Source organism: Lissotriton vulgaris, chromosome 9 (genome assembly GCF_964263255.1).
Source record: "Lissotriton vulgaris chromosome 9, aLisVul1.2, whole genome shotgun sequence".
NCBI lineage: Eukaryota > Metazoa > Chordata > Amphibia > Caudata > Salamandridae > Lissotriton > Lissotriton vulgaris.
Window position 1 is genome coordinate 312,233,085 of NC_141697.1, and position 72,089 is coordinate 312,305,173.

Below are 72,089 nucleotides of genomic sequence, written 5' to 3' on the forward strand. Positions count from 1 at the left end.
AAATACTGGAAAAGAGAAAGGAGATGTGAAAGTAGAATTAGTGAAAAACAAGAATAAAATTCGGCTGCAAAACCATCAGGGCTGCGAGCTTTGTGTTTAGGTAATTGGGCTAAAGCAGCCTTCATCTCAGAGATAGATATATCTTTATTCAGCAAAGGACAATCAGGAAAGGGGGCAGAGCGAGGAGGAAGAGAGTCAAAAAATGAATCTAGAGTGGAGTCCGAGGGGGAAAATTCGGGGGTATACCGAGTTTAATAAAAATCCGTAAAGCAATATAATATTTCCTCATCTTTAAGATGAAAAATACCCTTGTCATCTATGATATTAGTTATTTTAGATTTTTGTGATTTAACTTTCAAATAGTTTGCTAGCAGTTTACCTGCTCTGTTACCTCTGCCATAACATTTAGAATTGATCTTTAGTAATACCCCAGAAGCCTCCTCAGTTGATTTCTTGTTGAAACTTAATTTAGCATGAATTAGGCTCTTGAGGGTATCTTCACTGATGGTAGTATAATACGCATGTTCAAGTTGATTAATGGAAGATAATAGAGACAAAGACACCTTAAGTGAAATGGCAAGTCTGAAGTGTTATTGGTATGAAAGAACTCCAGTAGGAATGTTTTAAAATGATCCTCAAAAGTGGGGTCCTTGAGTAAATAATTATTAAAGCACCACCTACGTGATCCGGAGGGTTTAGATGGGAGATTTAAATCTATAATAACCGGGGCATGGTCAGAAACGAGAATAGAGCTAATTTCAGCATGAGTTAAGTTTGTAAGTAATTGAGGGGGTCACAAAGATGTAATCAATTCTGGATCTAGAATTATGTGTAGGGGAATAAAAAGGGAATTTCAAACTTTCAGGATTATAGATCCTCCAGGTGTTTACCTGACACCTGGACCGAATAGTGTTTAAAAGGTTTTTTGCATTTTGTTAGGGATATACCTAGATAAAGATTTCCTGTCAGTGAAGGGGTCCATGATCTGATGAAAGTCAGCACCAACCAGAAGGTTCGGGTTAGAACAGGAGTGTAGAACATGTGACAGGGAAAGCCAAAACTGAACAGCTGTGTGTCCATAAACATTAAGAAGTGAAAATGGAAAGCCATTAATAACAAGGTGAAGAAGAAGCCATCCACCTTCAGCATCTCTCTCTTCTTTTTCAATTGTTAAAGATAAAGGTTTATGAAAAAGTACCACCACCCTATTCTTTCTCTCTTTGGCAGGAAAGCAAAATACATGACTCACCCAATGTTTTTTAAGAGAATTAATGTCTCTAGCAGTAACATTGCAATCTTACACTGTAATCGAGATAAATATGTAAGCACTCTTTGTTTCTTAATTGGGTTACATAAACCCTTCACATTCTAGGACACAATGCGTACATTATAAGGTAAGAGAAAAAACATTAAGAATGACCATGAGCAAATTGGAATTGATAACAATGAGAATTCAATGCAAGAACAAACTGAACAATCTTAGAAAAATGTGTTGTGCAATAAAAAAAGGTAAAGGGTATCCAACCTGGAAAGTTTAAAAAAGGAATACATATTGAGGAAAGGAGGAGCACAAAAAGGGGAGGAAAAGAGAAGGGAAAAAAGACTACAAAACGGAAAAGAAAAAGGAACTTAAGGTAGGAAGAGAAGTTGGCAGAAAGCTGAGAAACTTCAGTCAAAAGTGAGAATGTACACAACAAGTATAAGAGGAGCAGCACGGAGAAGCGAGGAAGCGCGAACGGGAAGATGACCTGCAAATTAACAAAATCAAAAACTGTGACAGAGACCAAAAATTAGGCAAAGATATATACAAGGTTAGAAACAGCAGTTAAATTAAACAAAAGATAATGGAGATAGCAACAGAAGCAACCAAAAGCTAAAACAGGTAAGAGAGGAGACAAGGAAGAACGACAAGCAAAACCAATGACTGGAGTAACACTTACCAACAGAAGATGAGGAACTAAAAATACTAGGATTAGGAAGGAGGCACAAGGGAGTGGATACATCAGGGAGGAAAATATGCACAGACATGGTAAAGAATCATTCTGAAAAATAACAGATATATATTAAATGTCAGATAAAATGAGAACAAAAATAAAAGCAATCCCTGAAATGTTAAAAACATGATTAAGAGAACATGAGTGGTAACAAAATGGAAAAAGAAGAAGAACATTTCCAAGTTCAGGTTTTCCCAAAGTCCATCTCTTCTCCTTTGTGGCGGGCGATGACTTGCCTTAAATCATCCACGTAGTCAAATGAGTAAGTACTTTCTTTAATTGTGACCTTGAAAAAACAGGGATGCACAAGACCATATCTGGCATTCAAGGAACGTAGAGCAGGGTGAACAGAAAGAAATTATTTACGTTGGGCAGTGGTCGCACGAGCCACATCCTGAGAGAAGAATACTTTCTGGCCTGACCACAGCATTTGTTTTCGCGCTTAGCCGCTGACAGAACCATTAAAAGGTCAGTATATTCCAGAAAAAAGACAATTATCCCTCGAGGGCAACTGGTCGAAGATGAAGACTGACCCCAGTCGGTGAGCACGCTGCAAATTAAGGTTAGTGTCCTCCATGAGGAACACAGTTTTGGGGATATGTACCTTAAGAAAAGACAACATGTCAGAGCCCTCTGCCTCTTCAGGGATGCCATATATTTTGAGGTTATTTCCCCTGTTTTGGTTTTCCAAGTCCTCAGTCTGTTGTTTAAGGAGAACAATTTCTTTAGACATGGGGTCGATATTGGTAGAGACATCTTGAAGATCACTGATCCGCTGCTCCACCATCGACACCCTTGATTCCAAGGTGGACCATTTTGCCTCCATTCGTTTAAGAGTGCCATTTGTATTGATAATAAATGGTAATGGAGACTTTGTTGGGGGATTAGGCTCCTTCTTCTGACGGTTTCAAGCAGTAGTGGAGTCATTGCGGACAGAAGACATATTGGTAGTTGTGTTCCGTTGACTAGGCACAAGGATGAGCTCCATATACAAGAGTGCAGATAGCTAAAAGAGGTCAGTGAGCTTGTGAGCAGAGGACCATTGAGTAGTAGAGCGCCGACTGTGGTTCGCAGGACCAGGAAAGACCTCCTAGGAAATCACAGCTGAAGATCATTCACAGGACCTCGTTTTCATTAAGTAAAAAAATAATAGGGACAGTAGCTTTGAGAATTCATAGAAGTAGGACCCCAGATAAATATCACTAGAAAGTAAAACCCAGTGAAAAGCCCATGAAAAAAGGCAGTCAGTGGAATTATGAGCACAATACAAAATTGGGGCTAGCCAGGGCCAAGGTAATTCCTTAAAAAGAGTTTGTTACCTTAAACAGTTCAGTTTAAGGAACCAATGCAGTTTGCAGGATACCCGCCTGAAAGCCTCTAAAGACAAAATGATGGTTGTGTCTCCGGCCCCTGAGGAGAACGCGAGGTGGGAGCGGAATGGACAGCTGAAGCATGTAGAGGTTCCAAAGGAAAAATACCCGTGCCCCCAGGGTTCATAAATCATTTGAACCGCTTCATGTTATGTTATGTTATGTTATTAAAGCTTTTAAAGTGCACTTTTACCCAAGGTTGTCCTGGCGCTGAACACTGTCTAACTGGTTTCCATGGGTGCAGAGGCATATTCAGAAAACAGCCACATTTTCAACCCCTTCCTGAAGGAAAGGAGCTCAGTAGAATCCCTGAGATACACTGGCAGGTTGTTTCAAGCTTTTGCGGCACAGACGATGAAACTGCTGCCCCCCCAATTAGCTTTTTTCACTATGGGAATGATCACTTGTTTTCCTACAACAGAGCACAACATTCTTCCGGGGACATACCATTGAAGGTGTCTTCTCAGATATTCTGGGCCACTGCCCATCAAGGACTTAAAACCATGCAAAGCGCTTTGAATTGTACACGTTATTTTACTGGAAGCCAGTGCAGGTGTCGGAGTCTATTTCTAACTGAGACGAAGCTTGGCGTGCCTGTTAGCAGCCCGGCTGTCGCATTTTGCACCAGCTGGAGATGTGCAAATGTTTCTTTTGTATGTTCAAATACAGCCTGTTGCAATAGTCCAGCCATGACAAAATGATGGCTGAGACAGCAATCCTAAAGCAGTCCTCTGGTAGGGAAAATGTAATTTTCCTCAAGATTCTGTGGAGAAAAAAGCTTGTTGAGACAACCCCACTGACTTGATTGTCAAAGGTAAGTTTATTGTCCAAAATCATCCCCAGATTCTTGGCTTTCAAGGAAGGTGCTGAAGGCTTACCCATTTGTACGGGTCACATGTCTGGAGTCCAGAGGTTGGGGTTATTCCCGAATATAATAACCTCTGTTTTGCTTGCATTAAATTTCAGGCAATTCGCGGACATCCAACCAGTTATTGTTTTTATACAATGGTGGCATCTTGAGGCCGTTTTGACTTCTTTGCTTCGCTGTAGGGAGAACATAATTTGTGTGTCATCCACGTAGGATGGCAATTGAAGCCTGAACGATTTTATCATGCCTGCCAGCGGGCTGACATATATGTTAAAATGCGTGGGGCTAAGAGAGGACCATTGTGGCACCCCGCAAGGAGGGGAAAAAGGCTTAGACCTGTCCCTTCCCAAATCCACTATTTGCGTTCTATCCACCAAAAAAGATTTCAAGAAGTTCAAGGCCGTGCCTTGCACCCCCGCAATCGATAATCGGTCCATCAGAACTTCATGATGGACCATGTCGAAGGCCCCTGACAAATCCAACATGATAAGGATCGCTACACCTCCCTGGTCCACGGCCTCTCGTACCTCCGTCTGAGGCTCTGTTCGTAGCTAGCTCCGTGCTGTGTCCTGCACGGAGCCGTACTGCGTAGGATCAATCACATTGTTGCTCTGAAAGAATGTGCTGAGTTGCACATTGATAGCCTTCTCCGTCATTTTTGCCGGCAATGGACGTCATGAGATGGGTCTATAGTTATTCGGATCACTAGGATCCAGGTTTGATTTTTTTATCAGCGGAAGTATATAGGCTGATTTCCAGGTTTTATGGTATCGGTCTGACTCAAAGATGATGTTAATCAGTGGCTTAAGGATGGAGGCAATGACATCTGGGGTGATTTTAATCACCAACACTGGACAAGGGTCCAGGGGAGACCCAGTTCATGTCACCATCAGAAGGTTGATTACATCTTGAGTTTCAAGTGGTGAGAAACCCTCTAAAATAGGTGACATGTTAATGGCCTTGGATTTTGGCCTGGCTGTCACCTCACCCTTTCCTCCTTGCTGGTTAATAAAGGAGGAAAAGATAACTTCCACCTTATTCTGAAAGAAGGAGGCTAACGATTCACAGAGTGCTGGACTGCTGTGTGCTTTGTGTTTGGTGGGAGTTGTAAGATTAGCTATAGATCTAAACAGCTCTCTAGCGAAGAATTTAGCCTCATTATTTTGCTCCACAAAATATGCTTTTTTGGCTACTAGGAGTAGTTTTTTGTAATAAGAGAGGCTTACTTCATAAGCTTCTTTATTTCTGATGTTATACCCTTTTCTCCACACCCGCTCCAGCCTCTTATAGTCTGTTTTGTGCTTTTGCAGGTTGTCAGAGAACCAAGGGGCAGAGGGAAGGGCTCGCTTAGGGGCATACAGTTTGGCTGGGGCAAATGTGTTACAAGCAGCCCGATCCATCTCGAGTAAGCCGCTGTGGCCTCTTCCACACTGGCTGAGAGACTCGGGCAGCTGTTTTCAAGAAGTTCCCCAAGTCAGTATCATCTATGTTTTTCCAGGCCCATATTTCAATCTTCTCCTTGGGCTTTGTTTTAAATTGGTTGTGTGGAGTCCACAAAAGAGCAAAAATAATGGCAGTGTGGTCCGTCCAGGGGAGTGGCAGTATCTCTGAAAAGGGGAGGCTAGAATTGTAGGAAAAGATTCCTTCTAAAGTATGCCCAGCAACATGTGTGGGGCCACCTACCAGCTGCTCGAGATCCGCTCCACTCATAATTTGCATCAGTCTCATGTTATCCAGGTCTGCAGGCTCCTCCAGATTAAAAGTTAAAGTCCCCCATAATTGTGAAGGAATGTGCGCACAGCCCCTCATCAAGAAGCGTGCCAAATTGATCAAGAAAAGCACCTCTGGGGCCAGGGGGACGATAGATAAGCATAGCTTTGAATGTGTCCTGGGGGAAGAACCGCACACTTAATAACAAGGCTTCACAAGCTGGGTTAGAGGCTGTAGAGAATGTGGACTGTAGTCTATTGTGATAGATAACTGCCATCCCCCTAAACCCCCTTAATGTTCTGTCCAGTGTGTGGCAGAGAAAGTTGGGGGGAAAGGCTTTGATAATGTCAGGTCCTGATGTGTTGTCCGTCCAGGACTCAGTTATAAATTCAAATGTAATATTGTGTTCCTCAATAAAAAAAAAATAGCATTCCATGCTGTGTTCATGGTGGAAAACAAAATGGACTGCTGCAAAAAAAGTGCCTTAGTCTCCGTCGAAACGCGGGGCTTCAAAATAGTTGCGTCCATCTTGCAGGCAGATAGGCGACACCCCCACCACCCCATTACTTTTGAAGATCACTTTGTCTCTCCTGTTGGGTTCCCTTAAAGTCTTCAATATAAGGGGAGGAAGGCTAGAAGAAATGGACGGAGGGGGATTAGAAGATATGTGATAACAACGTGAGAGAGAAATGAACAGGCAAAAGATAAAGCGGCAGAAGCAAATCAGGGGGAGAGACAAAGGATTGGTGTGAGCAAAGAGAGGTTTGCCATTGGAAGATAGCTCAGTGTATTATGCGCTCGTTGATGAGCTTTGAAAAGATGGATGGACTTTTGAAATCTGAGAACAAGTTTTTGAGGTGCCTGGTCTTGTTACCTCAGAGTACGCTACTTCACTCGCTGAAGTTGGACTTGGGTAGACCTTCTAATATAGAGAAGGCCAAGCTACACCCTTTACTGTTTTGGCTGCACATAAGGTACACCCCTGAGTTGCTTCCATATGCCACCGCTCTTACGGAAGTCAGTGCACTTGACCATTTCAATAAGATAGGTTGGATACAAAATGTGAAATCCCTATTAGGCACAATAGAAAGAGAGGGCTATTGGGACGTTAAGGACCCAGCATTACTCTGTAACAAACATTTTGTCAAAAAGCAGCATTGGGACTGGGTAGGATCAGCATACTTATTAATCCATCATGGAGACGTTTAGCTATGGAGTTCATGGATTTTGAATTGATCAGTTCATACAAATGATATTTAGTCATTATCGAGTCGCCCCAAGATCGGAAACTTTATATGCAGTTCGGGTTTGGTTCCCTTCCCTTGAACTCTATCATATTATCCTGGCAACAGCCTTCCAATATTTCCTAGATTTGCCCAAGCTGTGTCTGTGCAACAGAGTCAACTGCCCTTGTATTCTTTGCTTGTCTGGTGTACTCCCGCCCAAGGACAAAATGGCTTAAACCAATCTGCCAGCAGTTGGGTCCGGTGATTGCTTGCTTGGTTGCAAAGTTTTTGGGGCACATGTGGGCAATTAGAAGGAAATTGCTGAAAGAGTGAGATAGTTGCACTTTTTTCCATCTTTTTTCACAGCTTTTTACATGTTTTAATCTGATTGTTTGCTCATATTTTATTGATAATATTTAAACGTCTTGAGTGCTGTGCACCATTAGATTGAAGGCAGCATAGTGGGCCCTGTAGAACATCCTGGAATATGCAACGATTTTTGTAGTTTTGGCCCTGTATTGTGCACTAATTTTTAATTTGTTTATTTAATGAAATTTAGATCATGGCTCAACTGATACTTTTTATTAGGCTAATATTTTATATGTGTGAGCTGTATTGCACTTGCACTTTTATGGTCTCATCACCAAAATAAAAGTTTTATGAATTGAATGAATGAAATGGAGTGGCGGTAATAGATTTTAAAATTAATCCTCTCACAAACAAATGTCGTTTTTGGAAATAAATAGAGCAGCATAAGTGTTTCTTGGTAAATCACATAGGGTCAATTGTATGAACACATTTTCTCATAGACCCAGAATGGGTAAAACCCTTTGATACATCTGGCCCTCACATGTCCCTCTGTAACAGAACGGAAATGGAGCATGGGCAATACATTTAAAAATAAATCTTCTCACAGGGAAACATTTATTTTCTGGAAATAAATAGTGTGACTTAAGAGAAACAGGTGCAGTGCTGAAACAGACAAACAAAACACGTTCACTTATGAAAAGTTCTCATTTGAAATTAAAAAAAAATCCCAAAACACATAATACAAAGACAGAGGAGGACAAGTCCTGCGGCGATACTCCAAGGGATGTTTTTACCTACAGGAATTGTTTTTTTTGTTATCAGGAATTCAACATTGTAACATTATCTGCAGTGCTTGCAAGGCAGTGCTTGCAAGGGTTTTTAACAAATCATGCAATAAAGTATTTTACTACTCTACGGGAGTTAGCAGTTGTGAAAAAGGTGAGATAAACTTGGTACATGATTCACTCAGAAGTGACGTTTTTTTAAAGAACTTAATGTCCTACTGAGGTATATTTGTATTAGGATGCTCCTGGCGCTTTAAATGTATGTATTGCTTCTGTCACGTAGGCTATAATCACTAGCAGTGCTCAAGGGGAGGGGAATCACTCTAAACCCTCAAAACTTTGACCCTAAGGTCGTTCCCAAGATAACTAATAATCCTTAGCACTTGCATGCATCAACAAAACATTATGATTTCAATAGTTGCACAAGAAAGAAGTTCTACTTCCGACCCGGTTTACAGAGAACGACACGGCCGCAGGAGAAATCGCACACGGAAGTGTACTCGCTTGCAGGAAATGTGAGGGTATATTGGAACCTCGTAGCGTTTCACCCTTGCCTGGATGGAAGTAGGTGAGATCATAATTCTTAAATTAGGAGATAACAACACTGAAGCCATATGCTCACTTGAAGGAGGACATAATAATATATGACCAGCTGGATCAGAAGTAGAACCATTGGAGAGGTGAGAGGAATTGAGGGAATTGGCAAGCCAGATAGCTCAGAAGAAGTTATGGGGTAAACCCCTATTGACGAAACATGTGTTGGCTGGGTGTAGAGAATTAAAGACCAAGAACTGAATAAAACAAATTACTCTTTCTTGTGCAACTATTAAAATCATAATGTTTCGTTGATGCATGTGTTTGCTAAGGATTGTTAGTTTTTTAAAGGACACTAGCAGGAAGGCAACTAAAAGCTTAGGGTGGGGTCCAGACCCACAAAGTGAATACCGCATGTCTCAAAGACAGCGCAAGTGTGCTGCCTATGCTTGCCCTAAAAAGATCTATTCTATCTCCTAAAAGTTGAAAGATTACATTAGACACACAGTTGTGTTTCTATAGTCACACTATTTGTCTTTTTGCTCAGAAAGTAGGGGACTAGTGAAAAAGTGTGTTATTTATCCAATATTGTAAATCCAACTTCAGTAAAATTAAACATGCACAGTCTCCTGAATGCAAAAAAAATAAAATAACGTAAAATTGTTAACATTTTTTAGTATAATATACGTTTTGCTGTTCATTTCGTTAAGCATCTGTGCAAGTACATAGTTGCCTTAAAAAACATATTTAAAAAAAAATAAAGTAAGCCTGCACTTAAAAATTTTAGGACCAAGAATATTTTGGGCCAACCATAGGACTGGCTGAGTGTGGTTATGCACACCTCTGTGTACATTGATGTCAACATGAGTATCCCCTTTAAAGATTGGTGCCTGTACATGAGTTGTCTGGGTGCTCTTATCTGTGTTTATCTGTGTGCATGGATGTCTCTTTTTTGGTCTGCGTGCTATTTGACATCTTAAAACATATCACTCTATGTGTACATAAGAATGCTTTTGCATTCCTGTAAGTCTTCTGCTCCGTGTGCATGCAATATAAACAGCCAACCACTATCGATCTTCCAAATGCTTGTTTGATATATCGCTAAATCAGAATTGTATTAAATAAAATGCATGATAATTAAAGCTCAAGCCAGCCATAAGTGAATACACGTGGAGCTATTAGATCAGCTAGAACCATTTATACTTGAGCTTGACAGGTTTAGCATATGCTGCTGAAGTTGAGTGGTAAATGTTAGAAACACATTATTTTGTTTCACTGCAAGACAATTTCCGAACATTATATAATTGAGGATACTTGTTTACTTGAACTGAGCAACTCAACCTTGCCAGCTCCTATGTCTGATTGTGGGCTCATCCCTCTGGCAGGGAATTAATTTCATGACCCAAAAGCACACAGACAAAAAGAAACAAGGAGGCATTACCGTACATTTGATTTTCCCTGCATTTTGAAATTACAGGAAATTAGAAATGCAGGTTTACTAGCGTTGAGGCATGGCTGAAAAAGGTCATAAATCATATCCTCCATCAACATTAGAACAGATCAACCTTCACACAATTAGGAAGGGTGATGAAGACTCACCTCTTCAAAGAGCCCCTCTCTTCGCGCTTGATGTCTCAGGGCTCCCAGCAATGTTCAGCATTCTATTGCTTTACTTCTCAGGCTAGCTACATACGAATTAATAAATAAATATATGTACATAAAACAATGAATTATGGGGTATTTTTACACAACCAGAAATGCTAGTAAACATGGCAACAGGATTTAAGCCTTTAAAAGTAAAGGGTGTCCACTACATTCAGTCCTATACTTTTTTGAATTTGATTGTTTTTCTGATAGAAATACACCTTGAATGTGCCAAACATTACATTAGAGGATTTAGCACACATTTTCAACACAATATACCATATTGCTCCACAACATATGACAATATAAGATGCTGTTAATATTAGATAAAAAGAAAAAACAAATAGAAAAACAGATAGCATGAGGGACTGTGCTAGACTCTGAAGCTTTTTGTAAAATACATTTGATGTTGTCGCTGATTTGATTTACATTTTCTATTGTTTTCCTAAGTTAGGTTAAGAAAATCATCAAATGGGTTTCTTTGTACCACTGGCGCTATGTGTCTTTTGGAACGTGGGGAGCATATACCATTTATACTCAAAGTCTAATGAGTGCACTGATTTAAACTGCTTGGGTCTTTTTATTTGATCTGCTGAATTGGGGTCATCTGATCATTGGCGACCTCATCCATTGTGCCAGCGACTTGCTTTCTATCCATGAAGCACTATTGTTGTCTTTTAAGCAAAGTTTTAAAGTATCATTTCCAACATTGTTACTCTTACCTCTCCTCTGCTTGTTCTTGTGCAGCTCAGTGAAGGCCAGGCATGCGGCTTTTGCAAATTTGGTAACTCTTTTTTCAACGGGTTATATGTGAAGCATTCATCAATTTCCACACTATAGCTTTTTTTGTTTTTTTTTACTACGGTTAGCAACAAATCAATAAATATGTTAGTGAGTTTCTTCCTGTTAGCTATAACCATTACGCCCAATAAGCAGACCCTCTGCATTTAAGCTATTGTGGTGTCCATCAAATGTCCAATGTATTATGTTATTTCAATTCAGTCCCTCACTAAAGATTGGTATGACCATAATATGTGGTCTGCAGGTCTCAGGTCTGCACTGGTGTGAACCAATATGCCCAATAAGCAGACCACAGCTAACAAGGTATTTTGATGGTCGTCAATGTCCAATGAGGCCTGTTCTTTCAGTCCAGTACCTCACTATGTATTGAGATGGCCTCAGGTCTGCACTGTCAGCCACGCATCTTGGCCATTTGTCCATAACCCAATGAGAATATGTCTCTGTAGGAAAAGCCACCTTTTCTGCATGTTCATCAAGATTTTTCACCTTTTCTTGGGTGCTTTTTTAACTGACTTTAGAACTTGTGCACATTAACCCTGCTAACAACGAGGAAAGTGTCTCTGCTCTCCTTTGAAACATGTTTAAATTGGCTCATTCCTGATGGGTGCTTTTAACTTACTTGTAAATCCCTACTGTATAATGTATAAAATGCACCAGAGGTTGGACGTTAAATGCCATTTGCGATCCGGACCACCTATTTTGGCATTCACTATAGTGACAGTGCAAACATGGTTTCAGACCTAACATTTTTGGGCTGAATACTGCAGTATAAAACATGCAGAGCAACCTGTCAAAATAACCTTTCTGGAAGGCTAAGTCCTTCTTTTTAAATATTGGTAAGTCATCGCTATATAGACCTTGTAGCCCACAAGGAAGGGTGCATGGAATTTAAAGAGTAGAAATGTAATATGGCCGTGACCCTACAGGAAAAAGGCCCACAAAGCTTTCTTTATTTTGGCAGGCTGAGCTCTCATATATATAAAACCAGAGTGCAGTTTAAAATACTAATCCTGCTAACTTGGGAAAGGAACCTGCTAGGAAAATCATAAAACCACTATTTTGAGCAGTTATTAATTAATTGTGAAGTTGGATTTTGTTTTCATAAATATTAAGGAAAAGTAACTTTTAGAAAGTTATTAGTAAGGGAAGCCCTAAACACGCCCTTTTCTAATATTGAATCACAAAGCCAAATTACGATTCAATAACAGGTTGCCGAATCACAATTGGGCCTTTGTACATTATAATTAGGGCACCAGGTTATATGGTATTTATTTTTTTGCCCTTTCCGTCTGTATTTATCCACATTTATTTTTGCCACAAGCAAAAGACGACACTACAGCTAGTATTTTTCCACATTTATTTAAATTGACAATACACACATGCGCTCACTTAAACTAGCGATTTGTTGTGGCTTTAGCAGTACTTTAAGTGGTCCGGTACTGAGTAATTTGAAAAGGAGAGTACCTGTGCTTTTCAGTTCTGCTATAAAAAGACTTTAGGATACAGAACAAGCACTTATCAGGAGCTAACATGTGCCAGCCTTTCTGTATTTCCATCTAAAGCCAGCTAGAAACCTGTGTTTTTAATAACTTCTGAAACGTCTAAGTAAGAAACATGTGTTGTTTGTAAAAGTCTGAAAATTATGCAATAGATATTGGATTATGTGGCAAATTCAGCAAATATATAACTATGCGAAAACGCCACTGCCACACACTTGCATAATTCCAGTGGCCCTGATTTAGGCTCTCACCGATGGTGGTGAGCACGTGGCACTCATTGTACCCCAGTCTGATTCTGTCAGTCCGTGCTGCCTGCCTACCACAGTGCATTGTTTTGTGCACTGCTGTCCGCGTGCTCATGCAGGATTCTGATGTGCCACTGCATTTTTTGTGGTGCCTTCAATGCTTTTCTCTTGCCTCTTCCTGTCACGTGGAATGGTCCCATAAGAAGGCAGAAAACATGTTGCACGGACAACGGGACAGATGTCAGCGGCGAGCAATTAATTAGTCTGCTAAATGCAGAGGCGGTATCTGCGGAATGCGTGATCAGTCAGGGAGACTGCAGGCACTAAACACTGAGCTGCTCAAGGGGTTCACCAGTTTGCCGCAGAGCCCACCAGTGTTCTCCATGGCTCACCAGTGTGCTGTAGGGCACAGGGCTCAACAGTGTGCTGTAGAACACGGCATGCTGCAGGGTTCACCAGCGCACATCAGGGTTCACCGGTGTACTGCAGGGTTCACCAGTGTGCTGCAGGGGTCACCAGTGTGCTGCAAGATTCACCAGTGTGCTGCAGGGTTCACCAGTGTGCTGCAGGGATCCCCAGTGTGGTGCAGGGATCACCAGTGTGGTGCAGGGATTACCAGAATGGAATAGGACTCACCGGCGTGAAGCAGGGCTCAGAGCTCACCAGTTTGCTGTAGAACACAGCCTGGTTCAGGGTTTACCGGCGTGGTGCACGGTTCGCCAGTGTAATACAGGGCTCACTACACATCCGCCAATCTGGAGAACAAAAATTCCTCCAACAAACCTCAAAGTCACTCAGTCAATAAAGGTATTTAGCAAAAAATGAAATCTTCAGTCTGGATGAAAACTAAGCTCTGCGTGTGCTTTGTAGTCGTGCGGTGTTGCACCCTTGTCTTACAACATGTGCTCTGTTGATTCCGGGAAGGGGCCCGTCAATCCTTACCGGGCATTAATGTGTTATATCTGGGTAATATCAGCTCTCCTGCAGGGGCGTAAGAAGACACTCTATGCACCAGAGGTGATTATTACACCTTCCTGATCCACTTTAATATGAAAGTGTCAGATAGGTATAGTCCGCATCCTTCTCAAGATAAATTAAGATTAAAATCCAGTCTTGTGTTACAAGCGGATATTTCAGGAAATTGACACGAGTGGATTCAAAACCTGACAAGTGTATTCCTGCTGGCAGAAATCCACCCGGAGGAGAACTCAGTCACTTCTAGAGGCACTAGGCACACGACCCCCACTGTGGTGATAAATCCCTCTGTCTGTGCAGGGCTGACACACCACCCGGGCATGCAGAACTGACATGCACTACCTCCCAAGTCTGCTAGACTCAATCCTAACCAGAGGTGCAACTAGAGCCGAATTTCATGGGGGGGCTGAGAAAAAAATTCGGGGGGGAGCTGATTGTTTCCTCAATAGGCAGAGTGGAGATGCAGGGGTGAAGGGGTGAAAACAAAACAAAGCCTCGTTAAAAGTAAATGGTCTTCAAAAGACCTGTGAATACCCGGGTGCGGCTGTGTGTGTGCCCGGGAAGGAATTTCCAGCAGCAGGAAGGGGGCGTAGACAGATAACTCTGGATTCGAGCAGGGCAGCAAGGCCACATTTTCTAGTATTTTGACATTTTTACATATAAATACAGACCGAGGAAGAATTGTTTTCCGTCTGTATTTATATGTAAAAATCTGTTTAAACCGAAAACCGGGAGCCCTAATTATAATGCCTTTTTGCTTTCGTAAATGACCCGATTCTCCCAACCGGGCCATTTGCGAATGTAAAAAAGCTTTGTTCTTCTGATCCAAAGTGTCTAATTCCTCCCAGGAGCTACCAAGTGGGTTGACATGAATGGGTGGGGAAATTCCTCTGACATCTGCAGAATCTTCAGGATGGGTATCCATTGCGAAAACCTAGGGGTCAGATACTGCTTGACAGGTCTGTTTGAGCCATATGTAACCCTTTTGTGCATTTGAAAGGAAGAGGACAGATGACAGATAAATTCTTGTCTATCCCTTATCTGGGTGCTAAAGGACCCTTCTTTTGTAAACCGGACATCTGCCTCCTAGTTTGCTGTTAGTAGAGAGCTTGCTTTAAACAGGATTTTAATATTAGATGTGGGAAGATACTGGTTATTACCATGGTATGCTCCCCTACACACCTAGTATAAGAAAATAAGGTGGTCCTAGACATAATTTAAAAAACACAAATAAATATGTATGAATTGTTATTTACACCTAAAGGAACAAATCCTGTTGGAAAAAAAGGGAGATAGAAAGACAATCAACAGCCAGATACATGTATTAATCATTCATAGTACCCAACACACCTACACACCTACACTTCTACACAGCTACAACCCTCAGATCCCAAGTTTAGTGTGCCTAAACATTTTTTCCATCTGGAAAATGCCTTAACATAAGGCTTTCTTGGCCTGTTCGCAGTAAGGCCGACTTGAACTGCTGAAAAAGTGGGTAGAGAACTTTTAAACATTGGTTAGGGACTGCTCAATTATCACCCCAAACCCACCAGCTATTGCCAGTTAAAATGTGGCACTCTATCAGAACACTTGCTTGACCTGTGTAAGAACAGAAGAGGGCTGGACCTGCTTTTTGGAACCTTTGAAGAACTTTGAATGATTGGACCTGCTCACGCTTCTACCTAGGACAAAGAAGTGAACTTCAAGAGTCAGTGGAAAGACTTCCTGTGTGACTACAAGTACACAAAGAGGGACACAAAAAGGTGGAAAAAGAATTTTACCTACAATTCCTAGATTACCAGTGGTAATTGGAACATAGACTGGACTTTGCTGGTGGCTGCTGCTTGGCACTCTGTTCACCCATGAAGTCCTAAGAGTCTTAGAAGTGTACTTCTGTGGTTATGTGGTCACCAGGAAAATGTTTGGAAACTTTGCTTGGGAGCTGTCGAATAAATTGGTTCTACAGCAAAAAGTACCCAATGCCAGCTCCACTGCACTACATTTCACATTCAGCCCCTGAAAGGCTCCAGCATCTCTGAAAAAATGACAAAGACGTATGCTGTTTTAGGGCTTAGAAATGTTTTCAAGTAAAAAACTCAAAAGCTCCAGAGCCCTAGAGGGACCAACCTGCAACAAGTATCTGACCAGCAGTTCCTCCACGGTTGCAACAATTTCTGATTTGAAGACAGCTTTTTCGAGTAGGACTTTGAAACTTTTTCAAACACTTTGTCATTCAGACTTTCACCAGAATCCATCCACTTGGTGTATCTGACCAGTGCTCCATTAAAGTCAGCCTCAAATTGTGCCCAGGTCCCGGTTTACCATGACCATTGACTACCATCCTCGGCTTTCGATCTAGGAAATAGATCAACACTATGGGCTTTATCAATTGGTTTGGGATTGGATCACTGTATAGTCAACTTCTTGGCTGACCTACACAGAGATCTCTTTGCGAGGATGAGAGTTGACCAAGATGGCAAAATGCACCAAGCACTTTCATATTGGTAGAGGTGTCAGACAGAGTTGCTAGACAGAGTTGCATTTTAGCTCCCCTTCTATTCACTTTATACACCTCCCTATGTTCTGTCAGCCAAGATATTCCCTGCATAGCGTACCGGGCTATCCCTGCCCTCCTATACATGAATGACGCAGTATTGCTAGCTCGCACAGCAGTAGGGCTCCAGAGGCTTTTGGAGGCTTTATGCGGTCTCTGGATTTAATTGTTTATACAGCCAAATCACATACGATGATCATGGGCCAGAGACCAAAAAAGCTTACAACTTTTTATTGAGAAGGACCAGACCTGTCTAGGGTTGACATCTTTTACTTCTCTGGGGGTATTGTTTGATGGGAGGGGTTCGTAGGTACCTCAACAGAAAGGTACAAAACATGCCATGGCCAGATCTATAGCCGCTGTTCATGGTTTTGCAAAGAGACTTGGAGCCAAGAAAATCGAAGCTATGCTTAATATCTACAGATCCAAACGTATTGTCATTGCGAAGTATGGGTCTGCAATTTGGGGTTATAAACTGGTCGATGGTTTACAAATAGTAAAAAATAAGTTTTTAAGGAACCTGCTGAGGGTCCCTCAATTCACCCCACGTACATTACACACCAAGAATTAGGCACCAGCTCTGTCTCTGCCTTGATAGGTCCAGCCCCAGTTGTATGCTGGCTAACGATCTAGACTAATCCAGATTTGGTGCTGAACCAAGAGATGGCCCAGGATTCTGTATCCATGGAGAGAGCAAGCTGTATTCTGTGGTTACGATAAGTAAAAACAATCTTAACCCCTTCACTGTGGAGCAAATTCTGCCGCAGTGTGTTTGCGGGCTAGGGAGTGGTCGTGGCGCTGCGGTGCTTATGGCGTCTCCCGGCCACCATAAATCACGGTGGGCGTGTGCTCATGATGGCCGGGAGCCGTCCGAACTCCGCCCACTGATTATTTTCCTGCACAGGCGGGAAATTAACACCACATGGGAGGAGCAGCAGCGTTCTGATGGCTCACGGACGGCATAAGCACACGCCTACCGTGACTCATGACGGACGGGAGCCTACATGAGCATCGAAGAGGCTAAAGAAATTTGGGCATCCCGAACTCTTCAATTCTCCAGAAAATACCAGGAAAGAGGATCTGATGCGGTTTAAAATACACTTTTTAAACATGATGTTTTTAGAAAGAGAGGAGAGTGAGATTACGAACCCACAGTGGGAGCATGCCTCTTGCTAAAAACTTTCCCACTGACAGAACCCTGTCTGAAAATTGTCACTAAGACTTACCATCACTTTCTTTTAATCAGATTTCATTTTAAACATCATGCATTGTCTCCTAGCAGATCCTCAGGGTTGGAGAAGGGTGAATGGCACATCTGATCATTTCTCTACCCTGCACACTATGCATTTTACAATGTTTTTTGATCATTTTAGCGATTTACGTACAACGTTTTTAATACCTATTTTAAAGGGAAAAGGCTTTACTCAGGTTAGATCTGCACTATTATATCTGAAAATGCTGAATGAACCCTGGGAGACTTTTACTATTGCACGTTTTTAGTGGCCGCTGTGAGGCAAAGAAAAATAACCACTTCATGCTAAGTACTCCGGTTGCTTCTGTATGACCAAATTAATTTTGTTTTAATGTTTGCCCTTCTACCTGAGAAGTCTCGCTGTATATTATACATTTTGGATTGTTTACCTTCTCCTGAGATCTTATAGAGAAATTGTTATTCACACTTTCCTTTTTAATGTGAGTGTTCGGTAGCTCGTTTTACCTGCTTCTCTATGAATTTGGTGATGAAATGTTTTATGGTGCACAAGATTATTTATGAATTATTTAATCTTTAATTGTTGTGGTATATGTTGTAATCTGTGTACCTTTCTGGTTTTTATTAACGGAAGAAAGTGTTTTTGACTGACTGACTACCATTCGCACATTGCACATTTTGGTGCTATTTTTTCATACATATATGAAAATGTATATATCTCTGGTTGCCATTTTTTTGAATTTTTGCTCTTTTGATTCAATTTTCTTTATTCAATTGTACTCTATTTTTCTAATTCAGTTTGAGATTTGTATTGCTTAGTGTTTTAACTTTATTAATTTTTTAGTACCGCAAAAAAACTTCACTTACACATTGCCCTAAGTGAAGATGATCTGCTATATGCTAAAGCAACAAGGGGTTGAGTTCAGGTTAATATAGAGATTTTATGGTTTCACCCTCACAAGAGTTGTGATTTTTCTATGAGATGGGCAGTCAACCACACACAATAATAATCCAATTTCTTGAACTTAACATAAATGTTTCATTGTGAACTTAGAGTGGTGTCATATGTTATGTTGAAACACTATAACTCGCATGGTAGAGCTTTACTGTAGGTATCCTACTAACCTTTGCCAGTTGGCAACAGGTACCTCTCCCAGATCTGCCTCACAGGCCTGGCCGATTTTTAGACATTCAACAGTGAATGATATTGCTGGGACACCACTCTTTATGCCACGCCTTTCTGTAACAGCATATGGGAATTCGTCCATACAGTCCCTTAGATTCCTTATTGCAATGATTAGTGAATCAAAGTGTTGAAATGGTCCTGTTGGAAAAGGATATAGGTGCTGATGGAGCAAGGTGAAGAACAAGATTTTGTTCAAACTTGTGAAGTTAATCTCCCATAATAGTAATTAAATTAATAAGCTTGTGGTGAAATTACTAATCAACTTAGTTTAAGAATACATTCATCAATACACACGGGATAAACTAATGTGCTTTATGTTGCAAACGCAAAGAAAAAAATAATAAACTAACCTTGTCTTTTGTCTTTGTCAGTATTAAATGCGGCAGTTAAATTAATGGCATGTGCTTATTTTGTGTGCTTATGTTATGTTTTTTCTGTGATGAAGAACTCATGGAGTTCGTGCTGTTTAAAAAAGAAAAAGTAATTATAATGCTGCTTGATTGTGCTTAATGCTAGGTAACATAATTAACAGGTTTAATTAGTAAAGGGGGCGGGTAACATAATAGGTCTCAATTCTTTAATTAATTGATGTCTTGTGTTTGTTTAATAATAGTTTCCAAAGTGAGGCCTAAAGATGGTTCAGCAAATATGGCTGACAGAGCTGCAGACGCAAAAGCTTGTCCAGAGTGAAGTCTTCGTACATGCGTAGCTGTGAAGATTTTTACTGCACTGTCATCGTTAATTGAAAAAGCAGTTCTTTGGTCGCGTTGAATGTGCTCATGGAGAAAAGGCTCAAGGACAAGAACTTAAAGTGTATGCCAATGCTAGGAAGTAAATGTTCGAAACTCGAGGAAAAAGTAACTTTCTTGAGGAAGCTGAAAGATGTGGAAATGAAAGACAATAGGGCTTATTTGAAGCCTGGACTTGGTCAAGAGTCGGAGATGACCTAATAATTTTATCATGGACTGACACAGGACAGCCAATGAAAAGCTCGGATTTGCTTAAAAGAATGTAAAATGTAGAAAGTTTAGCTAGAGAGAAAGGTATACAGTCTGACACTATGAGCAAGGAAAAAACTCGTACTTTCCGATTCCTGAATGACGTGACATGCTGTTGGACCTTTGGCGCATGTAAGGACAGCAGACTTTAAATGATTTTTCCTTTTTAGGTGAAGTGAGAAATAGTCAGGAAAATAGATTTAGGGAATGAAAACTGTTATTCTACTAATACTTCGTTATTTCTCAGCTTGCTTTGAAAATGTCAGTTTTAAACTCATCTCCTTATTAAAATGCTGCTTTCTTAATTGCTTAAAAAATAAATGATTCTAAAACGTAAATGCTTTTTCTTTATGAAAAATAAAGTTAAGAAAATTAGATTTGAAAGACAAGCTGGTCTTGTTTATTCATGGTCTAGTTTCCATCAGTTGATCCAATCGCCTTAGTGGTCTGATTAATACATGTTTAAAACCATGGTAAAGAATGATAAACTGCAGTTGTATATAATACTGTAAATAATAGTTTTATTAATCACCCCACTTCATTCAGTTGCTCAAAAATTGTCTCATTGGTATTATGGGCCTTTATATGTGTTTTATGATTAATGGTAAGTAATGAGGTGATAGATAGTGTTTATGAGACAGTTTTTCAATCAGAGCGCTGGATCAGTGCCATAGGCTCTGAAATGTGTATAATGTGTTACCATTAAATAGGATCCTCGTTTGAATACCTTCACTTGTCTAAGTTGATTTGATGAGTGTTTACATTGTTGGGACAAAAAAGTATGGTAGCAATGTATTTCCCTCTGTCATTCCCCTCGTTCGTTGAGCCTGTGTTGGCACAGTACCCCTGACCACAGCATCAAATACTGGACCTGCTTCTTCAATCATACTTGTCAAGGTCTGGTACACCTAGTCCACATTCATTTCAAAACCATTAATTGCAGCTTATGGAATGAGGCTCAGTGTATACTGCCCTCCCTTATTACATTAAGGATTATATCCATGTCTTTAAGTATCAGATTGGCAGACTCGATTTTCACATCTCGCTCGAGATCTCTCAGATAAAATTACATGTCAGAGGCATAAAGAGAGATCAAGCAAATGTGTGCTTTTATTTTGATACCCCTTCCAGGAGGACTGATACTGCCAGAGGTTCCATTGCGAGTGTGAACAGATGTGACAAAAGGGAGCACTCCTGTTGTGTACCACGAGGCATTGGTCAGGAATTAAATATATTTTTCTCAATACGGATAGGAATAGAGCAGCTTAACCCATTTCAGAATATCTTTCTGAATCCCACATATTATTGCACTGCAAACATGTATTCCCACTACAAAGTATCAAATACCTTCTCCATGTCGATGGATGCAACCCCCGGAAGGCAAGCCGCACGGTTACTCCATTCTTTACTTTAAAAAAGTACCTAACATTAGCTGATGTGCTTCTGTGTGGGACAAAACCAGGGTGATGTGGGGAACCAGGTTGGGCAATAACAGTATTGGCTAAACTAATAAATCTCGTTTTAATCTACTAAACATTATGTGTGAATGTTCCTGATCCCTGCAGTACAAGTGCTTCTCTCTTTAGGAATGTAGTGTAAGAATTAGCCCACTGACAACATCTTCCTCTATGAGAATACCAGAGCTGGAAACAAAGGTATGTCAAGAGAATCAAGCTTGCTGTGGAGATTGGATCACTGAGCTGACAACATTTGCCACTGTGATAAGCCCGACTGTCTGTCTGTTCCTCTGCTGATCCATGTATGTTTAGAAACGACTCAAAGACAGAGGAAGATATTCTCAACTGCTTTCTGTTAAAACTGTGAGAAGTTTGTAAAGAGAGGAAAATATCTGCTGGGCCCTTTTCTTTTTTTTTTAAAGTTAAAGTTTTTTATTAGCAGCATAGGAAAAATATAAACAACAACAAACAGATCGAGAAAAAAAGTAATAAAGAAACCAAAACATACACAGAATAGACATTATATCAAAGATAAATTCTAATTAGATTCCATCGAGCAAAAAAACAAGTATTGTGGCATGCATACAACATAAATCAAAGTAAGTCTGCTAGATAAATTTCGGAAAGTAAGTAGCATTTACCCAATGAAAGACCCCCAAATCTTATCAAATTTAACTAAGGATTTAGTACCCCTGAGCCTGGCCAGAGCAAGTTCCATACTGTAAATTTCATTAAGCAAAGACCACCATTCCTTAATATGTGGAGAATTAGGAGAAATCCAGGCATTGGCAATTATAAGTTTGGCGCATGATAACATAATAGTAATTAAAGCTCTTTGTGGAGTGTTAGTGACATTAACGTCAAGCAAAACTAGAGCTGGATTGAAGGAGAATGTGCTCCCTAGCTTCAGTCTCATTATCCTCTCAAGAGATATCCAGAATTCTAATATCATAGGACAAGTATACAGCATATGTACCAGGTCTGCTGCGTCTAGCGCACACTTGGGGCATTTAGATCGATCGCTGTATATACTGTCCGAAGCCCATTTAGATATTCTTTCTGGGGTGTGGTAAAGCATGCAAGTTGTTTTAAATTGTTGCAGTCTTAGACTTGACGAGAGAACAGCTTTGTTAATATTACATAAGGATGTGTTAATCACAGCCGAAGTAATATTACTCCCCAACCTCCTACTCCATTTCTCCGCTAATGTGCTGCAATCAGTATTTCTATAAGTGTTAAAACATTTATAGCAGCAACTAATTAATGACTTATTTTTTTGTAAGTAAAGGCTGTCCCATATATTAGAATCCGAAATATTTTGAAGTTTCATTTTTCGGATCAAATAATCATGTATTTGCAAATACTTGAACCTCATAGAATCTGAGACATTATAAAGTATTTTAAGGGTTTCAAAACTAAGAAACCCTTGTGCACCATACAGATCCCCAAGTGTTTTTATTCCATGCGTCACCCAAGTATTGGTCGATCCGTCGCTGAATATTCCCGGTAATCCAGGGTTTCCCCACAAAATCAGTTTAGGGTGGAAGAAGGACACATTACAGAAAATCTGTATGTTACGCCAGATTTTAACCAAATCTCTGGCAGTCTTAAATCTCACCCTTTTAAAATAGTTAGGGTCGTTGGTCCTCCACAGAAACAAGTTAGCATCAGTAATAAGCATAAACATAAAAAAATAAGGTTGGTTGTCTTCACTATCCGAATTAATTAAATGTCGAAGACGTCCGACAAATGTTGCCCAAAAGTATAAAGTCCGGAAAATTCAGTCCCCTTACGTCTAGAGCCCCTTCAAGGAGAGTCCTAGATCTACGGGCTTTGCGATACCCCCAAATAAAGCTACTGAAACTTCCGTCCAAATTCCTAAAAAAAGAATTACACAGTGCCAAAGGAATAGATCGGAACAAATAAAGAAATTTAGGTAATATTATCATACAAATCAAATCAATTCTGCCTATAATATTTAAGGGGAGTTTGTGTCACTTTTTTAAAAGAGTTATAGTGGTTTTAACTAAACCATCACAGTTTATTTTAATTATATCCTTAGTTTCTGGATTATAATTGGCTAATTTTTTAGTTTTATTTAAATTCAATTTATATCCAGAAACGCCACCAAATCTGCTAGCTTCTGTAGTAATACCCTGCATCGCTTTTAAAATATCACTAGTATAGATGGCGATGTCGTTGGCGTAGGCTGTAATTTTTAATAAATGAGGACCAAATTTAAAGGGAATATTATCGGATTGTAACTGAAGTGCATAAAGAAATGGCTCCATTGATAAAGCAAACAAAAGGGGTGATAGGGGACAGCCCTGTCGGGTTCCCCGGGCTATAGAAAAAGGAGCAGACGTCAAACCTGCATAACTAATTTTGGCCATAGGATTATCATATAATGATTGCGTCCAGTTCAAAAATTTACCACTAAAGCCAAGGACATTCATCACTAGCCAGAGGTAATCCCACCCCACTCGGTCAAAAGGCTTCTCTGCGTCCAGCATAATCATACCGAGTGGGGTGGATTCCTTATCAGCTATATCAAAGGCTGTTATCGCCATATTAGTATGTGCTGTGGTGTCCCTACCCATTACAAACCTATGTTGATGAGGGCTAACTATTTTCGGGATGCAAGGTGCTAAACGGGTAGCCAGCACCTTTGCAAATACTTTAGCATCCGCGTTGACTAATGAAATAGGGTGATAGGAGCCACAGTCATCTGGTGGTTTCCCCTTTTTTTTTTTTTTTTTTTTAAATAATAATTTTACCCTGTTCCAAGAGAACGGGGCTTTCCCACTATCCCCAATATAGTTAATAACTTGGTAGAAAAGAGGAATAAGCTCCTCAACACAAAGCTTATATATTTCTGTAGGTATTGCGTCTTCACCAGACGCTTTCCGAGATGGCAAAGAGGAGATCGCGAGTCTAATCTCATATTGACTAATATGATTAGATAGTTGTTCCAACTCAGGGAGGTCAGGTTTTTCCGAAAAGTGATCCAAATAGTTCTGAATGACCGCCACCATCGGGCGAGTTTCTGGAGAGTACAGTTTTTTATAAAATATTGCAAATTGTTCTAATATTTGCACTGGTTGGTCAAGTGTAGTGCTATTAGGACCACTCAGATTTTTAATAAGGGTGTTAGCTCTCTCATCAGCTACTTTGTAAGCTAATAGCTTCCCAACTTTATCTCCACTCTCATATTAAGTCACTTGGAATTTGTGTAATTTTATACTGCTTTTTTCCCAGAAAATAATTTTTAAGGCCGACTTCAACTACCCTAATTGTAGTTCAAATTCCATCACATTGCCAGCATGTAAGCGAAGATCCTCCGCCAATAACAGTTCGACTGACAATATATCATTAACCAGTACTTTATCTTTTTTGCGGCGTTCACTATTTTGGCGGAAGAGAAACTGCTGAGTGAACCCCCGGATACTTGCCTTACAAGCATCCCACACCATAAGGCAAGTCGTGGAGTTTAAGTTGAGCTCAATAAAGTCTGCAATATGTAACTTAAGTTGTGACATAAATAAGGTGTTAATAAATAAGTGCCTAGGAAAAGAAAAAGTTTGAGACGTGATATGGTTCTGTTCAATGTCAAAAGATAGAGATATTGGGTTATGATCAGAATTAATTCTTGGACAAAGTTCAACAGTGCAAGAGTTCACCACTTCGTCCGGTGCCCAAGCCATATCAATACGAGAGCAGAGCCTGTGGGGAGCCGAATAATATTTATAACCTGGGGTTGTAGGAAAAACACAGCGCCAAACATCTTTAATATTGTTTATACGTCCTAACTCTAAAATAGCTGCCCGGGTTCTCCGCATACATTGAAAAGCATTACCCCTAGTGGTGTCAATCTTATGGTCCATAATACAGTTAAAATCTCCCATAATGATTAATTCCCCGGCCCACTGTAGCAGTTCCATATTCAGTTGATCAAAGATAAAGGCGTCATCAAAATTGGATACATAAACTACACAGAAAACAAATTTGCTTCTTTCAATCAATAATTGGACAATGGCACACCTCCCATTCTTATCACACGTAGTTTTACTAATTTCTATCTTAAAGCGTTTATCTTTAAGTATGGCAACCCCCCTAATTGACGCGTTAAATGTGGAACAAGTTATCACCTCATGGCCCAAAATTTAACCAGGCGTCTTTTTCTCTTGCTATTTAGGCCTGCCACATTCCAAGCCAGGCATTTTACTCGCAGCATTTAAGAAGGAAGAGTTTACATAAATCTTGTCATTCTGTAAATATAAAATACATATTGTATTTTTCTTAAATTGCTTAAAAGACTTATTTTCCTGTGTTGCTTTTTTCAAATATAGCCTCCCCCTAACCTCCCCCCCAGTCACCCCCACCCTTTCTGCCCCCTCCCTCCCCAGAAGGGAGGGCACCCCCCCCAGATACACCAGCTGCCGCTGTAGTGGCAGCTACCCCAAGAACCAGCCTGTGGCTCCACCTAATCCCTGCCCATCCGAATAATAAAAAAAAAAAAAATATCAACTCTCATTTAATCATGAGAATGAGGCTAGTATGTCCTTGGCTTCCTTTGCATCTGTGAAAAAATAAGTATGCCCTCCCTTAATAAGTTTAAGTCAGGCAGGTTCCTGTAGATATGCTTGTCCACCTAAAGATTGAAATGGATCAATACATTTACGCAGTTGCCATCTTCTATCCATAGTGGCCTTACTAAGGTCCAATCTGACAAAAAAAGACAGCTCGCCTACTGTGATTGGTAAATTGGGCCTTGCTTTTAAAGAAACGGCCTGTCTCAACAAATAGTTCCCAAAGTGGATGAGAAATGGGCGAGGGAATTTATTTTGTTTATTCCTCTGAATTAGTGGTAGCCTATGGACTTCCTGTAATTGAGAGTCCCAATCCCAATCAGAGAGATCCGTAAAAGCCTTCTGTAATAACCCTACCATGAATGCCCTCGGATATCCCCCTTCTACCCCCTCCGGAATACCAAAAAGCCTGAGATTAGAGCGCCTTTGACAATTTTCTAAATCTTCAACCTTTAACTGTAGTGATAAAAACTGATCATCATGTTGACTAACCACAGTGCACATTCCTGCTGCCCCCTCCTCTATCTTAACATAATGTCTTGTAAGGAATTTTTTAGTTTAGTATTGTCCTCTCTTAATTGTAAAAAATGCTCTTGCACCTCCTTCCTATGGCTAGTCAAAGTCTGTAAAATGTCAAGTGGCGAGTTTGCAATTCCTTTTTCTTCTTCCATTTTTTTGCTGATACTATCCACCCCTAGCGATGTCTTGTCAGCTAGGAAAGCAGGTGAAGTTAATGACCTTATGCTAACAGGAGGTGTATCAGCAACCATAGCATTAGGCACAGTGGAATTATTAGGGGGAGATTTCTCAGTAAGTGGAGCCATTTGGGAATTCTCATCTTCTAGAGATTCTGCAATTTCTATCAATTCATTAGCTAAGTGTTTGGAGCCTGCAGACTCTAACTGTGCTGTAGTGTTCATACCCGATGAGGGCAATTGCAATGTAGCCTTTTCATGTGAAGTATCTTTTGAAAGCATAGTACAAGATTGAGTAACGTCCTGTTCGGGTGGGCTTGCGCCAGAGAGTCTCAACGTCATGCTCTTTACTAGTCCTTTGGCTTGGATCCATTTCCCGAGTGGACTTTTCTCTGCAAGGAGAGGCTTCTTTACTGATGGTACTGAATTCAAAATGGGAATACTCAGCAGTCCCAATGCTTTCCCTTTTTTATTCTTGGATTTAGCCTTGTCTCTCCTACCAGCTAAGTATCTAGCGTTATCTGATATAGAGCCTGTTTCCCTCAAATCCTCATACTCCTCACTCGATGCCGCACCCTCAGCGCCTCCAATCTCCTCCGCAGGTGTATTTTCGCTAGAGGGGCTAGTTACATCTGTGCCCAAAACCAGAGAGCCGTCTATACTCTCTGCAGCAAGAGACAGAGACATAGTTTCAATCGGGCAGTCAGAGGGAGCCATCATCAAGCCATCCTCTCTTTCTCTTACTCCCTCACCTTTCAATTCTCCCGCAGTGAGTGTCCCCTCTCGAGCTGCAACCCGTATAGCCCCATTAGAGGAGCACCCATTAGTGATATTTTCAGCTACTCGCTCCCCCCCTATAGGGGCGCTGGTATCACCTTCAGCAGATTCTATATTGGATGTATTCACAGACCCGAGTGTAGGAATTACCAACACTGGAGGTCGAAGTACCTGTTTGCCCAGAGTCAATGGAAGTGTTGTTGTCATTGCAGGGCCCCCCTCTTGCGATGGTAAAATCAGCTCAATTGTTGAAGTGTTAGCCACTGCTGTAGTTGCTGTAGTGGCCTCTTTGATAATTTTGGGAGTTTGGGTCACAGTACTTGATTTAGCATTGCTTGATATCGAGGCCATAGCTGTAGCCCCCGTTCCCCTTGCCACCTCCAAGACAATGGCTTTGTTAGCCCTTGTCGACCTTGAAACAATCTTAGGGGCCGTCTGTGTACACGTACCTTGCGGTAGATCAGCGTTCACCTGCGCATCTACGTGCACCTTTGACTGATGCCGTAATCGCAGACCAGACCAGCTGAGCGCAGTCCCACCGACCAGCCGAGGGATGAGACACCGGGCGAGCAGCAGGTAGGTCAGGAGCAGCCTCTGCATGAATCCGCATATGCCTCTGACTCTGACTCTTTTTGCTCAGTGCTCTGTCTCTTCGTTTTTATCGGCCCCCGTCTGATCCGCTTTCTTTTCGAGGCAAGCAGAGGTCACTCACTCACATTTCCCTTTCGGGTCCTTTTTCCGTTGCTTCGCTGCTCACTCACCTTCATTTCTAAGCCGGTCTCCCCGCAAGGTATCGATGAACACTCCGGCAGCTGTTTTTTTTAAAGTTTTATCCCTCTGAAACTCAGGCTTTCATTATCTAGTATCAAGCCTCACGCTTTCCGACTCCGACAAACTCCCAGTCATAGCTCAGGAAGCCATTGCATGGCGGTTCGGCAGGGATTAGGGAGCTCACATGAACTGCGACTGCACGGCGGCGTCCTCAGTCCGCCATCTTCCAGCCAGCTGCAGGGCCCTTTTCATTCAGATTATAGTCATGAAAAAGGTGAAACAGGTCTTTGAGTGCTAATAGCACAATTATCTTTGCTACATAGAATACATGGCTTTTTAATGACGCTCCAGGCCCTTGTGACCCAATTTCTTCGGTCCTGGCCCATTATTCTTGGGCAAACCATTAGCAGGTGTTTTTGGCCCGAAAGAAAAATAAAATATTATAAAAGAGATCTAAACAGAACAGATGAGGTACAGAGAAGTATAACTGCATTTTTAACAGAAGATTTGAACCTTCTTATCAATTCAGTTACCATCACAACATATCCCAGATTGTTGCATTTTATTTTCCAATCACACAATAAATCACAAAGCTAAGACGGGAGAGAAACTTAAATCCCACATGTGCGTGACTTCTGGAAAGTAAATGCATCATATTATTACAACTTCCTCAACTGTGGGCTTTGAATTCTGCTGTGGTCCCATAATAATTTGCAGCGTGCTAAAAAAACACTATAATTAGTTATAGCCCAGATGGCGTCAAATGTCAGAATGGGAGATGAATGTTTATGCTGTTTCCATTTCTTATGCCTGTTTTCACCAACAGATCTCGGGGCACTGTAAAGAAGAAATCTTATACTAGAAAAGTTTCAGCCATAACAAATGACACTGTGTGTGTTATTCCAAAGGTACATCATTCAATATTAAGAAAAAAAGATTAAGCTTGAATGTATTGTTCCTATTTTTTTCAAAATTAAAACTCAAATCTGCGACCAGATATTCTGGACGGTACTCTTCATAGGATTCTGAGCCTAATTTACTAAATGCATTACGTCACAGGAAAAGAGAAAAACAGCCCCAGAAGAAGGAAAACTACTAACACTACTATGCTTTCGCACAGTTTAATACTTGTTCCCCTGTACACATGTATTGGCGAGTGCAGAACAATTGCAATGTTAGAAAACGTTTGAGAAAAGAAAACATTCCTCAAGCATGTCCACTTCGAGAAGGTGTACTTTTTTGTGCAAAGTTTGTCTACATTTTTTAGTAGATAGAGCTTTGTGTCAAAACCAATGGATCGGTGAATTGGAACGCCCATGCACCACATATGGAACGCCCCATGGCACAAAGTATTACATAGTAGCGCATAGCTCTACTCTACGTTACCAAACTATCAAGTGCAAATGAGGATTAGCCTTACAAAGTAAAACCCAACATAACACTTTGTGCCCGTTTATAGGCTGTAGTAGTACTTTATTCGATAAAAAATGTCATCATAAAAGTATACAATTTATACAGTACATTAAAAAGATAAGAAACAGGAGCCCACCAATCCTATATATACATACAGCTTCACATACTACCCAGTTTCTAAAATCTATAAAATATACGCTAAAAACAGATACATAGAACCGTAAAAAGGATCCTACCATGGGACCATCTGGTGGTTAGGTTAAATAAAGGGTAGGCTTGGCCCTCCTTGTACGTGTCTGCCATGCACTACCCAAGTATTTAGCTACCCCACACACCATAGCAGTAGAAGACGTGTCGGTGCAAAGGACCCGAAAGGCCATTTTGTGACATCTAAGGCCCATCCCCTTGCATAGTGGTTTTAACCATATCTTCCTGGTGACCCTATATGCCGGGCATGCAAAGAGAAAATGCGCCACAGACTCATTAGGGGCTGCACATCCAGGACAGGCTTTTGATAGATCACCTAAGATATTCCACCCAGAGGTGAAATCATTCACCGGTAAAGTCCAGAGCCTGAGTTTTAGGTGAAGTGATCTATCCAGAAGTTTCTCCATGAAGTCTAAGAAAGGTTCAAGTTTTCTTATTCATTTGAACTCAAGGAATCGCTCGGAAAGAGGGCCCCATACACCTCTACGTGTGGCCATCTCCTGAACCCAGTCCCAATAGAGCTTCTTGATCACTAGCTTGGGAGGCGGTGTTTGGCTCGTCCATGATTCACTTAAGCCCAATTGCATCACCAACTGTCTCAGGTTGCACAGCCACTTGATCTTGTTGCCCGTGTTGAGCATAATAAGTTCATCTAGGACTGATGCATAATTGTGGAGCTCCTGGGTCCTTCTCAGTCGCACCCAAAAAAGTAGTAGGCGCAAACGCACTATATCTTTGATGAGGCGCCTACCCAAAGCTAACCGTAGTGGGATTAGCTGGTTGGAAACTGGGAGGGCCACCAAGTCTCTCATAAACTTGTTTTCAGATGAAACTAACTCCATTATGTTCTTGAACCCCTACAGCTCGGATCCATATAGGGCAGCCGGTAGTACTTGGCCTTTATAGATTGCAAGTGTCGGTGCCACAGGTTTACTCGTCGACTCCCGCTGTTCCCTTAAAACCACCCCTGAAACTCTTTTGTGGTTTAATAGCATTTTGGCCAAGTGATCTTTCCATTCTATACAGCTTTTTACCCTAACACCCAAATAATCGAAGGAATCAACCAACTCTAAGGGGACACCATTGAGCGAAATATTATTCCTAAATCTCTTGGAAGGTGAAATGGCCATAAGTTTTGTTTTAGAGGTATTGATGGTAAGGCCTCTGTCAGTGCCAAACACACTAAAACGGTCCAAGACCGTTTATTTAAATGTTTGAAATCATAGAGTACAGTTTCACAAGTGGAGCATTGTTATGTGGAGTGTATGAATGAATGAATGGCATTTTTATACCGCGCAAAAACTTAGCCCCAAGGGGCATCAAGGCGCAATACCGACAGACATGAAAGTCCAGACTCCAGATAACTAGACCAAAGGCCATTGGGAGAGAGAGAATCTAATATGCTTGAGAAAAAAGCCAGGTCTTAAGAAGTTTTTTAAATATTGCTAAGGTGGATTGACTGGTAAGCTCAAGGGAGAGGGAGTTCCACAGTTTGGGAGCCAAGGCGGAAAAGGCTCTACCTCCCCATCTAACCTTAGCAAACCTAGGGACCACAAGCCTATTCTTCAAAGATGAACAAAGCGTTCTAATGGGGGTGTAGGCACACAAAAGAGATCTAATGCCTTCAGATCCTGAGCCATGGATAGCACCATGGGCCAGACAGAGAATTTTGAAAGAGATCCTAGATGGAATCGGAAGCCAGTGAAGGTCCCTTCTGGCCATTGTTGCAGACGCTCTCCTAGGAAGGCTTAGAACCAATCTGGCTGCCGCATTTTGCACCATTTGGAGGCGATGGATAGAGCCTTTATTGATGCCACCATAAAGGGCATTACAATAATCTAGCCTCGATAGTAATAGGCCAGCTGTTGCTTGTTTCCGGGATGCCAAGGACAGGTAAGGGGGAATTTTCTTTAAGATTCTAATGATGCCACAACAAGTTGACACTGTCCTATTTACCTGGGGGTCGAAAGAAAGGGCAGGGTCAATTTGTACTCCAAGGTTCTTAGCAATAGGAGTGGGGGTCGGACAATCTCCCAGGGACGGAGGCCACCAATCCTTTGACCAGAGATCTTGGCTCCCTCTGAAGACCATAACTTCATTTTTCTCGCTGTTTAATTAAAAAAAATTACACGTCATCCATTTGGAGACTGCCTCCATACAAGCTCTAAACTTGGAAGCGATCTCACAAACTGGGTGGGTGATGGATACCAAGATCTGTGTGTCATCAGCATATGATAGCATGCCCAGGCCAAAGGATCTTACCACCTGTGCAAGTGGGGTAACATAGATGTTAAACAGTAGAGGGCTTAACGAGGAGCCCTGAGGAACCCCACATTGCACCTTTTGGGGATCGGACAGAAAGTTGCCCATTTTTACTCTCTGCTCCCTGTGATGGAGAAAGGAGGAGAGAAAACTGAGGGCCGAGCCTCCTAATCCGATGTCCTTGAGCCTGGAGATCAGTATTGATGGGGACAGGGTGTCAAAAGCTGCTGTGAGATCTAATAACACAAGCAGCGAAGGGTGTCCCTTGTCAACCTCAGATCGAATTTTGTTTGTCACAAAAGTGCTGTGAACTGATCGAAAGCCGTGCTGGGAGCTGTCAAGCATGTTGGAATTTTCAATGAAAGTAGACAGATTTTGATTTATATAAGATTCCAGAATCTTGGCTGGGGCCGGGAGTAAGGAGATAGGACGGTAATTCTTCAGGATCCCTGGGTCTAGGGAGGGTTTTTAAGCAGAGGCCTAACAATGGCGGTTTTCCAGGAAGAGGGAAAGTGACCCTGTCGGATCGCCAAGTTCATAACTTCCAATAAAGGGGGAAGCACCGACGCTCTGCAAGTTTTTAAGATTTTTAATGCGCAGGGGTCAAGAGGTGAGCAGGACTTTGTGGCATCAAGTAAAAGATTAAGATCTTCTAGAGTCAGAGAGGGAAAACATGTGAGTGATGGTTTCAGCAAAACATCAGTCTTTTCATTTCTATCAGGGATTGAAAAGGAAGATCCTAGTGCCTTAGCGTTCAGCTCTTGATTTCTAATTTCAAGCGCACTGTAGATCTCAGCAATCTTATCATGGAAAAAACTCGCTAAGTTATTGCAAAGTTCCTGGGTTTCGATGGTAGGGTCAGCCGGTCTGGGTGCCGAGAGAGTGTCGATAATGTTAAAAAGGTTTCTAGGGGATTTTAAGGATGTAGTCAGGTTAGTAAAATAATGCCTTTTTTCTTCCATTATCGCTTTCTTATAGTCTCTAAGAAGGGATTTATGCAGGGCTTTCCCCCGTTGATCAGGATGAGCAGTCCAGGACCTTTCTTGTTGCCGACATTTCTGACGCATGGTTTTTAGGCGGTCTGAAAACCAAGGTTGAGAAGGGCTCTTTCGGGCTGAGTAATGTTGTTTGGCTGGGGCAAGAGAGTCTATAGCAGTGGCTAGGGCATTAGAGAGGTCAGAAGCAGCCCTATTTAGATCCTCCAGAGAAGGACACCTAAGATAATTCATAAAAGGGAAAAGAGTGTTATCATTTATAGTTTGATAGTTCCTTCTTGTGGATCAAACATCAGTCTTCGGTTTATTGCCTAGGTTGGAGTTTACTTTAAAATGAAAGGGAACTGCCAGATGGTCGGACCAAGAAAGGGGAATAGGGGTGCCAGTCCTAAGTCTGGCATCATTAGAAAAAATGCCGTCCAGCGTATGGGAGGCCAGATGTGTGGGGCCGTTGACCAATTGGTCTAGTCCACATGCAGCGAGACCCTCTACAAGTGCTAGCGTATCCTTCGAATCTGTGGCCTCTAAATGGAAGTTAAAATCACCCAGAATAGTAAAATGTGGCCTGTCAACATAGGGCTCAATAAGTTTAAGAATTTCATAGGGAAAAGTTGTTTTAGGGCCTGGGGGTCTATAGCAAAGGATTCCAGAGAAAGACTCAGAAGGGAGAACGTTAATGGAGAAATACAGTGCCTCAAAGGTGTCTGATGGCAAAGAGAGAGGCTTGGTACAACAAGTAAAGATGTCTCTAAACAAGATTCCCAGCCCACCACCCCTGCACCTTGTCCTATCGAGTCTGGACATGGAATAGCCCTCGGGAACTGCCTCAACGAGATCTGGGCCAGAGGTTTCAGAGCCCCAAGTTTAGGTGATAAAAACCCAGGGTGGTTTGTTTTGAGAAACAAAATCGTTAAATGCAATATTATTTCGTACCAGAGATCTAGCATTTAACAGCAGGCACGCCTCACTTAAAAAATTAAGAGCGGGCAGCTGATTTCCAATTGTGACAGGATTTTTATGACGAGGATAGCGAGAGCATTTAAGACTTAGAGTCCTCTTACAACAGTGGATATTAACCAAATCATCTGGAGGTAAACTAAAGTGGCACAATCTTGGCACAGGTCTAAGAGCCAAAAGAGTAGAGTAAGAGTACAACTCACAATTACCATGGAGGGAGAAGCGAGGTCCAGCCTGTCTGGCCCCTGGCGCATCCTCAGCGTGGACGGGTGCAGACGGGCTTAACTTTGGCACAACTTCGGCTTAAATATGGCCGCTTCAGGAGCCTGACATCCCACCTGACCAGGATTCAACCAAACAGCATGTATATATGTTATGATTTCTGCAGCCCTGATGAAGTTCGCGTGGCACTAGGGAAACGAAACGCGTTGGCTGTGCCTTGGTTTACAGAAAATAAAGATTTGTATAAAGAAGAGACATTTTCAAAATATATTTTCCGTGCAATCGACTTCATTGGAGTGCACCTTCCTTTTGTTTTTGTAACAACAATAGGGGTTATGCCCAAAGGATAAGTGCCAGGTAGGGTTATTCAAAATTCAAAATACAACAAAAACACCTGTCTTAGTACTAGCCTACACTCCTACTATTTATGGAGTAACAGACAGACTATTCTTTTATCTGTTCGAAAATAATTTTTATTAAGTAGTCTTCAAACTTAACATAAACATAAAAGTGGGCATATGGTTCTTTAAAGCTACAGTAGAACAAACCCATTGACATATAGAATCAATGAACTGGAGTAGCTGCTCCTACTCCAAAAATCAGGTACACAATAAATCAGCAATATATATGAGAGAGAAAGGTAGTTTGGGGTTGATGCTGTTGTTGCATCATGTTTTTCACTTTTTGCTTCTTTAGAATATCCTGATCATTTGTTTGAAGCCCTAACGAGAGTCCCAGTACCGTCCAGCCTTGGTCTTGAAACACGTTGGCATTTTGAGAGGCATTTCAAGAGGCATTTAGTTAAATCTAAATGCATTTAGTGTTGGATGTATTAAAGAATAGTTCATTATGTCTAACACATGTGTGATATTCTTTCTGAAATAATAAGTTTAGTCCATAACATTTCACAGATGATGCAAGCTTTAAATGTTTTCTGTATTTGTTTCATGTTTGCATTCATTATGTCAACTTGTTGCTTGTTGTAACTTGTTGCAAATATTTCTTATTTTGACATTTGTTCAATAGTCTGTCCATTACTCCATAAATAGTAGGAGTGTAGGCTAGTACGGAGCCAGGTGTTCGTGTTGTATATCGAACTGTCTAAAAGAGGCATTTCCATAACAATAATGTTAAATCTAACTTTACCTGTAAAGTGACCTCATCATTGTCATTCCAAAGATATGAAACATTCAGCTACTCCATTCTAATTAGAAATTATAGCTTAAAAGTATTTTAAGGAATTCCAAACACTAGCCAGTGAGAGGAGTAAACCTCACAGTAGTTTTTTTTTTTTTTTTTTTGCTGCGTGACGTCTGTTAACGTTCGATTCGAAGGAAATCAGGAAGTGTTGACCGCCATTTTGACACTGCGAGTAAATATATTGTAAAAAATAATTGTTATAAATTAATCTGTATTGATAAACATTGTCTGTGCCATCTTGCTTTTCTTCCAATGCCACACTTTTGTCGTGCACGGCAGCCATTTTAGATGCCTTGACCAGACCCACTCTCTGCACGACGCTGATTGTGACGTCTGTTAACGTTCGATTCGAAGGAAATCAGGAAGTGTTGACCGCAATTTTGACACTGCGAGTAAATATATTGTTAAAAATAATTGTTATAAATTAATTCGTATTGATAAACATTGTCTGCACCATCTTGCTTTTTTTCCAATGCCACACTTTTGTCGTGCATGGCAGCCATTTTAGATGCCTTGACCAGACCCACTCTCTGAACGCCGCCGATCCTCAGCACGGCTCCCCACCCTCGCAAGCATCTCCCCCACGCACTGGTCACCCCCGCTCTCTGTCTTATGCATGGGCCATAAACCTCCCCCCATCTGCACTGCTCTTCCCTGAGAATCACACCCTGTGCCCGCCCGACACCACCCTTTCACCCTATTCACTACCGCACCCTCTGACACTCCTCTTCCTCTGTGTCCGGTTGTCCAGGCGGGTCCCAGGCTATCACCTAGCCCTGCAGATGTAGTTTATGGCCACAACTGTAATGAATCACTCCTCTTCAAAGGAGTTACAGTAGATCAAGGCCCCCACCCCATGAGATCCGTCACACCACACGTGTTCCTACTATCTGATAACGATCCTGTATTGTGATTGGGGAGGGGATTCTCACTGTAAGGGTGTGTGGGACCGAGCCTGAAGCGGAAGATTCCAGGGATGCCATTTTGTACATCAAAGTCTTCACAAGTATGTGTCACATTAAAAATATATAGCACTCCAACAAAGTAGTAGGATTATAACACTTTATTAACTTATAAATATATACATCGCAACAAAAACAGTAAACACCATAAATTTTTTTTATTAAAACAGAAGCGACAATGGTCAGTAGCGGTCTGTTGGGCGAATAGTTCCAAGGCAGCACAACGTGCTGAGTTCTTCACGGCACCCAGGTGAAGAACCATCCCTTCTTTAAACCCCATGGTGACCAACTATAGTTTATTCTCTATTTCGTTCCCTTGCCATAACAAAATAAAAGTCTTGGGTTTCCTTGTGTTTCTTAATAGCATTGGTGTCTGCACACTTCTTTGTCAATTCTGCGAACATGACAGCTGCTTCATAGACAAACGATATCTTTGTTAAGTCATTAGTGTTAAGTGTGTCTGAAACTACAGTGCCCTTCTGTCAGTAGCGGTCTGTTGTGCGAATAGTTCCAAGGCAGCACAACGTGCTGAGTTCTGGACTGCACCCAGGTGAAGAACCATCTCTTCTTTAAACCCCATGGTGACCAACTATAGTTTATTCTCTATTTCGTTCCCTTGCCATATCAAAATAAAAGTTTTGGGTTTCCTTGTGTTTCTTAATAGCATTGGTGTCTGCACACTTCTTTGTCAATTCTGTGAACATGACAGCTGCTTCATAGACAGACGATATCTTTGTTAAGTCATTAGTGTTAAGTGTGTCTGAAACTACAGTCCCCTTCTGTTTTACTTTCCTCAGACACTACAGAGTTTTGTGTGTTGTTCTTCTGAGCGACAATTATTCCAGAGGTTTCAGGTTCACTTGTTTTGTCCTGCAGTGAGTTAACAGCTTCAGAGACTTCATGTTTATTTGCTATGCCCTTCTGTGCGTCAACTGCTTCAGAGACGTCAGCCTCATTTGTTATGTTTGACTATATCCTGGACCTGCCTGGCCGTGCCCAAAATGGCACCGGCATAAATAGGACTCGTAACTCCTTGTTGTGTACTGGTTGCCCAACCTTGATATCATGAGATACGTATGCAGTTTTGAAGCACATGGCAAGCAGGGACGAGAATTGATTGAACATTTTGACATACCTATTGATATTAAGTTCTGATCTGTTATTGATTACTGTACTATTGAAAGTTCGAATTAACGTCACCCATGGTACTTGCCCGCAAATGTATATCTAGATAATTTTATTGTAACTGGCCCTGTCGTACTTTAATTATAAAATGTATGTCCACCGATTCCGTAAATGGTAGACACCTTAGTTCTTGCAATCCAATGGGTCGCCCGTTACGTTCTTCTACAATGTGCCCTCATCATATACAATTCCAGTTTGCTCCGTGGCCGGCCCACGTGTATATAGGCCCGTATTTGTATCCTGACATTTTCACAATAAAGGTTTTTTAAAAAAAACATGGTAGTAGTACCTACATTGGTAAAGTTTTGAATAATAGCCACTGTTTTCGAATCAGTAAAAGGCAAGTGAAATAAAGCAGTCCAATTACATGACTGTTAAAAGGTATAATACGCAGGAACGCAGTAAAGAAAAATGGTCAAGGGCTGTTGTGTTTTCTACTCCTGCAACATAAAGTGATCGATAAGAATCTGATATTCATGCCTATCAGCGACTTAGTCAGCAGGCCGAGCCTCTTTTGCTGAACGGCTCCCTCATGGGACGAAGAAACGCCCTTTTTCTCGAAAAAGGAATATTTTACTTGCAGGACCGTTGTAAATTTCCCGGGAAAATACATTAGCCTGGAACATTGTAAGTGATAAACTGTAACTGCATCTGGGTCCTTTGCTTTACAAGTCAGAGTGAGAAAAAAAAGGTGGGGCTTTCATCATTTGGGGAAAAAAAAATGTTCGAAAGCAATGAAAAGCTTTATTTTTAGGTCATATAACCTAGCCTTTCATCATTAGAATAACAAAAGTAAAATGAACCAATGAAAAGTTTTATTAACAAGTCACATGACCTGTTATGCTTACGTTACGCGCTGCGCGCCGCACTCTGGATCGTTTCCGGGAAGCTGCGCCTTGCGCACCGGAGCACTTCCGGGTGCGCTAAAGCGGCGCGTCATATGACGCATTATGCGACAACGTAAAATGTTTTTACCTACCACGTACTTGACATTTTACAGCATTTGATATTTGCTATTAAAAAAACATTGAAATTTACTGAAAAAACCATAGGTTATAGACCATATATAGTTAGGGATTAGCATTTACAAAACCTTACTTTACTCGCACAAAACCATAGAAATTCGCATATATAGTTAGTTGCAATAACTATATATCGCACACCCGCAATCCACTGCTGATGATGTCACATATTACATCATTCATGACATGGTCAGTGACATCACTGATGACATCACTGATGACAACACCCAGTGACTGTATGTTTCTGTAAAGGTAAAATATGTCTTACATATTGAAGAATGAGTGGATGTATAAGTGTCTGGATGAAGGATTTAGTAGGTGCATGACTGACTGTATGAGTGAGTGATTAAATGTGTCTCACTGAGTGCATGGGTTAGTGACTAAACTGTCTTAATTTGTGCATCATTATGTCTTTTGTTCTGTAAACTGCTGCTTGTGTTGATCAGTAGCTATATAAGTAACTATTTGGGTTATTGATTGGTTGCCCAAGTATTTGTATGGGAGACTGAGTGTGTGTGTGTGGGTGACTGGGAGGTGTGTGACTCTGTGCATAGATGTGTGAGCAGTTGATTCACTAGATGTATGGGTTCAAAAGTGCATGTGGAAGCAGCTGTATGGGCGGTTGACTGTGTGCATGAGTGTATTGGTGAGTGAATGGATATCTCAGTGCTACATGTCAAAGTAAGTACATATGTAAAACAAAATACATGTGAGAGTTGACATATATAAATAACTGTGCATAAGAGCCACTGAATGTGTAAGTGGTTGTATGGATCATTGTGAACTTGTATCAGGGATTGTATAAGAGAGTAAATATGTGTTAGTATATGTTTGAATATGTAAGGTGGGTATAACTGTATAGTTGAGGAAATGTAGGTGTGATTGATTCTTTGCATGACTGACTAGGTGTGTGAGTAACTCCATGGATGAGTGGCAGTCTGTGAGTGTCTGTTTACACTGATTGTATCTAAGGTTATATTAGAGTCGGAAGAGGTTCATTGTATTATCACATGAATTATGTCATCAGTGATGTGATAAGTAATGTCAAAGGAGATGTCATCAGTGATGTCATTTGAGATGTCTTCAGTGATGTCATCAGTGATGTCATTTGACATGTCATCAGTGATGTCATCAGTGATGTCACTGACCATGTCATGAATGATGTAATATGTGACATCATCAGCAGTGGATTGCGGGTGCGCGATATATAGTTATTGCAACTAACTATATATGCAAATTTCTATGGTTTTGTGCGAGTAAAATAAGGTTTTGTGAATGCTAATCCCTAACTATATATGGTCTATAACCTATGGTTTTTTCAGTGAATATATGTGCTTCAACATCCTACGCATGCTACGGAAGATCTTCTGGTGGATCCCCACCGAGACCAGGAAGACCGTCACCCAGGCCCTCGTCACCAGCCGACTGGACTACGGCAACGCCCTCTACGCCGGTACCACCGCCAAGCTCCAGAAGAGACTCCAGCGGATCCAGAACGCCTCAGCCAGACTCATCCTCGACATCCCACGAACCAGCCACATCTTCGGACATCTGAGAGACCTTCACTGGCTCCCCGTCAACAAAAGAATCACCTTCCGCCTCCTCACCCACGCACACAAAGCCCTACACGACCAAGGCCCGAGCTACCTCAACAGCCGAGTCAACTTCTACGCTCCCAAACGCCACCTTCGATCAGCCAACCACGCCCTCGCCGCCGTCCCCCGCATCCGAAGAGCGACTACAGGAGGAAGGTCCTTCTCCTACCTGGCCGCCAAGACCTGGAACTCCCTCCCTCCCGACCTGCGCCTGACCCAAGACCACCTCTCCTTCAGGAAGAAGCTGAAGACCTGGCTGTTCGAGCAGTAGCGGCACCCCCCCCCCCCCCCCCCCCCCAGCGCCTTGAGACCCTACGGGTATGTAGCGCGCTTTATAAGTGTCACTGATTGATTATATATATATATATATATATATATATATATATATATATATATATATATATATATATATATATATATATAAATTCGACAGGTTGCCCTCTAAGAAAGGAATCCACAGGCAAAATTCATAGCTCCTTTTATTTGGACTTCAACTGCTTGTGAATAGCGGCGCACCAACAGCTTCAAAGTTCTTGCACAAACACCAGACGCGTTTCTGGGACTCCAGTCCCCTTTCTCAATGGTTGTGTGCTATGAGCCAACTGTTCCTTCTGTTCCATTGCACTTCAATTACATATAGTCCTGCCCAGTGGGCGTGGCCCCTGGCCTCTTGGGACATGTAGTGCCTGGAAAATTCGACCTCCAGTGAGTTAGTAGAACCTCGGCATCATTATTGCTTTCCAAACCTCAGTGGGCTGAAGTACTGGCACGTCTCAGCCCTTCACTTTGCTTTATGTAGAAGTCCCGGATTTTTTGCATCCATTTCACACTGATCCTTATGGAGCAGCGCTGGTCTGCCTTGAGGCAGCGGGATCCTTTCGCGGCTGAGCAAAGCCGCTGCAAATATATATATATATACACAGTTTCACAGTTGCCCAAGGTGAGGTGCATTCCTTGTTGGCGAAGTATTAGGAACAGAAAAAGGGTGTCAGGCACAACGGCTTCTGCAGCTACCTGACACGTTTCTGGCATACGCCCTTCTTCATAGGAATACGCTGCTACCACAAATTGCCACCATTTTGGGCTCCTAGTGTTCGCCCATTTATTGAAAAATTCAATCAGCCAATGACACACAGGTGAGTCACCATACTGCATTCTGGGACTGGAAGTCCATTCAAATAAATCCCAAGTGGGGCTGCTGGCAAGATGCGGTAAATAACCAATGTTTATGTCCTCGTTGTGCCCCCAGCATCTTTTCAAATACTGCCAAAAGCCTGTTAGTCCGCTCTGCTCCTCGGTTGAGAAGCAGCGGAACCGCTCCTCTCAGCGACAGTGCGCCTCTCGACCAGACCGGCCGAATTAGATACAGTTTCACAGTTGCCCAAGGCGAGGTGCACTCTGTCTTGGTGAAGTATTAGGAACAGGAAAAGGGTGTCAGGCACAACAGCGTCTGCAGCTACCTGACGCGTTTCGGGCATGCGCCCTTCTTCATAGGAATACGCTGCTACCACTAATTGCCACCATTTTGGGCTCCCATTGTTCGCCCATTTATTGAAAAATTCAATCAGCCAATGACACACAGGTGAGTCACCAATACTGCATTCTGAGACTGGAAGTCCATTCAAATATATCCCAAGTGGGGCTGCTGGCAAGATGCGGTAAATAACCAATGTTTATGTCCTCGTTGTGCCCCCAGCATCTTTTCAAATACTACCAAACGCCTGTTAGTCTGCTCTGCTCCTCGGTTGAGAAGCAGCGGAAACACTCCTCTCAGAGGCGGTGCGCCTCTCGACCAGACCGGCCAAATTAGATACAGTTTCACAGTTGCCCAAGGCGAGGTGCACTCCTTGTTGGCGAAGTATTAGGAGCAGGAAAAGGGTGTCAGGCACAACGGCGTCTGCAGCTACCGGCACGTTTCGGGCATACGCCCTTCTTCAAAGGAATACGCTGCTACTACAAATTGCCACCATTTTGGGCTCCCAGTGTTCGCCCATTTATTGAAAAATTCAATCAGGCAATGACAGACAGGTGAGTCACAATACTGCATTCTGGGACTGGAAGTCCATTCAAATAAATCCTAAGTGGGGCTGCTGGCAAGATGCGGTAAATAACCAATGTTTATGTCCTCGTTGTGCCCCCAGCATCTTTTCAAATACTGCCAAATGCCTGTTAGTCTGCTCTGCTCCTCGGTTGAGAAGCAGCAGAAACACTCCTCTCAGAGGCGGTGCGCCTCTCGACCGGACCGGACGAATTAGATACAGTTTCACAGTTGCCCAAGGCGAGGTGTACTCCTTGATGGCGAAGTATTAGGAACAGGAAAAGGGTGTCAGGCACAACAGCGTCTGCAGCTACCGGCGCATTTCGGGCATACGCCCTTCTTCAAAGGAATACGCTGCTACCACAGATTGCCACCATTTTGGGCTCCCAGTGTTCGCCCATTTATTGAAAAATTCAATCAGCCAATGACACACAGGTGAGTCACAATACTGCATTCTCTGACTGGAAGTCCATTCAAATAAATCCCAAGTGGGGCTGCTGGCAAGATGCTGTAAATAACCAAGGTTTATGTCCTCGTTGTGCCCCCAGCATCTTTTCGAATACTGCTAAACGCCTGTATATATATATTTATATATATATTACCTATTGGCGGTCGCCAGTGGGTAGTTATAGTTAGAACCTAGGGGCATATTACCAAGCAATAGCGATAATTATCACTATTGCTTGGTTAGAGACAACAATTTACTGCTGAGCTGCGGCGATTTTTATCGCGGATAAACATTGGAATTACCAAGGTTTATCACAAATGTGATAAAAATCGGCCGCAATGGATGAATATTACTGAATAGTCAGCGATATTCATGCATTACCGAGCTAATGCTCTTAGCCATGTTATCCACCTCCTATTGGATAACATGGCTAAGAACTGCTCAGGGCAGGTGTTAGCTTTTGGAGATATTCCCGCTTAGAGCGAATATCTCCAAAAGTTGGTAATAGGAGATAGAGATGTTAGCGACTGTTTCCAGTCGCTAACATCTTGGCACGCCCACTTTGCATGTCATTAGTGATAAATATCACTGACAAGCAAAGAGGGGCCCAAGATGGTCGCCATCTCCTACTAGATGTCGCTAACTGGTGTTAGCACCAGCTAGGTAATAGGGAGATAATTTTATCTCCACTTTCTTGGCTTTTAAAGCCAAAAAAGCGGAGATAAACCCCATTGATAATATGCCTCTTAGTTTCCATAGAAAATCCGCAACATTCTATTGGGAATAACTTTGGCGCCGGTTGTTGAATCTTTGCTAATTTCTCAAAGAAGATGGCCCGCTTCATTCTGCTCCTTCCCTGAAAGTCTCGGGAAGATTCGTCAAGCGGGGGCCGAGAAAAAAGGAGGGTCCCAAACCGTGTTTTCCCCATGTTAATTTCCATAGGACGATTAGACACGGCTACAGCCCAAACCGGTGAACGGAATTACACCACATTTGGGAAAATGGTAGGTTCTGGTACGCAGATCACGCTTTTGGTTAAATGGTGTAAATACCTTCGGTAGTTCCTGAGAAAATCAAAAGAAAAAAAATATATATCTGGGCGAGCCTATTCACACATCTCATCGTGAGATCTGATTGGCTGTCAGCACTTCATCCAAGAAGTGTTGGCAGACATCTTGGGACCAATATACATGATAGCACCTCATTAAAAAGCATTGCAGGTATTAGAAGGTTTTAGGACTTTAGTTACATTATAAATTATTTGTTGATGGTACCATACTCATTTTAGGAATTGTGGTGTGTTCTAAGGAGATTTTATCATATGAAAAAGCCTTCTGATGGGATATCACGAATCATGTTTGAAAGAAAACTATTATCTAATGTTTTTCCCACAGTGGTTTGGAAGGGGATCTATCAGCTAAACTGAAAGCATATTTTTTGTAAATTCACATTATCTTTCTCAGTCATGTGAGAATGAAGGCTGACATTCTCAGTAAAACATGTACATCCAACAAGGACAGAGATTGTCAGTTGATTCCTTTGTGTTCTACTGCAGCTTTGCAGAGTGTTCTAAAGAACAACTAGAGCGCTAACAGTCCTACTTATTACAAAGGTATGGCACACCTGAAACCATCTTGATTGGAATAAAATGGTAACTCCTAAAACATTTAATTTAAAAAGGAACAAAATGAGGGGGTATATTTTGCCATAGAAAGTATGATTAGGGCTGCAGAAAGAAAAATTAGGGCACATTTTGAGTGACTTCTCAAATCCTCTTCTATTTCATTAAAATAATCTGACATGCAGTCTCCCAAGATGGCCACCAGAGACAAAAGAGCCCAAATGTAGCCCAAATATCACCCAGATGTAGCCCAAGTATAGCCCAATGACAGAATGTCCTAGAGTGTTCTAAAGATCAACTAGAGCACTTACAGTCTCACTTATGGCAAAAGTATGGCACACCAGAAGCAATCTTGATTGGAATGAAGTGGTAAGTCTGAAAACATATAATTTAAAAGGGAACAAAATGAGGGGGTTCATTTTGCCATAGAAATTATGATTAGTGCTTTGGAAAGAAAAATTAGGGCACATTTTGAGTGACTTCTCAAATCCTCTTCTATTTCATAAAAAAATTCTGACATGCAGACTGAAACATGCACTTTCAATACCAGCAGCAGACTTCCCTGGTGAGCAGTAGCTTTACTACAGTGATCTAATAACCAACTAGCGTTCTAACATTCTGAATTATGGCAAATGTGTGTCACATCTGAATGCCTTCTTGATGCAACCAAAGTAAACAAGCATTGAAAATGCAATAGATGTCGCCCTCGTTTAAGTTAAAGCCATTCTGTTTGTAATGAGGTGGCTTTTTAGCTTTGTTTTATTAGTGTTTTTCAACCTTTCATGTAAATAACATTCATATGTATGCATATATGTATATGTATGCATGCATTTATATTTGTATTTATATAGATATGCAGATTAGTAGAAGGTAGTAGAGAGTAAGTAGTAGAGTGAGTAGTAGAGGGCAGTAGTGAGTAGCAGAGAGTAGTAAAGAGAGAATAGTAGAGAGTAGTAGAGAGTGAGTGGTAGAGTGAGTAGTAGAGAGTAGTAGAGACAGAGTAGTAGAGACAGAGTAGTAGAGAGTGAGTAGTAGAGAGTGAGTCGTAGAGAGTGAGTAGTAGAGTGAGTAGTAGAGTGAGTAGTAGAGTGAGTAGTAGAGAGTAGTAGAGAGAGTAGTAGAGAGTGAGTAGTGGAGAGTAGTAGAGAGTGAGAAGTAGTGAGTGAGTAGTAGAGAGTAGTCCATAGTGAGTAGTAGGGAGTGAGTAGTAGAGAGAGAGTAGTAGAGAGTAGTAGAGTAGTAGAGAATGAGTAGTAGAGAGTGAGTATTAGAGTGTAGTGGAGAATATTCCAAAGTTTGGCACAGCACCACTTGCACAACAAGTCCAATCAAATCATATCACTTAAAGTCCTTATTGAAGCGCTGAATCTTGGTGTATATTCAAATGCTTTTCTTTTTCCCTAAGTTTATGTACCACAGCCAGCCGACGCGTTTCGTTTTCTTACAACAGAACTTCTTCAGGGCATTCTTATTTCCTTCAAGTTATGTCGGTATCCTGTTGTCATATAACTAGATATTTCTTCCAAATGTTAGACGAGTCGTAAGTACATTCTTATTCAAAGTGACTAGGTATCAATTTTACCCACACAATTGTTGGCAGACATGAGTAATTTATAGCATCCTCAAAGTCAGTCTTTCAAAAATTCCAAAGTATAGGACATGATAATCCAAATCCAAATGTTTCTCAAGAAAAGTTATTTTCAATCGTACGGAATATCGGCATTTGGGCAGATATGACCCTCTGACACGGTTTATGACTTTTCTTGAGAAACATTTGGATTTGGATTTTCATGTCCTATACTTTGGAATTTTTAAAAGACTGACTTTGAGGATGCTATAAATGACTCAAGTCCATGGATGCTGCTGGGAACGCCCCCAGCAACACCCATTGCACACCTCTTTAATGCAGGACACTGCGTTAAATGGACTGATATTTATCACTCAGGATTACGCCACAAAAAGTGGCTTCGTCCTGCTTGATAAATATCACTCAGTTTTCTGCGCCACCGGAATGTCACAAAAAGTGACGTTCCGGAGGTGCAAGGGGCTCGTAAATAAGGCCCCATAAGTTTCACACTCGTTATAGTTAGGAATTAGCATATAAAAAACCTTTGAAATTCACTGAAAAAAACATTGGTTTCCCACCAGTTATAGTTAGCTGGACATTTTACTCATACAATACCATTGAAATTCCCCTGTTATAGTTAGTTGTACTCACTATAACTTGCGCGCCCGCAATCCACTGCTGATAATGTCACATATTACATCATTCATGACATGGTCAGTGACATCACTGATGACATCACTGATGACATCTCAAATGACATCACTGATGACATCATCCAGTGAATGTGGTTTGCTTTGATATTTAAACATGTATTATAAATACACTACATTGCATTGAAGAATGAGTGGATATATAAATATAAATGTGTGGATGGTGGATTTAGTAACAGTGTCATTGATTGTTTCCTTGACTAATTTGTAAACTTTCACTATACATAATGTGTAGTTACTAAACTGTGTGAAAGTCTTTATTGCTTTGTCTTAATTGCTATGTTAAAGACTATATTTGTTATTGGTTTCTTAACTGAGTATTTGTATGGGTAAATGAATGCCTATGTGGTTTGGCGGGGGTGTGTGATTGCTAAAAAATGTGTGAATAGTTCATTCAGTAGGTATATGAGCTTAAGACCACATGTTATAACAGTTGTTTCAGTGAGTGTATATGTTTAGGGGTGTGGTGGTGATGAAATATTTCTCTCAATGGTACATCTCCATTAAACTTTAAAAGGCAGTGTATGTGACAGTTATATCTAATTAAGTGTGCCTAAGACTTAGTGATTGTGTGAGTCACTATATGGATAACTGTATACTTGTAATAGTGATGTTATAACACACTAAGGGCGTCATTAGGATGGCGGTGAATGGCATCCTCCGGGCCGGCGGAAGTCACCGCCGGCCTGGAGGATGCGGATTCACCGCCGCAGACATTGGAAACACTCACCGTCACATTAGGATGGCGGCAGGATCAGCAGCGGACGGCAAGTCCGTCCACCACTAATCCGCGGGGTGTTGACCGCAATTTGGTGGCGGTGTCTGCAAGACACCACCAGCCAAATTAGGATGTGTGTGAAAACATGATTTTCAGAGGTGGTTTTTCCGTCGTGGAAAAGCATGTGGAGATTTGCTTCTGGGGGGCCCTTGCAGGCCCCCAGGGTGTCGGGGGTGGGGGGTGCACATGGGGGGTACCTATTGTACCCCCATGCATTTGCATGCACAATGCGGCAGGCACCGCGCAGTGCCTGCCACTTTGTGCATGTAAATGCAAAGCATGCATTTTTAACCTTGCGGCGGGTGCTGCTTCAAGCAGCACCCACCGCAAGGTTAAAGATACGGGATGTGACCGCCAGGCTGGCGGTCACATCCTAATTGGTATGGAGGGACCGCCGCTGCCCCTGCGGACGGTCCCTCCACCTCTGGGGTGGCGGACGGACGCTGGTCCATCCGCCATCCTAATAGGCCTATATGTGTGAGTTACTATCTATATAAATAGATGAAGTGGTGTTTGTATAAGTGTGTAGGTGAGTAAATGTAAGTATAATCAATTGTTTGCATAAGTCAGAAGGATGTCTTTATAAGTGAATACAATGTGTGCTGGTGTGTAATGTTGAAATAGGCTTGTAAGTATATTTGATAGTGTTCTGTTGATTATTCACTACACACTATAGGTAAGTGATTAGAAGTGTGTATAGTTCTATGAATAACTGAGATAGTTCTATGAATAACTGAGTGGGTGTTCAGAAATTTCTATTGGTGTGTCAATGGTTTCCAATATGGCACTTTCTATTTTACAGTGAGTGATAAAAGATTGTACTAGTGTGTGATGAGGTGTATTTGATTGTCACATGGATGATGTCATCAGTGATGTCATTTGAGATGTCATCAGTGATGTCATCAGCGATGTCACTGACCATGTCATGAATAATGTAATATGTGACATCATCAGCAGTGGATTGCGGGTGCGCGAGTTATAGTGAGTACAACTAACTAACGGGGAAATTTCAATGGTTTTGTATGAGTAAAATGTCCAGCTAACTATAACGGGTGTGAAACCTATGTTTTTTTCAGTGAATATATATATATATATATATTTTTTTTTTTATCCAACAAAGGCCGAAGCTTCTCAAGATGCACTCGAGAGTGTGTCTGCCATCTGACATCATGGCTCAGCCCGCCTCAGCCATCCAAGTTTGTTGTATTGCCTGATGCGTTTCTGTAGCCAACGTACCACTTCATCAGACGCATTTCTCCTGTATACATTGGAGCGCTCTTCATACTGCATGATGATTAGTTCAAACCCCTCATGGGTTTAACTACGCACTTGATTGCTTCATATAGCATGTTGGGATGTGTGGTCAAATTGAGCTTTCATGTTATGTTATGTTATGTTATGATAACTTATATAGCGCACGATTACCTGGAGGTGTCCTGGCGCTAGTTACCTTTCCAATACCCAGATTCCACCAGAAGGCGTAGGGCAAAATAGAGTGTGTGATAATTGAAACCGAGCTATTTGTCAAACAGCCATGTTTTCATGCTTTTCCTGAAAGATGTTAAATCAGTAGATTGTCTGAAATAAACGAGAAGGTCGTTCCAAGCCTCCGCTGCCCCGAATACAAAGCTTTTGCCTCCCCAAGTGGCCTTTTTGATGGCTGGCACAGTAGACAACTTGGCCCCCGAAGAGCGAAGATTCCTTTTTGGTGCATACCATGTGAATTGTCATCTTAAATATTCTGGTCCAGTACCATGTAGAGCCTTATATACTATACATAATGCTTTGAAATGAACACTATTTCTCACGGTAAGCCAATGAAGTTTTTTTATACCTCCAGAAATTGAGACAAACCTTGGTGTACCAGTCAAGAGCCTAGCTGCTGCATTCTGCAGCATCTGGAGCATGTTCATAAAGCGTTCCTGAATGTTTAAATACAGGCCATTACAATAGTCAAGCTTTGATAAGACCAAAGCAGTAACCACGTTTTTTTCACTACCTAACGGTCAAAAAGGCAGATTTTTTTTATTTGTTTGATAGCAAATGCGGTTTTAGATAAAACTACATTTATTTGGTCTCCAAAATTGAGTTTGTCATCCACAATAACACCTACGTTTTTAGCCTTCTTCGTCGGTGTGGGTAGAGAACCCATTGATGGCAGCCACCAATTAGGAGTCCAGAAATTATGGCCATTACCAAATAAAATCACCTCTGTCTTATCAGAGTTCAATTTAAGACAGTTGTCCCCCATCCATTTGCCTACTGCTTCCATGCAATCCTGAAAACGCCTCTCAGTCCCAAGTTCCTGCCCGGGTAGGAGAGACACCACAATGTGGGTGTCATCAGCATAGGTTGTAAGATCAAATCCAAAACCACTAATAGGTGGGGCCAAAGAGGAGACGTATACATTAAACAGCGTAGGACTAAGCGAGGACCCCTGTGGGACTCCTCAAGGCAGCACGAATGGTTTGGATTGGTAGTCACCCAGAGACACCATCTGGACTCGGTCCGAGAGGAACGATTGAATGAGACTCCACGCTGTGTTCTGGATCTCACACGCCCTTAACCGGTCCATCAGGAGATCGCGGTGGACCATGTCAAAGGCCGCGGACAGACCCAGCAGGACCAAGGCCGCTTCGCCACCTCGGTCCACAGCCTTCCTAATTTCCTCAGTCGTTTTAATGAGGGCCGACTCCATGCTGTGTCCCTCTCTATAGCCATATTGCAAGGGATCCAAAACATTCTTCTCTCGAAGAAAAGCACTAAGCTATATATTAAGGGCCTTCTCTATCAATTTTACTGGCAGAGGAAGACGTGATTAGGACGAAAACTGTTTGGATCTTTAGGATTCAGATTGGATTTTTTCAAGAGGGGTAGGACTGAGGCAAACTTCCAAGGATTAGGAAATTGGCCGGTCCCCAACATCATGTTGAAAATTGATGTAAGGACATGTGAAATAGGCCATGTGCCAAAGCTGAGCCACTGCCACTGGGCAGGAATCGTCCGGGGAACCTGACAGAGCTGCCAGAAGTAACTTGTAAGTGGTTTCCACTGATAAGAAAGTAAACTCATCAAATTTAGGGTAAAGTAGAGAGGATGAATTCAGGACCTCATTAGCCAACTTCTCTAGGATCCTTAAACACTGAAAAATAGTCTCAACTTTGTTTAGAAAAAATTAACCACCCATCACAATGTTCCTGACTAGAATGGACTTTAACTGGAGGTGGTAATACCGGACTTGAGATGGTCCTAAAAAGTTCTTTAGATGAGCTTCTGGCCAGGTCAATTTTTGTAATAAAATATTTTTGTTTAACAGAAAACAAATGCTTTTTGTACCTTTGGAGGCTCTTTTGATATGTCTCCTTATCAACCTCTCTATAGTCTCTCTGCCAACAGCGTTTAAGACGCTTACATTTAAGTTTGTGATTCCTCAATTCTTCCCTGAACCACGGGGTGGAAGGGATTGACCTTTTCGGGACAATGATTCTTATTGGAGCTAATTTCCTACATGCATTTTTCAGCCATTTAATGTAAATCAAGGTAGCTTCCTCTGGTTTGGTGGGAATAAGTCCTACAGAGGATGTAAGGAGTTCCTGAAATGTCTTCTCATTCACTTTATTCCAAACCTGGAATTGGATCTGTTTCTTGGGGCAACTGCCCCCATTAAGATGATTCTCTAGTTTCTGGTATGGGACATACCAGGCTGACACCTTTCATCATATCTGTGAGAATCACTGTGTCTGGATCGTTTGTAGCCTCCAAATGAAAATTAAAATCCACCAGAATGGCATAAGTATCTGTAGTAATTGCTTCTTCCAACAGGTTGCCAATTGTTTTAATAAATATTTCCAGGTGGTCTGTACAGCAATATACCCTTAAGCGAATGCTGGTGGGCTAGGCACAGATTTAAAGACAGGGATTCAAAGTCTGAATTAGACAAAGAGCAAAAGGTTGCCTTCATACTGCTAGGATATATGGCTGCCAGTCCTCCACCTTCTTATTTGGCCTGTTTAAAATATGACAGGCAAATCCAGATGGAATTCCTTTCACCAGATCTGGACCTGAGGCTTCATCCGTCCAGGTTTCTGTAATAAATGCCAAGTTTATCTCTCTATCCTCCATAAGCCTGGCGAATTCAATGCAATGCTTCACCAGTGATCTGACATTCAGCAGAATGCCCTTTAATACAGCCACATTAGGCCCCCCAACCGAGTCAAACAGAAAAAGAGGTTAAAAAATAAATAAAGGGGGTAGGGTAGAAACACCCTGACCCCATAGGCCTGCTCAGGGGATCCCACAGTGACCCCCAGGGCAAAAAAAACATTTTTTAAATAATTTTGGCGGAAATCGTGATGGGGTCGCGAATCCTGCCAAAATTATTTAAAAAAAACTAAGTGTGGGCTTCCGCGCTTTATTTTCAAAAAGCCCCTGGGTGGGCCAGGTCCCGGGGGCACTGCCAATTAATTAGCGGGGGCCCACGGAGGCCCCTGAAGCCCCAGGGTCCACCACCTCCCGGGGGCTCTATTTAAAAAAAAACTGTGTGGTTGGGCTCAAGCACCCATCACGGCCCGGGGACCACCACCTCCTGAGGCACTAAATATGCGAGCCCAGGGGACCACCATCTCCCTGGGGGTTTGCACTGGTAGGGAGGGGGGCCACGTGGCCCCCCTCCAGGAGGCCTTGATGGCCCTGGGCACTGCCACCCCCCACGGCCGGCTCCTGCAAATTCCCGGGGTGTCCACCCCTTGGACACTGCCGTTTGCTATGGAAGGGCGGGAACCGTAGGGCTCCCGCCCTGTCATAGCAAACAGTGGTTTGGATTTTGGATGCAAGAGCAGGGTTCCTGCTCTCGCTTACAATATCCAAAGCAGATTGTTTTTCCACAAGGGGATCTTCATGTTAGCAGCTCCCCTTGTGGAAAAGCAATGTCGGCTCTGCAGGATGCAGAGAGTCAGCGGGACTGTGGGGGCATTGGGACTTCCCCCACGGTCCCCAACGAAGTGGCCACAGAGCACGCTTGCACAGTGGTGAAGAGAGGGGGCAGGCCTGATGTGAAATGTGTGCAAACACATCCTGTGGCGAGTTTTAAGTTGGGGAATCAAGTCCCCTTGAATCCTCAGGGTCCCTAGGGGCCAACCAGCCCACCCGATACCTCCAGTAAGCGCTACAGAGAGGTGTAAAAAGGGGCAAGGCCTCGGACCACTTCTCTGCAACGCAGCTCTGTGGCACGTATTGGAGGTTCTTGGTGGGATAGTTGGCCCCCAACGACCCTCAGGATTCAAAGGGACTTAACCCCAATCTTTAAATAATGTGCAAACGGGCCCTCTGGTGCATTGTAAGTTGGAGTTCCCTTGCATCCTGAGGGTCCCTTGGGACCAACTAGCCCACCAGGTACCTCCAGTAAGTGCCACAGAGTTGCGTTGCAGAGAGGTGTAAAAAGGGGCATGGCCTTGGACCACCTCTCTGCAAGGCAGCTCTGTGCCGCTTCCTGGAGGAACCTGGTGGGCTATTTGGCTCCCAAGGACCATCAGGATTCAAGGGGACTTAATCCTCCAACTTACAACATGCTAGGGGTGACATTTGCACAGTGGTGCAGGGAGGGGGCGGGCCTGATATAAGAAGTTAGCAATCCTGCTGTGTGGGACTTACAGGTGTTATTAAAAGTGATAGTTGGCCCCCAAGGTTGACGTAGGGGGCTAACTACTCCTCCTGTTACCTCCAGTAAATCCCACACAGTGGGATTGCTAAGAGGTGTTTCGGAGGCCACGCTCACCTTTCTCCACCACTCTGGAAACGTAAATGGTATGTTATAGATAGAAATTAGCATTTAAAAAACCTTTGAAATTCACTGCAAAAAGCATAGGTTTCAAGGATGTTATAGTTAGAAATTAGCATTTAAAAAACCATAGAAATTCACTGAAAATACCAAAGCTTTCAGGGATGTTATAGTTAGTTGGAAATTTCGCTCGTACAAAACCTGAATAATTCCGCCATTATAGTTAGTTAAACTAACTATAACTCGCACCCCCATAATGCACTGCAGATGACATCACATATTACATCATTCATGAGATGGTCAGTGACATCACTGATGACATCTCAAATGACATCACTGATGACATCATTCAAGTAAAAATCTGATGCACCTCCTCACACTCTAATATAATCTTTGATAGACCCACTGTAAAATACAGACTATCATTTTTGAAACCATCAACACACCAATACCAGTTACTACATACACACTCACTGATTCCTAGGTCTACACACACATTCACACAAGCACTTGAAAATCATTTGAATTTGGAATCAACGTAGTTCTGTTTGAGGAGTTTGGATGGTTGTATAGACAGGAGACTTTGTGCCCGTCATGTCGAAGCCGCCGTTCACGGAGAACTGTTGGTGGTGGTTTGCGGAGGGGTATAATTTATTATTCCCACTATAGTCTATGCTACAGTAGAATGATTTTTTTTTAAACAAATACAATCTTTTATCAACTATATTAAATATCAAGAAATATAAATATAAAAAATATATCTATATATTAAAAAATAATTTTAAATGTCATATGTAATACTATGTTTGATAGATGTTCTGAATAAAAAAATAATATTAATATATTAAAATACCACGCTATATTCTCACAATCATAACAATCAACAAATATAATGTTATTAACAATTAAAAAGTATAACACAATTAACACATATCATAGTAAATAGAACAATTTTAATGAATGAATGACTATTTTTACATTTATTATTACTTAAATAACTTCCTACCCTATGCCGCTACAAACGTAACAACACAAGCCGAAAAATATGTCTTGGAAATTAAAATTATTACACATTTAACATAATTAATAATCAGTTAAACAATTAATAGTAGTTAACTAATAATGACATAAACCCAACAACCCACACCTAATAAATAAATAAATAAACATCTTAATTACATAGTTAATATAATGAATTATCAATTAAGTAATTAATGATAATTAGCTAGTGATACATTTATTTCATTTAATTAACTTCCCCCCTTTACACCTACAAAACCAACAACCCGCGCCTGATATTCAAATTAAAAAGTATCTTCTTACACAATTTACAAAATGAATTATCAATTAAATATTAATAATTGACATTATTATTAATTATTATAATTAACTTCCTTCACATCTTTACCCCAACAAAAATAACAACCAGCACCAAAAATATAAATCCAAAATTCAATTCATTACACAATTTACATAATTAATGTTAAATTATATATTTTTAATTAATTTGCAATTATTTATCATTAAATTACTTCTGATCGCATATTCCTACAAACCTCACAACCTGCAACTGAAACATAACTTATTTTTTTTTTAAATGAATCACCAATGAATAAATAATAATATTAAAAATCTATTATTCATTTTTATATTTGATTTACTTCCCATCCTGTACCCCTTTAAAACCCTACACCCCACTGCAGCACTAAAACTGACAATAAACTATTACATTAAATGTAATGACAAGCTTTACAAACTATATCAAAAAACATTAAACAATAATTATTCAATTAATTTATAAGATATACAATTGAATACTAAAAAACAAAAAAATTATTTAAAAAAAATCTTATTAACAAAAATATTTTTATAAATGATATTACCCACATAGATATTGTTAACATCGATAGTAACAACATAGACATTTGCAACATTGATCTTATTTACCTTACAATCAATATTCTTGTCAACGATATTTTTGCAGGCGGAATTTTGTGCATCACAATATTGCTAACTCGAGATTTCTGCATCTCAATATTTTTTTGCAATATTTTGCCATGAATATCATGTTTGTATAGCAGAAAAATCTCATATTCATCACCACATGAGGGAGGAGACATAGGGGAGTGACAGTGTGAGGGATACAAAACCCGGACCTCCCATCTATAGAATGACATGTCAGTGGCATAGAAAATATGTTTTACTGTGACTGAAGTTACAATCTACACTATTGTGGCTGATGGATGCCGCAATCTATCGGAGCTACACAGTAACTTCAAAAGAGGGTAGCAGGGGAGAGATGAAACACTCAGTACATATTTTTTCACCATGGCCAAACTTTATTTCCTTTGTAAGCAGGAGTCCTGTGAACACTTAGGGCCTTAGTATGATGCCGGTGGTACTGCGTCCGACTGTACTGCGGCAGCTGGTTTAACCAGCATCATAATCAGACCCTTGGTATTTATTGTGTGTTATGTTGGGCATTGGAACATAGTTGGGACTAATTAACTTTACCCTTTAAACGTGCCTTTGGTTTTTCCTCTCCTTTATAATATGGCCGATGCTGCCTACATAGTTGTGGTCAGTTCACTTTATTTATTTGTCCTTTTTTATTTTTGTAAGGACAAAGTGTTACCTGGCTAATCCGGATGTAGGACCCCCCATTCCATGCCTCTAAACATGCTGTCTCATGATCCCAGTTACTTCCGGGTGCATGGATGATGGCTAGTTCAGTGGACTGCCGTCTCTGTACAGCAAGTAAGCTGCCCCCTGGGAGATCACTAGAATAAACAAAAAAAGTGCAAATACTGTGGTTGATTTACCAGACCATCATCAACTGAATTGGAACCCAGACTAACAATGACTCAATTGCTAGTCGGTTTTAGAAATATATCAATTGTATTTATTTTTATATTCAGAAATACCTTATTTTTATAAACAAACAAAAATTGGCACAAGACTTTTTACATTTTATATATATATATACAAAAAAGACAGATAGGGATGAGTGATATAAATTACAACGTAGGACAGGCAGTCAGTGCGTTGAGCATACGGCTTTCACACATCAGTCATTCCACATTCACACTCGTATTCCTTCCATACCATAAGAAACATTGTGCATGTGAGAAAAGGTAAAACAGGGGGGAGGGGTCAAGTAAGCAAAATCAAGAACAGATCGGGGAAAACACTTAGAATGTTGAAAAGATACTTAATATCACAACAGTTGTATGACAAACGTAATATGTATTCCTTATTGACCAAAACCTAACAACAAAAGGTACACAAGGTCGACGCGTTTCGAATCGGACCCTTTGTCCGATTCTCATCAGGACCAGAGAATCTGAAAAAAGGAAAGAAATTTCCTTTAGTATGTTTATATTTAAAGAGTGGGAACAGCGACCATTCAGAGCCAAACATAGCCTCCTACCTGTGTGTGTTCAGTGTTAAGTCACGGGGGTGGCTGTGAACAGAGAGTTAGTCTATGATTAGTATTAAAGAACAGAAAACAAGCCTACAGTCATCAAAAAGGGTGAATCATGGGGAGAATTCAGACGAGGGAAATACCTGTATCAAGTAATTTAAACATCAAATGTTTAAGACGGGCTGCATGGAGTCGAGGTTGTCAGGGAGCCATCGTGAACGGGCGCTTTTACAACGGGGGCTGTAAACATGAAAGAACAAGCCCCATTAATGGTTTACATTGAAGGGTGGTAACATACAACGGGTCAACTGAGGGCTCAACAGGGCGCTACGTACCTCTTTGAGCGTAACGAGTTGCTCGAGGTGCGGTTGTAGATTGTTTGGATGGAGCCGATCAACAATTCAAAGCCGCTGGCTGAAAACAGAACCAGGAAGCGCGCGTTAGTGCTTAGGTACGGGGATAGAAAGAGCAGAAATCGAGCGAGGCAGCGTGGCTGCATTTACCTTATCTGAACTCCTTTCACAGCGTAGATCGGTGGCGTCTCTTTGTGCTCGCCGGTCTTCATGTTCTAGGAACGGGTGGGAGCAGTAGTTGAAGGAGCGCGATAGCGGGATTTTAGGTCCGATCACATGGTCTACAAGGGAGTTATGGGAGTTGGAGTTTCACCATGAACCACGTTGTTTTTAGAAGACTCTAGAGACTTCAGAAAGTTCATTTAACCCATTTAGGACCGTGTTAAATTTTAAAATGAGAGTAGCTTCCCGTTGGCACAGTTTTTCTTCAATGTCGCCGCCCCTGATGTCTAGATCCAGCTTAGACAGAACAGTCCATTTGATGTCCTGTTCCGTATGTCCAGCCGTAGTCCAGTGGCTGACAAGTGGTGCATTCGCCACACCTTTTTTCACTCTTGATTTATGCTGGCAGATGCGCTGCCTAATTTCCTGAGATGTCTTGCCGATGTACAGTTTTTTGGCAGGGGCATAGGATTCCATAAACAACATTTCTAGATTTACAATTAGTAAACGTATTGTGCCTCCAAAATGTGCCGTTGTAGGAAAAAACATCACCCTCAATCGTTTTGTCACAGCACACACAAGTGCCACATTTATGATGCCCCCGTATGGGCTGTAGGCCAAGTAGATTTCTTAGTGTAGGTGGTTCCTTTACGGGGACTGCTGCACGGACTAGAAAGTTGGTAATGCTTTTTTCTTTTTTAAAAGCAAACAGTGGTGGTTGGAGTAGAGTGTCTTCAAGATGTCTCACTAAATGCCAGTTCTGATTGATGGCTTTCTTTAGTTGATTTGCATGTGGGCAGAATGTCGTTACACATACAGTTCTTTCAAGATTTCGCTTTTTCTTTTTCTCCAGCAAAGTCTCACGTGGGGTCCACCATGCTCTACGCATGGCATTTTTGAGCAGTTTTTTAGGGTACCCACGTGCCAAAAGGCGATCCGACAATTTTTGAGCATGATCAAAATATTCATCTTTAACTGAACAATTGCGTCTGATCCTTAAGAATTGGCCAAAAGGAAGATTTTGGCGAAGATTTCTCGGGTGATTACTGGTGTAATGTAATGCCCGGTTTCGATCAGTTGCTTTCCTAAATAGCGTTGTCGCCAATGTACCTTCCAGTGCGTAGACTTTGACATCAAGGAAGGTGATTTGGTGATTGTTGTGATTGATGGTGAATTTGATGTCCTGAGTGCGTCCGTTGAGCCATTCCAAAAAATGTTTGAGGTGTTCTTCTGTCCCATTCCAAATGAAAAATGCGTCATCAATATAGCGCATATAGTGACTGATACATTCCTTAAAAGGATTATTGTCCGTGATGAATTTAGCCTCAAACAGGCCCATAAATAGAACAGCCAATTCTGGAGCAAAGGGGCAGCCCATGGCCACCCCTTTGATTTGGTAGAAAAATTCAGAATCAAACATAAAAATTTTTTTTGGGAGTGCTAGTTTGGCCAGAGAGATGATAAAATCCGTGGGCACTCTTACCGGTCGTTCCCTGTTGTTTAAGAAGTAGCTCAAAGCCTCGAGTGCTTCTTCTTGGGGAATCTGCGTATATAACGCGACGACGTCCATTGTGACAAGCAGCTGAGTGGTTGGATCAAACGTGATGTTAGTAAGTCTATTGAGGAATGCCGTGGTATCTTGTAGATGAGCTGGGATTAAAGCAGTGAACGGTTTTAAGAAAAAATCGATGTACTTGGACACTGATTCCCATAATGACTCGCAGCCGGAAATAATGGGTCTACCGGGTGGGTTAGTTTCATTTTTATGAACTTTAGGGAGTGCATAAAAAAGTGGTATACGTGGTTTTTTGTTCTGGAGAAAAGAAGCTTCCCTTGGTCCAAGAAATCCTTGCTCAAGACCTAATTGAATGACATTGGACAGTTGTCCTTGTAGTTCTGCAGTAGGATCACTTTTGATTTTTCTGTAACATTCCAAGTTGTTTAATTGGCTCATAACTTCTTCTTTATATTTGTCCGTTTCCCACACCACTATTGCTCCTCCTTTATCCGCTTGCTTTATAGTTAAAGTCGGGTCATTTTTTAAGGATAGCATGGCGTCTTTTTGATCTTTTGGTAGATTGAATTTAACGTATTGTTTTTTAGATTCCATTTCAGTGATGGCGGATAATAAAGTTTTTTCAAAGGTCAAGACCTCCTTTGGTACTTTGTTTCCTGGTGGACAAAAGTTTGATTTGCGGCGTAAGCCCGTAACTTCTTCATTAGGTTGTGTTTCTTGATCTCTAAAGAAAGTTATAAGCCTAATTTCCCTACAGAACTCGAGAGCTTCCAACTTCATTTTTACAAAGTCCGTTCTTCTTGACGGGACAAAAGAAAGTCCTTTCTCCAACAAAAGGGTCTCAGTTCTGGTCAGCTCCCTACCGGATAGATTGAATATCACTGAGCTGTTTAGCTCTTGTAAAATTGGCGTCTCGTGTAAGCATGGGCGAATTTTGCGGATCTCGCGTTCGCGAATTTTGCGGATTTGCGGATTTGCAATCCGCAAAATCCGCGAATTCCCGCGAATTTGCGGATTTTTTTTTTTTTTGTGTTCGCCCGTGTTTCTGCCAGTTTGCGAGGGTTTTTACAATGTCGCAATTTGCGAACTTACCTGTCGGGTCGCAAGTTTTGCGAACTTGTTGTTTCTACGTGTCCAGCCTGTTTGGGACACTCTTCTTCATCACTGCCACTCTCTGTCACCACTGCCACTCTCTGACTACTCATGCCACCCTCTGGCCCACCCATGCCACCCTCTGTTTCATCACCACACCCTCTGGTTGTCCAGTGTACATTATTTTCGGCAAAGCAAAGCACACCTTCCCTGCCTCAAGTGACCTGAATTCATTTGGGGCTGATTAATGTGTCACAGAATATTTTTTTAGCTGGCACCTGCTTCCTTAGTGCGCCCTGATTAGTGATCTTTTGCACTTGCTAAGTGCTTTCATTGTTGCAAAATTAGTTACAACACCTGCCCTGCCCCAACTGACAATAATGAATTAGGGGCTGATTAATGGATTTTAACTTCCAGCCTGGCTCCTGCTTGTCTCCCTTAGCTGTAATTCAGGACCTTTGTGGCATATGTGTAACTATTCTGAGGTTCAGAGCAGGGTCACATAATAGTTTCAACTGGCAACTGAACTCTGGAGGGGCCCCTCAGGAAGCACTACAGGAAATGGCTACTAATGATGAGCCTGAACTTTTGAACCTGGTAAGTAGTTACTTTCAGTTTTGCTAAAATCGTATTTCTGCAATTTTGCACTTATTCGCGGGGCGCGAACTCACGCGAACTCACGCGAACAGTGCGAGCAAAATCCGCTGCTCGCGGATTTGCGGATTTTGCGGGAGATTCGCGAATCTCGCGGATTGCGAATTTCCCGAAAATCCGCAAAATCCGCGAGCGGAACGGATTTTCCGCCCACACCTAGTCTCGTGGTCATTTCCCATGGTTGGGAATTGTATCGGGGTCTGCCCCTGTTCCTCCGTGGGCCTCTTCCTAAAAAAGGTTGCTGGTTGTTTCTTTGTTGGTATGAGGTGGATTGACCACCACTTTTATTTGCGCTGCTGTTATCTTGTTCGCTAGTGCCGGCTTCAGAGCCAGACGAGGAGGAAGTGTCTGAGAAGGTGAGGAATCTGTTTTTTGAACGTCCTTGATTGTTTTGGAGGTATCTCCTCGAGTTAGTTGTTGTATAAAAATCCTTATTCAGGTACGGGTAGTTATTTTCCAGTGAGTAGTTGTTTTTGTCTGTCTCAAATTTATTTGATTTTTGGGCCACTGTATAATCTTTAAATTCCAAGATTTCTTTTTCTACCTTCTCCAGTAGATTCTTTGAATCGGCAATTTCCTGGTTGCTAGAAATTTGAGATATCAACAGATCTATTTCCTCTAGTTGTTTTTTGGAAATCCTCAGCGCAGTTTCCACGGTTAGGACCATAAGGTCCCGACTACACTTAGTCTCAATGCAGCTGAAACTTTTTTTATATTCAGGGTCCTCAGTGAAGACCATAGGGATGTTCCGAATTTGGAGACCCCCAGGGATGGTACCAGCCTTTAGATGTTGAATAAGGAAGTGTCCGTGAAGATCGGTTCTGATTTGTTTTTTCTTTAATCTGATCAGTTTTTCAGATTCATTTTTAGTCTGAGCCGTAACACTCAGGGTCACGGAGGCAAAAGTAGGCGGGTCGCTGAGTAAATTTTTGATGTGATCTTCGCTATACGCAAAGGTATCACCGTCATTCATAGTCCTACCGTCCTAGTGTTTGGTTAGTCAGATGTTAGACACACAATAAATAACGTATATATATACACAGTGAAGAGTGAATTCTTACCTAGTGTATTAGAAACAAAAACCGCTATGGGGAAATAGCGAAGCCTCGCGAATATGGTATCCGCTCAAAAGTATGAAACAACAAAGAAGGGCTTTGACTCATTCACAGTAACGCAGAGTCCAATACTAGAATAAACAAAAAAAGTGCAAATACTGTGGTTGATTTACCAGACCATCATCAACTGAATTGGAACCCAGACTAACAATGACTCAATTGCTAGTCGGTTTTGAATGACGGTGATACCTTTGCGTATAGCGAAGATCACATCAAAAATCTACTCAAAAATTTACTCAGCGACCCGCCTACTTTTGCCTCCGTGACCCTGAGTGTTACGGCTCAGACTAAAAATGAATCTGAAAAACTGATCAGATTAAAGAAAAAACAAATCAGAACCGATCTTCACGGACACTTCCTTATTCAACATCTAAAGGCTGGTACCATCCCTGGGGGTCTCCAAATTCGGAACATCCCTATGGTCTTCACTGAGGACCCTGAATATAAAAAAAGTTTCAGCTGCATTGAGACTAAGTGTAGTCGGGACCTTATGGTCCTAACCGTGGAAACTGCGCTGAGGATTTCCAAAAAACAACTAGAGGAAATAGATCTGTTGATATCTCAAATTTCTAGCAACCAGGAAATTGCCGATTCAAAGAATCTACTGGAGAAGGTAGAAAAAGAAATCTTGGAATTTAAAGATTATACAGTGGCCCAAAAATCAAATAAATTTGAGACAGACAAAAACAACTACTCACTGGAAAATAACTACCCGTACCTGAATAAGGATTTTTATACAACAACTAACTCGAGGAGATACCTCCAAAACAATCAAGGACGTTCAAAAAACAGATTCCTCACCTTCTCAGACACTTCCTCCTCGTCTGGCTCTGAAGCCGGCACTAGCGAACAAGATAACAGCAGCGCAAATAAAAGTGGTGGTCAATCCACCTCATACCAACAAAGAAACAACCAGCAACCTTTTTTAGGAAGAGGCCCACGGAGGAACAGGGGCAGACCCCGATACAATTCCCAACCATGGGAAATGACCACGAGACGCCAATTTTACAAGAGCTAAACAGCTCAGTGATATTCAATCTATCCGGTAGGGAGCTGACCAGAACTGAGACCCTTTTGTTGGAGAAAGGACTTTCTTTTGTCCCGTCAAGAAGAACGGACTTTGTAAAAATGAAGTTGGAAGCTCTCGAGTTCTGTAGGAAAATTAGGCTTATAACTTTCTTTAGAGATCAAGAAACACAACCTAATGAAGAAGTTACGGGCTTACGCCGCAAATCAAACTTTTGTCCACCAGGAAACAAAGTACCAAAGGAGGTCTTGACCTTTGAAAAAACTTTATTATCCGCCATCACTGAAATGGAATCTAAAAAACAATACGTTAAATTCAATCTACCAAAAGATCAAAAAGACGCCATGCTATCCTTAAAAAATGACCCGACTTTAACTATAAAGCAAGCGGATAAAGGAGGAGCAATAGTGGTGTGGGAAACGGACAAATATAAAGAAGAAGTTATGAGCCAATTAAACAACTTGGAATGTTACAGAAAAATCAAAAGTGATCCTACTGCAGAACTACAAGGACAACTGTCCAATGTCATTCAATTAGGTCTTGAGCAAGGATTTCTTGGACCAAGGGAAGCTTCTTTTCTCCAGAACAAAAAACCACGTATACCACTTTTTTTATGCACTCCCTAAAGTTCATAAAAATGAAACTAACCCACCCGGTAGACCCATCATTTCCGGCTGCGAGTCATTATGGGAACCAGTGTCCAAGTACATCGATTTTTTCTTAAAACCGTTCACTGCTTTAATCCCAGCTCATCTAAAAGATACCACGGCATTCCTCAATAGACTTACTAACATCACGTTTGATCCAACCACTCAGCTGCTTGTCACAATGGACGTCGTCGCGTTATATACGCAGATTCCCCAAGAAGAAGCACTCGAGGCTTTGAGCTACTTCTTAAACAACAGGGAACGACCGGTAAGAGTGCCCACGGATTTTATCATCTCTCTGGCCAAACTAGCACTCCCCAAAAAAATTTTTATGTTTGATTCTGAATTTTTCTACCAAATCAAAGGCGTGGCCATGGGCTGCCCCTTTGCTCCAGAATTGGCTGTTCTATTTATGGGCCTGTTTGAGGCTAAATTCATCACGGACAATAATCCTTTTAAGGAATGTATCAGTCACTATATGCGCTATATTGATGACGCATTTTTTATTTGGAATGGGACAGAAGAACACCTCAAACATTTTTTGGAATGGCTCAACGGACGCACTCAGGACATCAAATTCACCATCAATCACAACAATCACCAAATCACCTTCCTTGATGTCAAAGTCTACGCACTGGAAGGTACATTGGCGACAACGCTATTTAGGAAAGCAACTGATCGAAACCGGGCATTACATTACACCAGTAATCACCCGAGAAATCTTCGCCAAAATCTTCCTTTTGGCCAATTCTTAAGGATCAGACGCAATTGTTCAGTTAAAGATGAATATTTTGATCATGCTCAAAAATTGTCGGATCGCCTTTTGGCACGTGGGTACCCTAAAAAACTGCTCAAAAATGCCATGCGTAGAGCATGGTGGACCCCACGTGAGACTTTGCTGGAGAAAAAGAAAAAGCGAAATCTTGAAAGAACTGTATGTGTAACGACATTCTGCCCACATGCAAATCAACTAAAGAAAGCCATCAATCAGAACTGGCATTTAGTGAGACATCTTGAAGACACTCTACTCCAACCACCACTGTTTGCTTTTAAAAAAGAAAAAAGCATTGCCAACTTTCTAGTCCGTGCAGCAGTCCCCGTAAAGGAACCACCTACACTAAGAAATCTACTTGGCCTACAGCCCATACGGGGGCATCATAAATGTGGCACTTGTGTGTGCTGTGACAAAACGATTGAGGGTGATGTTTTTTCCTACAACGGCACATTTTGGAGGCACAATACGTTTACTAATTGTAAATCTAGAAATGTTGTTTATGGAATCCTATGCCCCTGCCAAAAACTGTACATCGGCAAGACATCTCAGGAAATTAGGCAGCGCATCTGCCAGCATAAATCAAGAGTGAAAAAAGGTGTGGCGAATGCACCACTTGTCAGCCACTGGACTACGGCTGGACATACGGAACAGGACATCAAATTGACTGTTCTGTCTAAGCTGGATCTAGACATCAGGGGCGGCGACATTGAAGAAAAACTGTGCCAACGGGAAGCTACTCTCATTTTAAAATTTAACACGGTCCTAAATGGGTTAAATGAACTTTCTGAAGTCTCTAGAGTCTTCTAAAAACAACGTGGTTCATGGTGAAACTCCAACTCCCATAACTCCCTTGTAGACCATGTGATCGGACCTAAAATCCCGCTATCGCGCTCCTTCAACTACTGCTCCCACCCGTTCCTAGAACATGAAGACCGGCGAGCACAAAGAGACGCCACCGATCTACGCTGTGAAAGGAGTTCAGATAAGGTAAATGCAGCCACGCTGCCTCGCTCGATTTCTGCTCTTTCTATCCCCGTACCTAAGCACTAACGCGCGCTTCCTGGTTCTGTTTTCAGCCAGCGGCTTTGAATTGTTGATCGGCTCCATCCAAACAATCTACAACCGCACCTCGAGCAACTCGTTACGCTCAAAGAGGTACGTAGCGCCCTGTTGAGCCCTCAGTTGACCCGTTGTATGTTACCACCCTTCAATGTAAACCATTAATGGGGCTTGTTCTTTCATGTTTACAGCCCCCGTTGTAAAAGCGCCCGTTCACGATGGCTCCCTGACAACCTCGACTCCATGCAGCCCGTCTTAAACATTTGATGTTTAAATTACTTGATACAGGTATTTCCCTCGTCTGAATTCTCCCCATGATTCACCCTTTTTGATGACTGTAGGCTTGTTTTCTGTTCTTTAATACTAATCATAGACTAACTCTCTGTTCACAGCCACCCCCGTGACTTAACACTGAACACACACAGGTAGGAGGCTATGTTTGGCTCTGAATGGTCACTGTTCCCACTCTTTAAATATAAACATACTAAAGGAAATTTCTTTCCTTTTTTCAGATTCTCTGGTCCTGATGAGAATCGGACAAAGGGTCCGATTCGAAATGCGTCGACCTTGTGTACCTTTTGTTGTTAGGTTTTGGTCAATAAGGAATACATATTACGTTTGTCATACAACTGTTGTGATATTAAGTATCTTTTCAACATTCTAAGTGTTTTCCCCGATCTGTTCTTGATTTTGCTTACTTGACCCCCTCCCCCCTGTTTTACCTTTTCTCACATGCACAATGTTTGTTATGGTATGGAAGGAATACGAGTGTGAATGTGGAATGACTGATGTGTGAAAGCCGTATGCTCAACGCACTGACTGCCTGTCCTACGTTGTAATTTATATCACTCATCCCTATCTGTCTTTTTTGTATATATATATATAAAATGTAAAAAGTCTTGTGCCAATTTTTGTTTGTTTATAAAAATAAGGTATTTCTGAATATAAAAATAAATACAATTGATATATTTCTAAAACCGACTAGCAATTGAGTCATTGTTAGTCTGGGTTCCAATTCAGTTGATGATGGTCTGGTAAATCAACCACAGTATTTGCACTTTTTTTGTTTATTCTAGTATTGGACTCTGCGTTACTGTGAATGAGTCAAAGCCCTTCTTTGTTGTTTCATACCCTGGGAGATCACAGCACTTTTTCCACATTCCGAGGCGGGTATAATCTTCCATCCCCTTGATAGTGATTATGCTATCTCTTTACCGGCCTGTAGAGTGCTTTAGCCTTTTGCGTACAATCGTAAATTGAGGTTGCTGGATATTTATTTACCTGTGCATCAACAGTCCCCGAAAAGAGCATTATCAGTCTTTTGATATCTATCACGCTCTCCTTTTACCCGCTCTTAGAGCTTATTGGGCTTGTTTAGGTTTTTGGTTGCCTATATGTTCCATGAAGATACCATGCAGGAGCAATTTTAACTCATTTCTCTACCTACCTTACATTATGTTGTCCGATGAACTCCCGTTTGTATCCCGGGCAGGAGCATTTTCAATCAGAGGAGTAGCCAGAAAAAAACGAATAGCCCCCACTTGGACTTACATTCAGAACGTATGAGAGTAAGCAAGTCCACTTTCTCCAAGCCTATTTTTTATCCTTTCATCTAACCTCTAGCTCTCCTTTATTCTCACATCTTCCACCTCTCTCTAGTTCTAATCTGACCCTTTTACTCGCCTTTCCTTTATCCTGTGTATCACTTCTCATTTTGTCTCTCTCTCCTCCCATTGCCCTCCTTTTCCTCCTCTTTGTGTCCTCCTCTTCATCTGTCCTCACCTCTCTTGTCTCATGGCTTCTTTTTTCTCGTATCCTTCTTCACTTCACTCTTCTCTTGTCTGCCCTCATCCTTGTCTCTTCTTTCTCCACCAACTGCACATGTGCATTTTGTTTCTATCACTGCATGTCTCATCCCTCTCCTTATTCCATTTTTCTCTCCCTCACGTTTGTCCTTCTTACTCGCCTGCCCATTGCCGTTTACCTCCCTCTCACCTCTCTAACTGTCCCTGTCCTTTCCTCTTTCTCCTTTCCATTTTTCCATCCTCTGTCTCTTCAACCGTTTTGGCTGGTTTCTCGCTTCTGAACAGTTTCTACAACAAGAATAATCTGGTTTTAGTTAGCATTAGTTTGTACAAAGACAATCTAGTATTAGGGTCACAATTACCCAAATGTGTGCCAATAATATTTCAAAAACGTAAACGTGGAACACAATGAAATATCAGTTAAAATTAGCACGTTTGGCGTTTTTCATTCATAATTGTCAAGTTTAAAATATAGTGACCTTTTTTTAAGAATGTGGTTTTACAGTTAAAAATGGGGTTTCAACACTCTCTGCAAGGAGTAAAATACATTCTGGTTTATCAAACAAATGATTTGATTTGATTTCTGCAGTCTTCAAAGGTTGTTATGGAATTTAATCCTATGGTTAGGTTTTATTTTTGAATTATGACAAGGAACCTTTTACTGAGCAGTGATGTTGTGCGTTTACAGGAAACAGAGGCGAAACAGCTATCAGAAGCATCTCATTAAAGGACGACAAGAAAGGCAGCTGTATGCTTGCTCTCCCGCTAGACACAGCCTTCGTCTAAAAAGAATGAAGGCATTGTGAAGGAGAGCAACCGAGATCTGGGCCACTGTGGCCTATGCAGGTAAGAGCAGTGGGGTGGTGGGGCCGGCTGGGGGGATTCAACAGGCGGCCATGAAGGAAATAAAATAAATAATACATGTTACCTCCTGGTCGTCTGTTGATTACCCCCACCCAACCCAGCCCCATCTCTTTCACATGCACAGGCCGCATATGGACCTGGGGCTGTCTGTCACAATGACAAGCTCCATTCTGTTGATTATCTTGATGTTTTGGTGGCCCTGTAGAATCCTTTAACCCCCCCCCCCCCCCTTCAAGCTGGTGGAGCGAAGGGTTAACTGTTTTCAATATCACTGAATATCCTCTTTGATGTATGAATTAGGGTGTACAGCCAAGTGTTGTAATTCTCTGTACTTACCTCTCTTACTTGCACTAATGGATGCCCATTGGTATCCCAAGTTGGAGCATTTTAAATTTCCCTGCATATCCACTTTGACATATGAATCAGGGTTTATATACAAGCATGATAATGACCCTTACCCTCCCACATTTTTTGACGGGATGGTGCAACATTCAGATATAACTATATTTTTTTTTATACAGTTTGTAATTTTTCCATACTTACATTACGTTAACTCCTCATGGTCAGAATTGCAGGAGTGGTAGCATCCACAATATCCCAAGGGGCCCTTTTCCTGATTCCAGGAGGGATAGAAGTCTGCTCTGTATGTTTGGCAACATACACTACATGACAAATACTATTTGATGTGTTATGCATGATGTGATTGACCTCATCTCTCAGATGTGAATGCGTGAGTTTGTATTGTTTTGTTAACAAATTGCTTAACTTACCAGTGTGCGCATGTGAACACACCCTGTGAATTTATATGTGATAGTCCAGATTGTCAATTTATTGTTATCATGTTTTTTTTAACAGGTCTTCCAATTAGGGGATACATACACCTGTGTACGTGCATTAGGTAGTAGGTACACTTTGCCATGAGAGCACTCTTACTCTGTTAGTGAGTGCAAGGTTTTCTTTTTAGTCCTGATGAAATACCATTAGATCCTTTCGTACTACCCAGGGCATGAAACATGTTGAGTGCATCTCTGTAGTGTAGGCAATCTCACACACAGATCTATGGAACCACAATTCTGTAGTTCCACAGACAGAATCACACCTAGGTAATACCAGACTAGTATTCCTGCCATTTCCAACCGTTCCTTTTTAACCTTGACATGGGTGCCATCACCCAGAGTAAAATTACAGCACCAGATCCTATAGTCAATTTTTAATTCACACTTCTTCCAGTCTCTCACCATTCACACAACGGGATACACTTAACACCCCTGTTACTTTCCCGGCACCTTTCAACAAAAGATCTCCGACAAAGAGCCCTCTCTTCGACTGGTCGGGCACTGCAGCACTGGCCCGACGAAAAGCAAGCCTAATGATGAAGCATGCCACCTAAGGGTGGATGAGGGCACTTGCTTCTTACAAGCAATTGCTTTGGGTGACCTCATCTCCTCCCCCAAATCGGTAGTGAGGAGTTGCCATTATGAAACATTGTATTTGTTGTTTATTATTGACAGGGAGGGAGCACCTGCCGGCGTTGAGCAAAGAAACTCACATTTTTTAAAATGATTGTAGTGTGTTGCACTGAATCAACCTATTTTGAGATTGAAGCACCTTCTTCGTTGAAAAGAGAAGTTCTCGACATTAACTTTAAGGAGTTGATTGTTGAAAACTGAGCTGGAGCACTCTGATGCGACAACACTGAGAAGCCAGTGCCTGCTCAACTTCACTACCTTGAGAGTCAAGTGTGTAAAGGTTTGTGTTTGGCCCAGTTTCCAGAGACATAGTAGAAATACCCCAGTACTTCAGAGGTAAATTACCTCAATCCCCATGATTGATGTCCAGTATCCCTTGCTTGCCTCTGGATATACTATATCAGCGCTGAAAGACCCCCGTGTGATATGCATATATTATAATAATAACTTTTATGGCCCTCCAGAGGGCTTTATCCCAGATACCAGGCCAGGCTATTTTTTGCCCTTCAGTGGGCAGTCTTATTTAATCCTCATAATGCATTCCAGTTTTCACATAGGTGTCTACATAAGTCATCATTTTCAATACATTGATCAGGGCACAATCACTATATCAGTTCTATGGCCCTTGTTTATGAGGCCTTGCGTCAGTTTTGCGCCGCCGGTGCGTCACTTTTTGTGACGGACCAGCGGCGTAAAAAATGCGCCTTGTTGCGCCGTATTTAAAAAGTGACGCATCTAGGTAGATGCGTCACTTTTTAAACTCCTGCGCCACATTATACCTGCGTCAGGTATAATGTATGCAGAGGGGGCGTTGCCCCGCAAAAAGCCTCGTAATAGTGACGCAGTGAAATCTATGAGATTTCACTGCGTCACTTTTAGGATGCTGTTGCGTCAAAATCTTGCGCCTGCATCACAGCAGGCTTAAGACTGATGCAAGCCCTTTCACATGGGGCTTTCCCCATGTGAAAGGACGCATTGCTGGAGTTGCGTCACTTTTGTGACACACTCCAGCAATGCGTCACTTTTGCGCTTACAGATACGTCAGAAATACTGATGTATCTGTAAGTCCTTGCGACATGATGCGTCATACATTAAATATGACGCATCATTGGTGTCGCAAGGAGTGTGCACTGAAAAGTGACGCATCGCTGTTATCTCGCAGCGATGCGTCACTTTTCATAAATGAGGCCCCCATATATCAAGGAATTGTGTGTGTTAGACAAGCTTTCATAGCATATTAACCTTTTCAATGCAGAAACTATAGGCTTTTAGCCAGAGTGAAATATTGCTATTGCTGCAAGTTAAATTGTGTATTTTGAATCTAGTTGCAGTAGTTTTAATGTGCTATTGCCACTCCTATCTCCGCTGCAGACCAGATTCTCAAAATTATTCATGAAATGACATTGTTATCAAATCTTTAATTTATTCGGCTTTCCTATATGTGATGGTCATGTGTGAGCTTACCGGTCAGCTAATGACGTGATCATCCTTGATAATGTGCCAAATGTTGTTGTATATTTGTATTTGTTTTGTTTATATCGAACCAGGTTTTTAATCTTATTATATCATCTTTTTTCACTTTGCCATTTGTTGTTTTTAACTTTTTTGTTTTCAATACATTCTTCTTTAACACCACTAGTTTCTCAATTATTTAATTTTTTTAAACGTTAATTGCTAAAGTGACAACAACTGAAATGAGACTGTTGATGCTTGGTATTGGTGCTTTAACAGTGATTGCTGCATGCGATAATAGAACCATGGCTTAATGCGGGTTATGTGATTAGGCCCCAGGTGATTCAGAACAGCCACCTCACAGCAGGAAATGATGTAATAGAGCCACTTTAATTGAAAGCACACAGAAGCAATGAGTTGTCAAAACTGAGGATAAATATGTTAGTGGAATCTACCTCGTCTTTAATAAAATTGCAATTTTCTTTCACAGCTTGCAAAGAAATTCAAGAGTCGATGCTTTACAACTAAATAAATCAGATGAAATATACAGCTGAGCAGTACAGAGGAAATCATGATATCACAACACATAGATAGAACATAACTACATATAGAAAGATGAAATGCCACCTAAAATGCAAATTAACAACACAACACCTAAAACATCAAATCAAAGTTTAGCACATTGTAAATTCAATCCTATCTTATTATAATCATCGTCATTTAATGTGATGATATTGCATAAATAAATAAATAAATGTAACATAACTAAAATAGGAAATCCAAAGATTCCACAAGTAAATAAATATATGAAAAAGAGTGCATAGAATAACCAATGACATACCTGGCTCAGAATATATAAATTCATGACTCTGAGGCACAGCAAAAATAAACAATACATTAGTAGACACTACATGGAAAGATGCAAATCACGCAGTTCAAAATAACTAAATGATCGACTCTTTACCACATCATTAGTCAAGCCACCATAATACATTTTCTGGTCATCAAGTGCCGTTTTTATAAAGGTTCCCTAGAAAAGTATCAGATTTCACAACACGCTGCTTCTTGTGACTCCCAAATCTACTCCTGGCAGACTGATCGGTTTCCAATGTATTTATCACAAAAGTTACACTACACATAGAATACATAGACAAAGTTTATGTCACCCTCAATAAGTCATGTTTTCAGGTCTATTGTTATTAATTTGAAGTGGCTATACCAGCACTTTCATACCCTCGACTCCACTGAAATCTATCCCTTTATGGGAAACATGCCTCTTATGAGCAAAGAGGAGAGGAGCCTTGTCTAGCACCTCACACAGAGATACTGCCCCAGCAGTTATTCTGTGAAAAAGAACACAGGTCCATATTATCATGGAAGGGCGATACATTATCTTCTCTTTTATCGGCAGGAAACTGCCGCTAAAGTGGCGATAATGGGCTTGATAATATACCCTTGTGAATTCCCATAGAAGTCCAGGTTCTGGTGTTAACCTGGGCTTCAATGGGAATTCACAAGGG